This window comes from Ananas comosus, linkage group 19 (assembly GCF_001540865.1).
Source record: "Ananas comosus cultivar F153 linkage group 19, ASM154086v1, whole genome shotgun sequence".
NCBI classification, from domain to species: Eukaryota; Viridiplantae; Streptophyta; class Magnoliopsida; order Poales; family Bromeliaceae; genus Ananas; species Ananas comosus.
The window spans coordinates 351,882-416,522 of record NC_033639.1 but is presented as its reverse complement, the minus strand read 5'-3'; the positions used below and the strand labels follow the sequence as shown (position 1 = coordinate 416,522).

Sequence of the window (64,641 nt, the reverse complement as noted above, 5' to 3'; positions counted from 1 at the left end):
TTGTTGTGCAAGCTAATTAAACTACATGCATCTATAGAATTGAACTGAAGCAGTAGCTGGTATATATAAACCTGTAAGAAGGGGAGGGACGAGGACGTGAGGACGTGGCGTGGCATGGCACGTAGCATGCATGGATTCGAGATCGAGGTGACGCGTGTCGGGGACACGTGCGAGGATCCTCTTACGTAGCGAATGTTGGATGGTCACGTTCTTTTTTCCTCAAAACATTATTTCAAATAAAATAATATGGTATTGTTTCTGATTAGGCTTCTAATTATTTCTCACTCACAATATGCTAAAATATATAACATATTTTATAATAATTGAACCCTCTCTCAGCTCTCTGTCACCAAATTACAAAAAAAAAAAAGAAAAAGAGAGAGAGAGAGAGATAGAGTTACCACAAATTTCTCGTAAATTTAAGGAACCTTCTTAACTTTTTATTTATTTATTTAAACTTTAGTCCCTCCTTGATTGTTGGAGAAGGATTTAGATTGATTAGAGTGATGGTACAAAATAGAAAAGTCTAATAAAGTATTGTACTAGTCCAAGTTCAAAGTGGGGCATCATTTGGACTAAGTGGCTTTTGGACTTTTAACATGGGGGGTACAATGTCAAATGCCCTATCTCTTCTTAACATTTTTTTAATAAATTATTCCAAAATAACCAATTTTTTAAAAAAAGGGAAAACTTCGAAAACCCCCATGTGGTTTCGTAGTTTTTCATTTTGTCCCCCTGTGGTTTAAAATATATCAATTTGCCCCTCTGTGGTTTCGTTTTTTTCTTTTTCTTATCAATTTCATTATTTTTTTTTCTTAAATCAGTAATAAAGTTAAAATTAAAGGATACTAAAGTGAATATTTGATAAATCTAGATGGGTATCTGAAGTTTTTTGTATATAATTTAATAAAATATTAACGAAAAAGCTACCCAAAAGATAAAAATAAAACCACAGGGGGGCAATTTGATACATTTTAAACCATAGGGGGTAAAGTGAGAAACTACGAAATCACATGAGGATTTTTTGAAGTTTTCCCAATAAAATAAAGGATTAGCTCCTTTTCTCTCTCTCTCTCTTTTTGGGTAATAATGCTATGCTACCTTATCTTAATTTATATAAGATAATTATTATTTTTTTAAAACTTAAGTTAATAAAAAATAATATTAAATATAAAAATATAAAAACATTCGGCTTCAAAAGAAAATAAAAATATTATTTTCTACCAGTTTTTAGAGAATAGCAGTTCTTTTATTTTATTTAACAGGGTATCAGAGTTGATTTTTAATTCATTCGTTTTGTAAGGTTATGGATTTAATTTTCACCTTTGAAATTAAATTTTCACAATTATATAAAAGGGTTAAATTCTCGTTTTTTATCTTATTTATTAATTTTACATGTCTTTTTTTATCTATCACCGACTTATAGGCTTGCTAAACGTAAAAATATGATATCTGAGCGACTGTGTTTTGAGAAAATTTTAAAGTGCTCGTAGCATCTATTCATCTTTGCATAGTTAGCTATACATCATGAATACTTTTATAAACCTCGTGTGTCCACGTCTGACTTGCACGTGTTAGGCTCGTGTTTGATGCGGACACGCCATGAACGCGCACGGATACTTTTATAAACCTCGTGTGTCCACGTCTGACTTGCACGTGTTAGGCTCGTGTTTGATGCGGACACGCCATGAACGCGCACGGATCCACGATTCATTCTATGAAAATGTATATATATATATATATATATATAGAGAGAGAGAGAGAGAGAGAGAGAGAGAGAATAGAACTTGTGTGCTATTAGGAGGACAGAGATTCGTGCTCCTAAATTATTTTCGATGATGAAACTTTCGAATTGAGGATCGACTCTGTTAGATTTGATTTAGCATATTTAAACTATATAGAAAATAAATTTTACGATTTTTCGATTTTATTTATCTAGTGATCGAAAGGACCAAAAATCAACGATTAAAAATAAAAATCTCACAAAATGTTATGATGTACTATTAAAATTTTCGATTAGAGATATTGATCTTATTGTAGATAATATAAAGAATTTTCTATTAAAATTTCATCTGATTTGAATATTTCTACACCGTTAAACTTACAAACGGCACACAACAACTATTAAAAATTATTGATTTTGAATCATTTCAATTACTTGGTAAATGATATCCAAAATCCGAAAAAATTAATTTCTAAATACTTCAAATACGCTACATCAAGTCTAACGGAACCGATCGTCGATTCGAAAATTCCATCATAAAAAACGGCTATAAGAATATAGAGGCCTTTGTGCTCCTAATAGCATGTAAGTTCTACTATATATATTATTTTATATTTTTCTACACATATATAATGTAGAATGATAAATATTTTGGCTTTTTGATGAATGTGTACAAATTTTTTTGGACAATATAAATAAATTCTGTATGATGAAAAATTTCTTTCCTTCAAAATATATAAATTACTAATAAAAATTTTATTAACTTTCATTCATATAAGAAATATAATAATAGTTTAATAAAAGAGTTAGGCTGGTATACTATCGGTAGCATGGAGGCCTCCGTGTTACCGAGTTGTTTTCAATGATGCGGCTTCTAAATCGATGATCGGCTCTGTTAGACTTGATCTACATTATTAAAAGTATTTGAAAATTAAATTTCATAAGTTTCCGACATCATTTAGCGAGTGATCAAAAGGTTTCAAAATTAATAATTTTAATGGTGGATATGATGCGTTTGTGAATTTAACGGTGTAAAACAATTCAAATCTGATGAAATTTTTGTAGAAAATTTTTTTCACTATTTACAGTAAGATCAATACATGTGATCTTAAATTCAAATTTTTTATCATCATTTTTTAGAAGATTTTTATTTTCAACTGTTCATTTTTAAACTACTTGTTTGATAGGTAAATAATGCCAAAAATTTATGAAATTTAGTTTCCAAATACTTTCAATAGTGTAGTTCAAGTCTAACGGAGCCGATCATCGATTTGAAAGCCGCATTATTGAAAACAACTTGGTAGCACGGAAACCTCCCTGCTACCGATAGTATACTAGTCTAACTCTTAATAAATTTATTATTTGAAATATAACAAATACATATTATTATATTAATAATATTACTTTATTAGCAGTGTCAATGTCGTGTTCTCATCTTCTTTTTTTTTTTAAGTTGTTGAGTCACTATATCTGAGTCTAATCGTATTTCGTGTTCTGTGTCTGTATCGGTAACGCCGAGCTTCTTTCGGATTTAAAAATTGATTATTCTAATCAACCGCCATATAGAATTAGGTGATACTTGTCACTTATTAAAGTAGTAGTAATATGTATGCAATGATGCAATCAATCACTATTCAATGCTTATTTTTTTCACCTATTATTCTCGTTGATACCGACTGCCTCTAGAGCAAAAGGCAAAGGGCTTGGTGGTTGGTGCCCGAGACTAAAGTTCGAATCCTAGTTGATTCATATTTTCAGCTAAGTTTAGTTCTAAATGAAATAAACGAAACGGTTAGCGTGCTACCTATCTCTCAAAAAAAAAAAAAAAATATTGGTCAAGATAACATGACACGTGTAAGAAGATGGTTTGATGAAGAGGATGTTGCTTATTTGGCCCCAACACAAAATCATTTTTAATACTTGGTAGTATTCTTATCCCAATTGGTCACTAGCATGTGGAGTGGAGAGTTGAACCCCATGGCCCTCAACTTGTTGGGTTTGACCCTCAAAGTGGATAATTCAATTTCTTTAAATTTTTTTTAAATTTTTTTAAGATTAATTTCATGTAACTTTATATAAATATATTGAATAGCATACATATTCCTACAAAGTTCAACTTTTTATATTTATTCGTACTAAAGTTCAATGATATTTATATTTGTCCCTCTGATTTTTTTTTTTTAGAAAAAGATAATATATTATCCACTTCATTTATTTATTTTAGAAATAAACTTAGTTGAAAATGTGAATCAATTAGGATTCGAACCTGGGATCTCGGATACCAACCATCAAGTCCCTTGCCACTTGCGTTAGGAACGGTCGATTTGTCCATTTGATTTGTTATTGTTAGATTACTGTTTATTTTTTAACAGAAAATAAGTAAAATAATATTTTCGCCATTATAAATATATCCCTTCAAAAATTTCAACTGTTAGAATTATATAGAAACGTCCTCCCAAAAATCTTTAACGGTCATCTTCTTTCTTTCTACCATAAAAAATAATATAAGAAAGATAAAAAAGTCAATTTATCTTATTCACTAAACATGACTAAATATTTTACCTATGGTTAACTATATTTTTCTAACGGATACTAACAATAGTGGTATATTTAAAAACTTTAGAACTTTTGTAAGAATAAATATGAAAAGCTGAACTTTGTGTAAAGGAAATGATGGGACATGATTTCTGTACAATACTAAGGAGCTGTTTGGTTGCACGCATTTGCAACTGTAGTGCAGTTGCAAATGCGTGCAGCCTCAATTCCTTTGTTTGGTTTAGTGTAGTTGAGTTCAACTGCTGCAGTTCCAACTACACAAGAAGGTCCAAATACTGCAGTTGGAACTACATCCAAATTGGCCGTAGTTCCAACTGCAGCAGTTGGTGAGGGATAGGATCACCCACAAAATAACAATAATAAATAAATAAATAAATAGCTAAATAAATAAATAATATATGTATATAGGTAAATAAAAATACTTGTAAATAAACTCATACTAATAAAATTTTTTAGACAATACAAGCTTTGTGCAAAAAATTAAATTTTTTAAATTTATTTTATTTAAAATATAAATATAGTTTTTTTAAAAAAATTTTATAGAATGTGATCGTGTATGTTAATTTAATAAGTTTTAATTAATTATAATTATTAAATTTGATAAAAAAAATGAGAGAATCGTTTAAATTTTTAAAGTTTGATTTACATATTAAAATTAAATAAATTAAAAATTTTAAATGTGTCGATTAATAAGTTGAAGAATTATTGAAAAATATAAAAATATTATATATATCTACTTATTTATTTATAAATAGTAAATTTAAATAATTAATAAATTTATACAATTATTTTATGTTTAGTGAAGGTAATCTCACCACTCTATCTGAAGAGGTGACAAAATTCATAAATACAACTATCAGCTTCATATTACCAAACAGAAGAAATGTAACTGCAGCAGTTGCAACTGCGTAAAACCAAACAGACTAGGTGTAATTACAACTGCAGCATTTGCAACTGCATATATTTCCAACTACACTGTTTCTACAACTACATCCAACCAAACAGCCCCTAAGTGCAAGAGTTAAAATTATAATAAAGTCACAAATTAACTTAAAGTATAAGTAAGAAATTATAATAAATTAAAATTTGAGCGTTAAAATATCACCTATTTCATAGTTTATAAGAACCAAACGTGCAATTTATCTTTTAATTTTTACTTACTAAATCCCTTTCATAGATATAGATTCTAAATTTGAATCCTGCGTAGGCCTACAAACAACATCTTAAAAGATTCATAGCTATAAATGCAAAAGAAAAAAAAAAAAAAAAGCACTTTAATTTGTGTGTATCTCATATTGGCACATAATGAATTCCACTGCATTGAAAAAATCTACATAAAATAAAAAAAAAGATAATAATGTTCATTTTTCAACTACTGATTATTAAGATTGTCGAGCAATTATACTTTGAACTTAGATCTTAGGTACTAAATCAACTGTATTAGGTATGGTCGATTTACAATCTTTTATTTATAGGCTCTTTAGATAGTTTAGATTAAATGTATTGGGTTGAATTTTAATTTTAAAAAATATTGGGCATAAAAAAAAAAATTAGATGCATGCATTAGTGGGGCAGGAGAATTAAAATAAAATTGTGCATAGACCCTCTCAACTACAAGACATTTTGAAATAGCTCCATTACCTATCATTTTTTTTTATAGTTGAGACATAATACCTTATAATTTTTTAAAATTAAGTAATTTTAATTAGAAAATTTTTAAAAACTTATTAATTTCATTAACAGTTTTACTAACTAGGCCAAACAGTTAATAACTAATAAAATTATTAACTTAATTAAGTATAAAAAAAATTTCAAAATATACGAAATTAGAGGTTGAGGGGTCTCAATCAAAAGAAAAAATACAAAAGAAATAGTTGAGGGGCTATTTTTAGAATAGAAATAGTTGAGGGGGTTTCCGTACAAGTTTACCTCTTATTAATGTATTAACTAAAAAAAGAGTCTTTGTTCGCACACTTCCGATTCCAATTTAGGACACGAACAACTCCTCAAAAAGCCGCCTTTTTTATTCTTTATTATCACCTTTTTTTTTGATTAATTAATAATATTATTGTTGTTGTTTAATCCTCTCCTTCGATAATTCCGGGAACACGGGAGTAATCGAAAGAGAAAAGGTGCGAGCTTTCTCGAGCTTTCTCTCTTGCCCAGAACTTGTTTGATGTATTGTGTGTGTGAAATTTTGATTCTTTTAATTGGTTTTATGGGTTTTTCTTTTGGTTTTTAGCTGTATAATTGAATTGGGTTTTGTTTGTTTTTAGTGGTGATGATGCGGAGATGCGCTTTGGACCTTGTTCGGCGGTGTTCGGACTCTCGGAGAACGAATTATTTGGTAATTTTTGATAATTTTTTTAGCATGAGTATGCAATTTTTGGTTGGAATTGATCAAAAATTAAAACTTTATCCTTTTTTTTTTGACTCTGATTGAGTAAGTTTAATTGTAGAAATGTTTGGTTTTTTTTTCCCCCCTTATTATGTGGGTTTTGGAGTTTGTGGGTAATTTGTAGGATAAAACCCAAAATTTCAGAAGCTACAATATCTCAAATCCCTTTTTTATTTGTTTAATTTTTCTCTTTATTTGCTTGTATTTTGGGTTCTGTTTTATGGAATAATTAGGCCTTTTCCTTCCCAAAAATTGAAAAAAAAAAAGGCTTTTGAGTTTGAAAATTTGTAATGGAGCCACCCCTGTTGCTGATATTTGACTAGAACAGTGTTCTTCTTATTACCATAAAACTGCTTCTTTTTAATTATGAATATCAGTTCAATGTTTCCGCAAAGAGTTAGAAGATCTCAGGATCAATTTGTTAGAGCCAAAATGCTCACAATTTGCCAAAAAAATCAGTGATTTCAATGGAAAAGAAAATAAAAAAAAAAAACTTTGGGGTTGTTAGGTTATTGTAAGATTACTGAATCGAAAATTGTGAGCTGCATTTTAAAGATACATGGTTTTGTTGTTGTAGCCCTTTTGTTTGGTTTCAACTATTTTGTTCTTATTATATGTTTAGCAATGCATAGCTTTTTCTGAACTTCAGCTTTAAGATTGTGTTCTCATTTCATAAAATTTGTGGCCAGGTTGATGCATGTAGACTCGGGTATGGATATAAGCAGAACAATTGTCCCCCACATAGAGGAAGTGATGAATGCGCTTCGACGATTAATAGCCCGAGCTGTTCCAGTTCACAAAGTTACGCAACTTCATGTGCTACATGGCCCGATACACAACCAAGAGAGAACCCCTCGTCTGACATGTTGATCGATTCATTCGGTCGTTTCCACAACTATTTGCGAATCTCATTAACAGAACGTTGCAATCTCCGGTGTCAGTACTGCATGCCGGCCGAAGGGGTCGAACTGACCCCGAATTCCGACCTTCTGTCCCACGATGAGATTATTCGACTCGCAGACCTGTTCGTGAGTTCCGGAGTGGATAAGATTCGGTTGACGGGCGGAGAGCCGACAATTCGGAAAGATATAGAGGATATATGTTTGCATCTCTCTAGCTTGAAGGGATTGAAAACACTTGCTATGACTACTAATGGGATTGTTCTCGCAAAGAAACTCCCGAAGTTGAAAGAATGTGGGCTCAGTGCGATAAATATTAGTTTGGACACGTTGGTTCCTGCAAAGTTTGAGTTCATGACCAGGCGGAAAGGGCATGCGAGGGTTTTGGAGTCGATTAACACTGCCATCGAGCTTGGATATAATCCTGTCAAAGTATGGAGGCTTCTTTTACTTGCTATATTTCTGTTTTATTTTGGTTTCTTAGTGATAAACCATATTCTGTCATGTTTATCTCCATTCATTTTAGAATGAGATTGGGCATTGTTTTTCTTGTAAAAGCTTTTGCATATGTAGCTTCCTAAATTATCTATGTGCATATGTGTCTCTTCAAGGTGCTATTTTGTACACAAAAAAAAAGTTATCCCGATAAAGCACAAAGGTAAATGTGCAAGTAATTATGTGTCTAAAGGCATATATGATAATTTGAAGTTTCGAGGGATGCACATGTAAGTAGAAATTGTTGGAGTTTACATGTATATTGATCTGCTTTTAGAGAAGCAGCTAACTTTTAGATCCTCCTTTTGCTTCAATTACAGGTCAACTGTGTTGTAATGCGGGGAATGAATGATGATGAGATTTGTGATTTTGTCGAACTGACGAGAGAGAAGCCGATTAATGTTAGATTCATTGAGTTCATGCCATTTGATGGAAATGTTTGGAACATCAAAAAGCTAGTACCCTATGCTGAGATGTTGGATAAAGTGGTAAGGTTAGGACTCTGACAAGTACTAAATATCTTCAATTAGAAGTTAGAAAAAAAAATATATATAATGCTTAAATATTCACTTCTAAATTAACTGTTACTTTTTCAGGACATATTCTATTAATTTGCTGATAACAGCAATCACAGCAAAGTCCTTAGAAGTTGAGTTTATACTTAGTAATTCTGTCTATTACATCCATTTGATATTGTCGTTATTTTGGTAATTGATCGAGCAGCGGCAACAATTTAAGGATGTAAGGAGGCTTCAAGATCACCCTACAGATACAGCCAAAAATTTCAAAGTCGACGGACACTCTGGAACTATATCATTCATTACATCAATGACTGAGCATTTTTGTGCGGGATGCAATAGGCTGCGGCTCTTAGCTGATGGAAACTTTAAAGTGTGTTTATTTGGTCCCTCAGAGGTATATTACGCTCTTTTTCATGCACTGTTACCTTCTCATCATGTGATAGAATGATCTTAATGCCCCATGTTATTCTTCGTAATATTATTAATACTTTGGGATAAATTTTATATCTATTTTCAGAAGAGATAACATTTCAAAGCATATAATATTTAATTGGTAGAGTTAATTTCTTTCATCAGGTTAACGCGATAACCGGTGACAAATTTTGCTTATGTTTAGAAATTATTGTGTACACTTCACATTCTTCTTTCTTATTCTGATTTTCTTTTCCTTTCTATATTATTTGTTATAATATATGAATCTGTGCCTTTATAATGAAATGTTACCTGATGTATATAAACTTATATAAACTAATATTCAAGCCTGTGCAACCCTGCAATCCCATAGTTCTCGTACTTTTTATAGTTTAAATCACTTTTGATGTCACATCTCTCTGATGAAGAGCTCTACTTCCTGAGATTCTTACTATTTTCTCCTTGAATGAACTGAAATATTTTGTTTTATATGGATAGAACATTTATGTTCAAAGTAACCCTTATGTTTTTAAGATTATACTTTTATTTTGCATATTTAAATATTGAGATGATATTACTTTAGGCGACATTCATCTTATTTTAAGAAAAAGAAGGGCACCCTCATTTCAAATGTTTTCAGTAACCACGAGAACTAATTCTGTTGGATTTCAACTCTTTAGGTGAGTTTAAGGGATCCACTTCGTGCTGGTGTCGACGACCTCGAGCTAAAGGATATAATTGGTGCTGCGGTATGTGGAAACTTCTACCCATTCATTATACTATCTGAAACATGTCCTCTTTTTCTTTTTTTGATATTTTGAGTATATACGCCTGCAAAGCTATCTACTTACATGCATATCCCCGTAAAATCTTACTACTCATATATATATGCCCATGAAAAGCGTACTTTCTTACGTATACTCCCTTTTACTTATAGAAAAGCTCCTTTCAAAACTTTTTCACCTATGAAATTGATTACTCTTCTCTCTGGAGATAAGGGCATATTATGTGATTCTAGACTTCGAAGGGATATAAATGAAAATAGAGAGTTTACAAGATTAATTACATGGATAGATGATTTTACAGGGATACATATTTCAATCCCCTTCTTTTCAATCAGTGAACATGTCCTGGGAGCTTATGAAAAGAATTTTTTTTTTTTTTTTTTCAATTTAGCATATTTAGCTTGCATATACCTATATAGGTTGAGAATTGAAGGTGCCTTTCTTCTTTTTCAGGTTAAGAGGAAAAAACGTGCACACGCGGGGATGTTCGACATAGCAAAGACAGCAAATAGACCCATGATTCATATCGGTGGCTGAGGTATTTTATCAAAAGTCGAAGCCTTTTTTTATCTACTGATGTTGCGCTTACTGCCTTTCTAGACATGATAAGAGAGACGTGAAGCGAATTTCTTACATGAATGTTTACACACCTACTGTTGATCCAAGAGCGTGAGCTGAATAGTTTTTGTTTAAAATACTGAGCTGGAAATATGTGTCGATTAAGTTAATCATTGTTGCGCTGAACGAGAGGGCAGATTAGAAGTAAATTACTGAAATGGAAATTACTGAAACTGGAAATATGTGCGGCGTCAGTCCAGTACATCAGACCTATCTTCCAAATGAAGAAAGAGTAATGCTGAATGTTTTACGTTCCATAAATTTATAAAGTGGTGGGAAATTAAGTGAACGGCGCGAAATCATGTAGCCATCCAGAAATAGGTAATGTAGAACACAGGCAAGTATTGTATCGCATCGCAATATATAATGTGTTATCTGACAATATATTTACTGTTTTGATAGTTTCTCTCACTAGGAGTTCAGAATTGAAGAGATATGAGTTGCGTTAAATCTTTTGACAAATCCCAGGCCATCAATGATAGCTTCGCGCCCTTTCTGCCATTTCGATTTGTTTAACCTATCGCGACTCTGTTGATTTTATTTCCTTTTGAAGTTGCTATGAATTTAAGTGTCTTTGGATATGTTATGTTTCCCTACTTCCATCTCTTTTAAGTCACTAGCAAAAGCTGATGATTCATTCTGTATGGTATTTTACCTCTCTTTCAGGTTATCGTGGATTCTGAGGGAGCTCCTTTTTTTTTTTTTTCTTTTTTTTCTTTTTTTTTTTCAGGGAGTAAAAGGTTCTGATGCTCTTACAACTACAGTATATCAAAATGGCCAAAATCAAGATTATTTGAGCTCTCACCAACTTGGTGGAAGGTCTTGTTTCCAAGTACACACTGTTTCTTACTTTATCCAAGCTTCTGACATGTAAACTAGTGGGATTGTTTTAAGCTGTAAACTCAAGATCATGTAATGATCATACATAGTAATGTTGTTTTGTCCTTACATGTAATATATACACAAAACTTGGATATCTATATATTTATGTTGGTATTTGGCATCTCTAATGCTGTTTGAGTAGAATTATTTGAAGACGCGGTAATAGCTTAATCGTTTAAATCCGCTTGGCAACTTCATACCAGAACAAAATTAGCCTGGATGTGCTTATTTAGCTTTGCACCACAAAATTGGATAGAATTGCAAATCAGGATGCATGAAATCTCTTGTTTGGAAATGTTAGTGGTTGTGATTTTGTGGATCGTAAACGCTGCCAACTATTCCAAATACACGTGTCGATAAGAAGGGAACATTCATCGCACTTAAAGGTTTTGCCACAGTCATGAATTTTGACTTAAACTCAATCCATCCGGCCGTTTGGCCTTTTGCTGTTAGGTCTATTGTGAACCGCAGCTCTACTCAACTTATTAATCTTCTGGATTTATTGTTATTGAGTAAAAAGTTAGATGTATTTTTGTCAATAATAAATCGCTAACATTCTACCCCTCAACACCTATGCCACTAACTCTAATATTACTTCTGCATCATAAGTGCTGACCAACTATCTCAAAAGTACGTGTTGGCAGGAAGAACATACTTATCATATTTAAGAGCCTAGCCACGGTGCTCACGAGCTTCGAGCTGGCTCAATCCATCTGAATGTTAGGCCTATTGTGAATCGCAACCTCACTCTACTTATGGAACTCACGCAACTCAATTTATTAGTCTTTTGGGCCTATTGTCACAAGCAGAAAGTTGAACTTATTTTAGCCAATAATAAATAGCCAACAAATTTGACCTAATTTCAGATGAATAAAAATGATTTATTTGCAAATCAGGTGATTGGATGTCTGATTTCAAACATCAAAGGTTGTGACTTTTTTCCCCCCCCTTTTTCCTTAAAATCTACTTTAGATACATATCTTTTGCACATAAAGTCGAAGTTTAACTTTTTTGTACATATCCTTAAGGTTATTTAAATATATATTATCATTCAAAGTGTGGGCCTATGTTGATAGTTTATTAAAAGAGGTAGCTTCGTCTCACCTATATATATATAATCTTCCAATTGACTAATAAACATGCATATTAATAAATAAATAACAATTGTAAATTAAATATATTGGTGCTTAATTACTTTATTGAATTACTTTATTTATAAGTTAGAGCCATTGTCACGTTTTCTATATAAACATCACAATTTTTGTGCATCTTTACTTATAGCCATGCCCTCTTTGGTTGTACCTACACTCAATAATTTAATCATATCTTTGCCAAAATAATTAATAATAGTAGTAATAATAATAATAATTAATACTGAGAGCTTAATGCCCAAGTTTCTATTTTTGATTATATTATGCATAATTTATAATCAAATTACGTAAAACTTTTGAATTAGATGTAAATGTGATTAATTTGATATCAAATTGAGGGTTGCACAATTTTATTTTACTTTTATTTATTTATTTATTTATTTTTTGTGTCACAACTTACAAAGTTATCTCAGAGTTTTTGGCCTTTCAATTGGTTTTTCTAATAATAAATGTTTGAGTGATAATGCTTCAGTACAAACTTCTAATCTCAACCGTTCATTTCCCTTTATTGATTTGAAGCTGCCCACTTTTCGCCGTTACTTGATCAAGCAAAAAATTGTACTGAAGCATTATTTGTAAATTTTCATACAGAGGGTTTAAATTTGAATAGTAAATTGGTGAGCTAAATTAAAAATTAATATGTACTGGAGTACAAAACATGACAATTAATTAAAGTTCTTAAGCACAATATTTAGAAGAAAATCTAAACAAAATTAAATCGAATTTAGTGCCGAATTAATAATTCGGTTGAATGTTAGATATAAATAATTAAATTTTCAATTCAATCTCATGTTTGGAAAAAAAAGATGAAAATCATCTCAAGTTAATTATCTAAATATTATACAATTGAAAATTGGGTAATTTTGGGTTAATAAGTACTAATTAACAAACAATTTCTCATCAAATTCAGCCTTAAATCATAAATTTTGAATCGAAAACGTAGCATTTTTGGGAATTAATTAGAATTCTAATTTGATTAAATTGTGGGATTTGAATTTTAAACAAGGAGTAAACATTTAGAAGCCTATATATGTAGGAAGTTCATTTATTAAATGATGAAAAAGCACATCATATTAATACATTGATTGAGAAAAATAGTATGGGGTATTTTTTGACTGAAAAATTGTTTAATTTTTATTCATTTACTTTCAGAAAAAAATAATTTTTTTAGACGCTGATCTTATGTGAAAAATCTCTGTTTTATTTTCTAAATTGTTTTATCTGAGAAACAAAAGCTTAAAAAAAATTATATTTTCCATAAAATACCCTTTTTTTAAAAAAAATATTTTTCTAAAAGCACCCCCTAAACGTGCCAATCTACTTTAAAGTCCAAATGGATTCCATGGAAAAGTTTTACTTCAAACAATGCATTCACATCCACTCCTTTTTTATTTTTTATTTTTTATTTTTTATTTTTTTATTTTTTTTTCTGAGATACATGCATCCACATCCAATTGATAGTGCCCTTGTTCTATCACACTCTGATCCATCAATTCATTTAATTAATGTGTATGTTGGAAACAATTTATGACCTCATTACACAGTGAAACTTGGAAGTGTATTAGTTAACAGATCCATATTTGATAGAGGTAAAGTAAATTTATTAAATTTGATTAAACTCAATCAACAAAATATTATAAGATGTAATGATTAAATTTATTTGTCAGAATCAGAATTATACACTTTCTCAATGAAAATTGGTTTTCCTAAGAGTATTTTACTTGCGACATCGAAACACGCATTTAAATATAGTATTTATGGACATATATATATCGACTTTTATGCCAATTGTGGATAAAATATATTTCGACGCTTTAAAGCGTCAGTATTTTTTTAAATTTTGATGTTTTAAAACATAAAAAAAAATTAAAAATAATAATAATATTTATCATTGATTTGATACAATAGATGATTTATATGACGGCGTTTTTTAAAGTGTTAGTATTTGTTATATTGTAGAGACACTCGAAGAAGTTTCCACCTAAGGTCGTCTAAAAAAGGTCCTTAAATGTGTTTTCTTGTAGTTAACTGCTACATATAAGGCCAAAACAATAGCAATTAATCATATATATATCAGCAACACCCAAAAAAAACAACTTACAAACTCTAAATTCAAAGCTAATTAAGAACGAAATGGAAAACCAATCACACTAGTGACTTTACCTTTCATGTACCCTTTTTTTTTCTTTTCTTTTCTTTTCTTTGAGAAATGTACAGTGAAAAAATGGGGAAAGAAATAGAAGAAATTTTTTTTTTTTTAACAATCATCCCTAATCCCAAATTCAATCAGCAACCCAATCTCCCACCAGAAGAAATTAAATTAAGATCAAAACAAAACAAAAAAGTAAAAGAGACAAAAAAAAGATATATGCAAAAATTGGAGTAATTAATTACTGATCCTCAAAGTAATTAACCCCCAATCCAAAACCCATGCATGCAATCTCCTTAAAATTTAATTCACTACTACTGCTTAATTATGACTAAACATCTATAGAGAGAGAGATGAACTCCTGTGCTTGTGACATCTTAGCCGTCGAATTGTCTCAAGATCTGTGCAGCACTATTAACGATGTGTCCCGTTAAGTCTACTTTACTAGTACTGTACGAACTTTGAGACAGTTCGTCGGCTAAAAAATCACAAGCACAGATGCTCGCTCCTGTGCTTTTAACATATTATTAAGTTGTAACTATCCATTGATCAAATAAGGGAGCAAATGGAAATCACCAAGGCCTTGTAGGAGGAACTGATCATCATCATCATCACCATTTTGATCCTCCTCAAGAGCTCTCAAGAACCCTCTACTCTCCTCCATCCAAAACACCCTCTCCTTTTCTTCTTCTTCTTCTTCTTCTTCTTCTTCTTCTACTACTACTACTTCTTCTTCTTCTTGTTTGATCCCTTGTTCATACCATATGCATGCTTCCTCCTCTCCATGAGAGGATGATGAGCTCGGCTCTGAGGCTTCTGCAGGCGGTAGCGGTGGCGGTGGCGGTAGCGGCACAGCGGCGTTCTGGGCCTGCGGATTTCTTGTTCTGGCAGTCTTCTTTGTATGGTGCGGCGCGGCGGCTGCAGGGTCGGGTCCGGTGAGCCGCTGGACGAGGTCGCGGAAGTTGGCGGCGTCGATGTGGATGATCTCCGGGGGGAGGACGTGCCATATCTTGATCTGGGGTTTGCTGATCATGGGCTTGGAGATGGCGCGGGAGTCGCGGTGCACCGCCGCCATCGGAGGAGGACGGTGGCGGCCGCCTTGCCGGTTCATGTTGTTATGGAGAGAGAGAGAGGGGGGGAGAAGAGTTTAGAGGGGAAGGAAGGATAGAGTAGAGGAGGAGAGGTGAAAATTAAGGAGGGAGAGAGAGTAATATAGAGGGGAAGAGAGAATATAGTAGTGGAAAGGGGAGAAAAATAAGGAGAGAGAGAGAGAGAGAGAGAGAGAGAGAGAGAGAGAGAGGAGTGGATGAGGATAGGGCTTTATACTAAGGTTTATTACATAGAGTTGAGTCCTCTTATTTTAAGAGTACAAAAGTATTTGTATTTATAACTTTTAGCCATCAAAATGGTTCAAAATTCATCTAACATTATTAATGATATGTGCCATTAAATTTTTTTTTAGTAGTACTCTATAAAACTTAAGATAATTCAATAGTTAAAAAAGTATAAAAATATTAAATTTTTTTGCTTTTAAACGTACGATAACTCATCTCATTTATATATATATACATGAGGGGAGGGGAGAATAATGAAGGGACATGGTTTGGATGAATGAGGAAGTGGAGGTTGGGGGTGGGGGGATTGGGTTGGGAGCATTATATTTATATGTTTTAAGGGCTTTTTTTGCAAATAGCCCCCTTATAATTTTTTTTTTTAAGATTGGCCCTGTCAAAAATTTATTTGCAAAAATGGCCCTGCTTCCGCCACGCAAGCGCCACGTCAGCGCCACGCGGGCGGGGCTGGGCCAGATGGTTAAGTTGAACACGGTGAACCATTCACCGTGTTCAATACAAAATTTTTGTATTGGACACGGTGAACCATTCACCGTGTTTAATTATTTGTATTGGACACGGTGACCATTCACCGTGTCTAATACAACTATCTCCAACTTACTCATTATTGGGGTATTTATATTGGACACGGCGAATGGTTCACCGTGTTCAACTTAACCATCTGGCCCAGCCCCGCCCGCGTGGCGCTGACGTGGCGCTTGCGTGGCGGAAGCAGGGCCATTTTTGCAAATAAATTTTTGACAGGGCCAATCTTAAAAAAAAAAATTATAAGGGGGCTATTTGCAAAAAAAGCCCCTCTTTGTTTGATTCTTCAGCGATCTTGGAATTAGTTCTAAATAAATATATAGCTGATCAGTGCTACGGATGGACCGACCGTTGGAATTGGCCGATCGGCTCTCTGATGGTTGATCTGGATCAGAATGTGTACGAGCTCAATTCAATTTGGCCACCGACCGTCGGAATTGGCCGATCAGCTCTATGATGGTTGATCTGGATCAGAATGTGTACGAGCTCAATTCAATTTGGCCACCGGTAGATTTGTGGATAAGTTCGATGGATACATGCAAGGGCGGGGACCGACGGTAGGGAGCGGACATCGATTCGTCAGAGGATGATATAGTGATAGGTGGTTCAGGAGGTGGAATAAGTAGAAATGGGGCTGTGAACACACCAGTGCCCATAGCTTCAAGTTACCAACTAGTTTCAGAATCTTCTGGATGCTTCTAACTCAACTGCAGGTTAGGACTGGCTACTCTTAGGGCTCCAGGCAGTCTTCCCTTTCCTTCACTGGCCAGCCTTTTCCACTTCTCTCCAATTTTCATCAAACTTGCATGCCAGCGAATGTCTGAATGTGCTACACGTAATGAGTTCTTTAACGGAATTTGCATATTCACTTCACTGTTTGGACTGCTGCTGCAATAACAGATAAAGACTTCATTTAGAATTCCAAAAAGATTGCATTACGTATGGTAAGAGAGTACGATGAAAAAATATGAGATTACGTTTTGCATATTGTAATGAATCGGTTATGATATTTTTACTGCAGTTCCACTGAAAAATACAAAAGCATATCCGTATTTTTCTTTTTCCGACTCTATTTTATCTATCAGTGTCAGATGAACTTCAATACCAAACTCGCCCAAAATGATGAATGAACTAATAAGACATGCTAAAGACAAATAAACTTAATTGCACATTAGTCCCCAATCTTTTTCTGAACTTTTTTGGTCCAGCCTTTTTTTTTGCAGTAAGGCCTCCAACCTTAAATTTCAGCGTCAGGTAAGTTCCACCATTAAAAATAACATTAACTTTATCACAAATTATTACAAGCCCTATTACTGTACTATTGATCGTACGAAACGCTGGATGCTATCAAATTTTTCGCGTTAAATCTGCTCCTTTGACCATTTTCACCCGTTACATCATACTATTCAACCAACTACCCACTCAACCCTAGGGGACCACTATTATTCTAAACACACATCACTTCATCCAATGGTCGAAAATTTAATAGCACCAACCGCTTGGTACTATTAATTAATAGTATAGTAGCCTAAGTCAATTATCACATCAATACCAATCAATATTTGTCGTATTACTCCCATGTCTGGATCAAACCTTACCACGTGATAATTTTGTTAAAAATTACGATGTTTTTGACAGTAGGTACTAAATTGAAAGAAAAACTAAAGGTTCGGCACCTAATTGCAAGAAAAATAAAAAGGTTAGACAACAAAGTGCAAAGGCATAGTTAACCCAACATTTAGAATTGCTATCTATATTATATGTAAGCAACAAAATGAGGACCCCCTTTTGAAGCTTTCTTAATAGCGTAAATAGGACTAAACAGCAATCAAACACAAGAATTTCAGAAAATTGCTAAGGGATATTTGGGTTCGAAATGTTGCTTCATCAAATCCGCTCTACGTACATCAAATTCAATAGCAACTGATTGTAAATTCGGCGCCAATACAACAAACAAATGGATGCATTCAAAGGACTTGAAACTGGCAACTCAATCATATACTATAATTCCTCAAATCCTTCTTCATCTCCTTCTTCCTCTATCCGTTCAAACTGTGTTCTCCAAATCTCCATCTGCGACATCATGAGAAAAACATATACAACAAAGTTCATGTCAATTCAATTTGTTTATATATAGATATATATAAATCAGACAAGGAACGCAGAAGCAGCTTCATGTGATTTCCCCTTTTAGATCATCGAATGATTTGAAAACAAACTGGAGTGATTAATCTTATATCAAAACATGCTATACACAACAAATGCAAATTGGAGTGCTTTTATTTATTTATTTATTTTTGTTTTGTTGGGATTAGCAACTCTTTCCATGGAAAATGAAGAGAAGCTTCAGCATTCATAGTCCAGAAGGGTAAAACCGACAGAAGTTTCAACCATTCTATGGTGAGGGTTAAAACCTAAATCTGTGTATCCAGAATGATGTTAAAATCCCCCGAGTGCAAAAAAAGTGGGGTAAATGCACCGGAACCATCTAAGATTCACTCATTTGTAGTAGACAGCCACCTAAACTTTCAAAATTTTGTAATTAAACATCTAGATTCATATTTCATCAATTTAAAGCGATTAAAATTAATATAATCAGTCAAGAAAGGATAAAAATCAACTTCTGCACTACAAAACTTCATTTTGATGTCAAATTGATCCTTCGGTAAAGCCCGAATGTGTCCTTTATTATTACTTAATCATTTGACTAATATTACTCGCTTTAAATTGCTAAAATGTAAACCTAGGTGGTCAATTGCATAATTTTGAAATTTCAAGGAAATATAAAAATTTGAAAGTTTAAGTGGCTATCTGCGAACAGGTAAAAGTTCAGGTGGTTGTGGTGTATTTAACCCACAAAATAATGTTACGAAATTACGCTTTATTTCTAGACAGAACAAGGTCCTTTGATGCCACGCTATACCATATAGCCAATGAATGCCAAAATATCAAACTACTACTGATTTAGGAAATCAAAAGAGTAATGGGGAAAAAGATACGACATAAGATAATTAAGAGTCATCATCTCATCAACAGTACAGCATGAAATAGATATCATAAAGCAACCTATTTGTCGCCATTTACATAAACGAAAAGATTTTTAAAGTTTATACCCAATCGTGCGCTGGCCTGGCAGCATGTCATTGGATATAAGGCTATCTTGCTTAAAGCAAGCAGCCCGATCAATTTAGCGCCATCAGCATAGTAAGTGAATTTCTCAGCACGCAAAGGACGAAAATACCCTCTTTCTTATTTTCCTTCCATTCGCTTTATGACTACTTGAAACTTATCAGCAAGCCCAGCCCAAAAAGCATTTCGAAAAAACATATATATATAAATATGGTTTTCTCAGTTTTATTAAGGGGCTGTAAATTAAAGAGAACAGGGAAAATGGAGTCATGGTAATAGGCAACAGTAATGAAATTTCAGGTCAATAAAGGTGAAGAAAAATGAAGTTATGCAAACATAGGTCAATAATTTTTCAATTGCATCACCTGCGCGTCAGATAATCGCAACTGTTCTGCTACGAAAAGTATGCTGTTGGAAGTTTCTAACGGTGCATCCAGACTGAAGTGCATCTCTTTAGCAACCTCCTCGTAATCGACCACACTAACTCGAAAACCATGCGTCATGAAAAGTTTTTCCAACCGTTCCTTTTTTGCCGTCTGCAATATAAAGCATAGCCCCACTGAGCAGCGACATTGAATAAGAGGAAAAGAACATGGGGAAAAGAGAGTGATTTAGTGCTTGTTGGGGCCCAGTTCTAGCACAAAATTTGGCAAACAAAAAAGTTTGGAGCTGCCACAGCAATGAAAAGTTATAATGAGATTCTGAGCCCCAAAAAGAAGCGCACCCATCTGGAGTGGAGTTTCTGCATCTCATAATCTGTTCGGGGGATTTTAATACAGTGCTTCTCTTAATGGCACTACTCAGATACCACTTTATCGAATAGAACTAGACCTTATAGCAAGGGCAAACACGCCCTTAGTTCAATTGGAGAGGATTTTGATGTAAGCTTTAGGGATCATTATTTGTCCGAAAGATCATCTTCCCCTCTTTACAAATCTTGATGGCTGCTGTGTAAGTAGTATATTCTGCATGGAACATAAAATGTTCCGTCGTCTAGTGGACCTAACCATAGATTAACTAAAAGGTTGTTTGCAATGTTGTTTGAGCAGCTGTTTGAAGAAGCACTAAAAGGCTGTTTGCAATGTTGTTTGAGCAGCTGTTTGAAGAAGCACTAACAAAATTTTCATTAAAATTCTTCCCTACTAGCTTCCTGCACCAGCAGAAGCAGAAGTTCCAAACAGTGAACCTCTTTTCTGCGCCCACAAACTACTTTAAGCTTCCGTCCACAACAAAAGCTCCTTGGTTTTTTTTGGTTGCTAAAAGCTAAACTACTGCTTCTTGTAGTAGAGAAGCTTCTTTTGAGAAAGGGTAAAGAGGCACATAAACATACTAGCATAATGATTCAAACCTTGTCTTCAAACTTGTTTCCTTCCAAGCAGGCAGGTAATTCTCCCAGAAAGATGCTCCCTTTCATGGCTAAACTGCTTATAACAAGCAATAAGTCATTCAAGCTGGCCAAAGTCGACAAAGGTAGCCCCTAGAAGGCACCAATTGTTAGTATCCAGAGACCACCAACCCTAAAAAGAGTAATTCAAAATGAAATCCAGGAACTCAATGAATATGGTCTAAGCTGCCTATTGTAGCCCAATGTAACCCAAATCAATAATAAATATTTATCATAGAAAAGAAACTGGAAAGCAAACATGAGTCTTTCTGAACAATAAACCAACTAAAATGTAAAAACTAGAAGGAACCCATTTAAGGAGCTGACAATTGCAGTCGATTTACAGCGTCCATGGGAATCTATATATATATATATATACACACACACACACACTAAAGTCCGTGGGAGAGGCGTGCTGCTCCACACGTGCTTCTCCCACCTCCATTCAACACCCTTTTCAATAATATGTCAACGAATGAGAAGAGAACAAATGTCCAATCAAAATTCTCGACGCAGCTGATGCACCGTAGACCAACTCTAAAATATATTTTTAAAAAACATTTTTGTACTACAATTAAGTTCTTTAAATATTGTATATCACATATATCATATCATATTTTATTTTAAAATACTAATTGTTAAATGTTAGGAATAATTTATAAGATATATTTATACATTTGGTTCATTCTTTTTTCCCCCTCTTTTTCCTACTTAAATGGATAGAATGAATCCTCCTCAATTTTTTGGTGTGCCTGATGCACCATAGACTAGCATGAAGTTAAGATTTTTAAAGCTACTTACGTATAACACATAACTTTTATGCATAAGTTTCTTAAATATTGTATCACATTAGTCATAGAATAATTTCTTTAAAATATTAATCATCAAATATTGCGTGTAGTATATAAGATATATTTATATACCGGATTCGTACAATTATTCTTTTCTCCTTTTCCCATGAATCAATACACGCAATCAATTTATAAAGGGTAAAGAACCCCCCTCAACATTCACCAATTTGAAATGGGCTCTTTAACTTTGTATATTTAATATAATAGCAATTTTGGCAATTATATCCCCTAAACTATATCACATAGTTCAATAGGCTCCTCTCATAAGTGGACTTACTAATTACACAACCATTTCAAAATATTTTTTTAAAAAAAAAACCTAATTTTTTATCTTCCAATTTTGATAAGTAGACATGACGACTGAAGAATAGGTTGAACCAAACTTTCAAATTTTATCCATTTTTTTACATTTTGGAATACAAAAATAATTGTTTGAAGCTTTATAAATACATACAACCAGTGATTATGTAATTAGTAACTTTAACTGAATAGGGGGGTCTATTGAACTATTTGATAAAGTTTAAGGAGTCCAAATGTCCAATTGCCAAAATTTAAAGTCCCGATGTCAATTGAAAATAAAGGCTAGTGAAATTTAAAATGAGTAAATTTTTGAAAATAAAAGAATATCACTAAAGGTATTATGGAACTTCCTCCCACGTCAGCTGAGATGTCAATGAGAGGATTTCAAGACTAAGTTTTCAAAAGTGCACCTCAAGGATGTTAATGGCCAACTTGCTCTCCTATTTACTTTTTTTTTTTTTGCTCCCTCACATCTCACCATTTTAGTAATTTCACATCAAATGTTTCCCAATCCTCTTCCATGCTCCCTTCTCCTGACAGTAATATTATTGCCTAAACCTAGTCTACGATAGACCACCAAACTAATACTAATAAATTTAGAGAAAAAGATATTCCAATATTATTATTTTAATATGAAGTTTTCCAAATGTTACAGGTTACATCCAAAAGTACAAAGTTTTTAAAGTAATATCTTAATAAGTGAACTTTGAAAAATGATCTGTAATGGAATTGGTGCATNGCAAAAAAAGCCCATGTTTTAATTATATACAGATTCTTGCAAATATAATAAATTATAAATATATTTTTATAAAATTTAATTTTTATATATTATTTCTATAAAAGTCATAATATTTTTGAATAAATATATTTGTGATGTCAAAAATATCATTTTACTTATAAAATAGACAGTATTTTAACGGTAACAAATCAGAAGGATATATTTAAAAATATTATGACTTTTATAGAAATAATATATGAACATTAAATTTTATAGGAATATATTTATAATTTATTATATTTATAGAGATATGTATGAAATCAACCCTATTTATATTTATATTTATCTTTATACATATAAATGTCAAAGAAAAAGGTTGAAAAGGACAGGAGAAAGCACTAAGCTTTAGGCAATGCATGCACCAAAAATGTGTGCACAAGGAGATATTTTTCTCTCTTTTATTATTTTGGGTCATTAGTTGCCAATAAATTAATGATGTAAGTTGGCCTCTCCTTGACCTCAATTGCCACTCTATTTAAAGCAGTACATGTCCCTGGAAAATTATGAAGCTACAAGTTTATCTTATTTCTTAGAGCTTCAAAATTAATGTGCAAGTTTGTCCCTGTTGTATTCAACTGATATTTAATGCTTTATAAAGATTTTTAATAATTTGAAATTTTGGGATTCCCATCTAATATAAATGAATAGAAAGAACAAAGAAAATATTAACTTTAACATGTCAACTAATTATAAAGAGGAAGCTATATATTCACAAGTTATAAATATTTAGATAAATATGTTTGATAATTAAAACTTTTGAGGAATAAATATCTAGCTAATTGCACTAGGAATATTGTAACAAAAAATAATGCTTACAATTTTAAAAATAAATAATAAAAAAAGGAATTCTAACACAATAACATCATTTCCTAGATGCATGGGGATAAGGTTATATAAATTAGATTGATCTTACAATGTTTTACATATTCATTGCAATGGTTGGGTATGAGTCATATATATATTAATCCTAAATCAAGCTATGTTAATTAGCCTGGTTAATTAGTTGTTTTTTAACTTATATTGTCAACCCTAATTGAACACAACCCTCTTAATTAATTAAATTTGCCTATATATGAATAATCCAAGAGTGGGTTAGAATAATTTGAATTGGCACAAAGGGACAACTATGTTTAATTTGTCCTTCTCCATCCAATAGACCCAAACAAGACCAACCCTACCAACCATCAAGAGGTGTCACCTTAAGCTTAATTGCTTAAGTCATATATATATATATATATATATATATATATATATATATATATATATATATATATATATATACATATAAATAGCCTGGTCCATCTACAGTCCAATGCCAAAATCCTCATTACTCATCGCATCGATATCCGTGCCGATCGGACGGTGCAGGGACCATCATGTCATCCCCAATATGGCCCATGTACAACTCCATTCTGATGTGGGGCCCATGATGAATAGAACTATTTTGTCGGCCCATGGTCCGGTGGGCCACCACAATAGTAGTCAGATCGAGCCCATGGGCCCCATTTTTCTCTAAATGGGCCAAGAATATGATCTCATCATCATCTAGAACGTTTCCTTTTAGTTCTGTGTCATTTTGGAATTTATATCATTTTGAACATTTTAGAATTCGAATTTTACGATTCTGCGACATCGCTAACCTAATCACCAAATGGTCTCCAATTCATCTTATATTAGCCATTGAAAAATTATCAATTTCGAGACCACTTGAATATTTATTAGGCAAACTATTCCGAAAAATCGCAAAAAAATACGCTTCAGTAGGTTTAATGATGTCCATCGACGATTCAGATGTTCTATTATTGAAAATAAGATAGAAATAATTAAACCATCCTGGTTCTTTTTAAAAGTATTCTAGCTCTAGTCGAGACTTGGTTATTTACGGATATTCTCGACCAAATTCGAAAGACAAACAAATAGATCAAAATCCGATCCAAACCCGGTTCTTAATTTTTGTTTTAGGACTTATTTCAACATATTTTCTAAAACAGAAGCCGCTGTCCCTAGTGCAGGTGGCTACAGGCTTGATCGTCGGCATATGAGATCTCAAGTTTGAAATCTAATTATTTTATATTTCCAGCTAAGCAAGAATTTAAGTGCCGTAGTACGGGATCGTGCCGGAAACTTGCCGGTACGGTACGGCACGGTGCATGCCGAGTCGTGCCGGTCAAAAAAAATTCTTGCGTGCAGACACATAATAGCATGAACTATTTATTTTCTTTAGCAATAAAATATCCTAACTATTTATTATATCTTTTTATCATATCTTTTGAATTTTATTGAGTAAATTACTTATTAATTTAAAGAATAGAGGGTTTTGAGCTGTTTCATTGGCACAGGATCTATATCGTGCCGGTATCTTGTTGGTACGGTACGACACAGTGGATACGGCCCGTACCGACAGACACTTACAATCTTGCAACTAAGTTTATTTCTCTTTAAAAAAAAAAAAAAAAATCTATAGGTGACAAGATTTGGACTCATCCGGATTCGGATTTTTGAGACAGATTATTTGCATGTAATGCTATGTAGTCAAATTTGTCATATCTTTCATTTCTAGACATAGGTCAGTGACAGTACCACATAAATTATCAGAAATTTTGTTTTTTCATCTGTTTTCACTTCACAAGTTCATATTAGATTCGAACTTTGATTAGTACACTCAGATAATAAATTATCAAACATCCACTCAGGTACTAGTTGGATTTGACCATCATTATTAACACTGCAACAATATTTTGAACAGTGAGACTGTTTAATCCGCCATTATCATATGAAACATAAGTCTCAAAGCAACATAAGCGATAAATTTAACAATCTCACTATAATGATAGTTCCTAATAAATTTTTGATCCTTAATTAGCACGAATTAACTAGGGTCATCATCTACTTTTGTTTAAGGTGTTGGGGCTCTAGATTAGATTCCCCCACAACTTTTTTTTAAAAAAAAAAAATTAGGAATCAATTTTCTATAAATGCAAAAGTATGAAAGTTTATTCCAAGAAATAAATCCCACTAAATCAAGAAAGTTACAATATTTTTTGTCTCATTCGATGAAGTTAATTAGACTTGTTTTTTGACTCAAGAAAAGAATAAAAGCTAGCTTATTAATTTTTTAATTAACCATATATAGAGAGAGAATCCAACTAAGATTTAAATTTTTTATAATTTTTCGATATTATTTATCTAGTGATCGAATGGATGAAAATCAATAACTTTAACGATCGATATGAGTCGTTTGCAAGTTTTACAATATATAAATATTCAAATCAAGTAGAATTTTGATAGAAAATTATTTAATAACTAACTAAAGCAAAATAAATATTTCTGATTTAAAATTTTAATATTGTAGTATCACTTTTTGTGGGTTTTTTATTTTCAACGGTTAATATTANGGAAGGCTGGGTTGGGCCGAGTCATGTTTGAGTGGCGTGATGCTAGTTGGGCCGAGTCACAATTGAGATTCGTGGGCGTTGTGTCTACGCGCTTTAAGTGAATTGATTGTATATTTCTAACAACTCGAATTTTTTGGATCAATGATTAGCGTCAATGACCAGACAGTACAAATGCACCGGCATGAATGATAAATGGAAGAACTCGGAACCTCTTAGAATTAAGAGGCTACTTAGGCTTCTTTTGATGACATTTTATTTAAAAGATCAATACGATAAGAAACCGCGCAAGAATAATTTTAATAATTTATATACAACAGCGGGACTATTAATTAATTTGGTTGGGTACGTATAATTATAATATGGAGTGATTAGATATTCATACAATTATTAGACATGTAGTAGTTATATTTATAAATTTTTTTGTTAATTATTTGGTTATTCCTAGTTGGAGTCTGCAAATACAAATCTTGTTTTTTTTTTTTTTTTTGTATCTGGGATGGTAAAGTTACTCCCAATTAGAAACTTCTTTTTTTTGTTGTGTTTAAGTAGGAGGATTTGTAGATAAATTAAAATAACCACTTCAAATAAAATTACTCTCTTCAACTTCAAACATTTCAACTCATATGAGTAATATATACTTATATCCAATTTAGACATATGTATATATATATAATTTAATTAATTGCAACTTTTGAGTTTCATATGTTAATCCACCAAATAGAAATTAGGACACAAGCACGGTATGGACGCTGCTTATTAATATATTGTTTATATATACATATTAAGTATTAAATCTATTAAAATATATTTATATTTCTTATACGAATAGTTGATATGGTTCAAGAAATTTAAAAAATAATTTACACCATATACAATTTATTTATATTGTCCAAAAAAATTTATATGCTTTCATCAGAAAAACCAAAATATATATCATCTTACATTTAGATGCATCATTGACCTACCTCGAAATCCGACACGAATACACGAGGCTTATAAAAGGATCCATGATACATATATAGCTTATAACTTAATTTACTTTAAAATGCTTATACCTTCAATCAAATCTTCTAATTTTTTCTAAGGACGGTAAAGATCAGAATATCATGAGAAAAAAAACTCGGTGATCAGTGTAAATAAATAATAATTTTTAAAAAATATATATATATGATGATAAGAAATAAAATTTGTAAAAGAAAAATAAAAAAATGCCAAATATTCAACTTTAAATACGCAGTATTAAAAGTTGATTGACAAAATAATCTTGGAAAAATGTAGGTGCAAATTAATTAATTAATTAATTACCCAGTGTATTATAAGTAGTATAATATGGGGTGGGGGAGTTAATGGGGGTAGTTATTGGGTACGCGTAGGAGATGTAATTTGATCCGCTTACCTAATAAGCCGCGCCCGCTACCGCCCACGAGGGAGAGACGTTGCGCCGAGATTCGTGATCGTCCGTGCGAAACCGACCGTCCGATCATCCCACCACGCGACGCGCGCCGGCTCCCCAGTACGACGCGGGAGCGCACGAGGCCGCGCCACGTGGCGCCGCGGAGCGTGTTCCCGCCCGCCCGCGTGGATGGCGTGGCGGGAGTGGGTGACGTGGTCGGCCGTTCCGGGCGGGGCCCACCGCGCCAGCTGCTGACGTGGGCCACAGCAGGCGGAGCGCGTGAGAGGGCACGCACGTGGCCACATTTCTCTCTCCTCTTACTTATTTATTGGTTAATTTCATATAGGTCCCTAATAACATAGTAAATTACAAATATATTTCTATAAAATTTATTTTTTATATATTGTCTCTGTAAAAGTTCTGATATTTTCAAGTACGTCCCTGCTGTTAGGATCCGTTAGAAAAAATTAGTTAAACATAGATTAAAATACTTAACTCTAGTTACTTGATGAAGTGAATTGACCTTTTTACCTCTCTTCAATTAATAGTTGAAATTTTTGAAGGAATATATTTGAAAACATTATGACTTATAAAATAAACGGTACCAGAGGGATATATTTGAAAATATTAGGACTTTTACAAGATTAGCCTATGAAAATCGAACTTTGTAGGGATATATTTGCAATTCGCTGTGTTTAATTGCAGGGATTTGTGTAAAATTAATCCTTTATTTATTTATGAAAAAACTTCAAATACTACCCTGTGGGTTCGTATTTTTTTATTTTAGCATCTTGTGGTTTAAAGTGTATTGCTTGAATATATATTCTGTGGTCTTCTTTTTTTTTTCTTTCTGTCAAAAACTTTATAACTCTTTCTTAAATTATATACAAAAAAAACTTTAATTAGATACCCCAACTATGGTTTATCAAATATTCACTTTAGTACCCTATGATTTACTGAATTTTCACTTTAGTAACCTATAGTTTTAACTTTGTCGCTGATTTAACAAAAAAATTAACTAATAGGATAACGAAAAGAGAAAAATAAAACCACAAGGCACTAAAGTGATATATTTTAAACCATATAGTACTAAGGTGTGAAAGTGTGAACTCAGAGAGGTGATATTAATTTTAAGTTTTTTTCTTTATTTATAATAATAAAATATCGTATAAATTAGTTGATATATTTAATATTAATATATTCAACATTGTAGGAGAACTGAAGCTTTTTTTTTTTTTTTTGATATAAGAGTACTTTTCCATTGATTTATATGTATCATTTAAAAGTGTTAGATAAATTTTTCAATATATTAATTAATTAATTAATTAACATCTTATAGAGATGGTGCCATTGTAATTGATCAGAGACCCAAAGCATTTTTCATTTGTTGATCCTCAATTTTTTTTTTTTTAATAAGGAATAACTATTACAAAGAAAACTTTTCGTGTGAGAAACGAGTAATGTTTATAATGATGCTCTAATTGGCGCGTGGTATATCAGTATATTTCCCCATATTTTTTTTTGAGAGAGATATGTAGAATGCTACCCGCTTCGTTTATTTCATTTAGAAATAAACTTAGCTGGAAATGTGAATCAACTAGGATTCGAACTTGGGTCTCAGGTACCAACCACCAAGCTCTTTGCCACTTGCTCTAGTGACGGTCAGTTATATTTCCCCATGTTTATGTGCAATAGAATGCACTGAGCTGTCTGTAGATGAGCAACGAAATCATCCAGTGTACAGAATTTTTTTTAAGAAAAAGATAATAAACTGTCCGCTTTGTTTATTTTATTTTATTTTAAATGAACTCAGTCAGTAATGTAAAACAACTAGTTTCTAAACTTAGAAATTCCAACATCAACTATCAAGTTCTCAGTCAACTGTGCTAAGTACAGTGAAGATATATCCTTAATTTCCAGTTAATAATGATTACAAAACATAAAATTAATTTTTATTTAGACCCATGTGTATCAAATTTTTATGTGGGGATCAATTCCAATTCCATCGATCATTCTGGTGGAGTAGGTGATAAATCATATTGAGAAAGGTAAGGTGATAAATCATAATGATAATAAATGGGAAATTTTTTTCTCAAAAAATTAAGTGATTGGGAAATTTGGAAAAAAAAAAAAAAAAGGTACTTGAATTATCTTATGCCTTGTTGATTAATTGTTCACCAAGGTATATATCTCGTATCCAATTAATCATAATTAAGAGTGGAATAAGCACTTAATTACAAGTTATATATATTCTTCTTATGTATGAATCCGTAGCCAGTTATATATATATATGATAATTAAGGAAGAACATGAGTTATTAATTAGTTGTGAAAACTTGTTAAGGAAATTTATTGAATTTGGTAATTATCAATTATCTAAATTTGACCGAATTCAATAAATCTGCTATTCACCACTATATATATAGCATTAGTAAGAGTTTTATATTTCCATTATAAAAAAAAGAAGAAGAATTTTATATGTAACTAAATGGAGTAATGTCTAAGCATATCTGATCAGGCCTCAATCTCTCAAAAAGATTTGACTAATTAACAAATTAATTAATTTTATAATAAAAAATTAATTACAAATTATATATTCTACTAGTTGAAATAAAATGTGGATTTATAGCCACCAAACTTTTAACAACCTCAATATGTCCTTACAAGTTGTACTAAACACTACTTAAAATGTCCTTTTCGCGCTTTAATTGTTGGGTTAACAAGTTTTACGATTAAGTGCATCTCAAGCTACAATTACTTAGTTGTTTTTTATTAGTTAAGTAGAAGAAGCTATATACACTACAACAGAATTAGGTTATAGGGACACATGTTTGGGACACTTTTAAGAAAGTGTTCTATTTATACTAAAATTTTAAAAAATATCTACTAATGTCTAAATATAGAGCCCAATCCAACAAAAAATAAAAGATTACTCTACTCAACCCACCACACCCAGTCCATTTGGCCCGATTATAAACTGAAAAGAAAAAAAAAAAAGAAAAATCAATTACCATATTTTCTTCTCTCTTCACTCAATTCACTGAACTTCTAGACGAAGAGCCTTTCCTGTCGTCCTCCTCCGCCACCGCAGCCAACAAGATAGAGTTTCGGCGGTTGTTAAATGCTTAAATAAGTGTTGGTAAATTAGCAACACTTTTTTAAGTTATAGTGACACTCTTCAACTGTTACTATATACTTAGCGACCCCACATATAGCAACACTTTTTAAAAGTGTCGGTAATTTTAGCTAGCAGCACTTTTTTGACATATACCTACATTTAAAAGTGTCGCTATAGACCGTTTTTGTTGTAGTGATATCCATTATTCATATTTCAAGCCTAAATCATGCTTAGCGGCTTGTGATGTCATGAAACCTACATCATTATTTGCAATAATTTTAAGTTGAAATTAAAGTCCTCGCAAAAGTTATAAAGTATATACCTAACAGACTTTAGAAAAAAAAAAAAAAAAGCTAAAATGCAGAAAACTTCTAATAATATGTATCGCAATTTGCAGTGTCCTCTTCAAAAAATTGAAAAACAACATCTAACCCAGTCAATATTTGAACACATTTTCTTTTATGTAATTTGCAATAGAATTTGCACAAAAAATGTGACAAAAAAAGGGGGTTAATAAGTGCTAATTAAACAGCTTGAACATTAATGAGGGGGACAAATTGATGTAGATTTTTTTAAAAAATATCTAAACAGAGCAAAATAATGCAATAAATCACAATATTATTGGTTTTATTAATTAAATTAAATATTGGAGGAATTTTTATTTCTGCTTGACTTGAGTTATGTCAATGCCCTTTCTCCATCAAATATGCCATATATATATAACAATAAATTTACATTACATTAAGTAACCAATGGCCCTTAAAAAGTCACATTAGCTATTATTATTTAACAATTTGGTATTAAGATAATAATTATTAATCTTTAATTAAACACCCAGTTGGTTAATTTTTACATTCATGGAATAGGTGGCAACATAATCGTCTTGACTAATATCACTATGTGTATCAAAGCTAGATAATGTTGACAATTAGGATTAATTAACCTTGAAAGGTGATTAAGATTTTTTTTATTTGTTAATTTATACAAGTAATAATGTAGAAAATGCATTGTTCTTTCTAAATTAATTCTAATAATTAAGATAAACCCAATTATATTGGATTTATATGCCACATTAATTTATAGGGCTTGCTCCTGAACAAATTAAGAGCACCTCTTTGGGATGTAAAAAATAAAGAGAAAAACTAGTGGTGAGCTAATATTAATCAATCTATTATATTATTTATATTTTGGTATGGAAAGATATTACTATGCATAGCTTAAAAGTTGAGGTAAAACTTTCTTAAAAAACTATGTGTAAAGCTTCTTTAGTTTTTGAAAATTGCACTTCAAATTTTTAATGCAATCTCTTTCTTATTTCACTACCGTTTTTCTCTCACCTATAATCCTCTAATTATCACTTCTCTCTTATTCCTTAATGACTAGCTACTAATTAATTTGTTAAATTATTTTAGCATTACCAATTTGTTAATTTGAATTATTCAATTACTCCTTGAAGGTAGGATTAAAATCACATAAGTGAAAAAGAAAATTGGAGAAGCTACACACACGTAGTAGGATCGTAGTAGGACATCCTAATTGATGATCGACTTTATTAAATATGATTAACACTATTTAAAGTATATATAAATTAAGACCTTATTTGGCATCATGTTTGTTTTTTTATTTTTTAAAATAGAATTTTGTGTATCAAAATATGCAGAAGTGGACGATGGATTGATTGCAACTATTTCATCCAAAGTATTTACTCGGCAGTAAAAAAAATAAAAATTTGAAAGCAATTTTTTTTGTTTTGGACAAATTTTTTTTTCCTCCAATAAAATTATACAGAATTAGTGTTTAAAAATTATAAATGATTTCTTTTTTGACATTACTATAATGTTTTTATTATGATTTATTAGCCTTGAGATGCCAAAAATATTGAATGTAAAATAAAATAAAATAAATAAAATTATAGAATAGCTGCAGCTGTAGTGATGGTAGTGGGCCTTGTGATAAACAAAGCCCAATTAAGCCCAATTAAGCCCATCAACACTCACTCATCGCGCTCGATTAAGGGTCCACGGGCCGAACAAGTTGGAGTGAAAACACGTAGAGAGACGGTCCTCTGCTTTTCGGTGAAGTAGAAAGCAGAAATGAGATTAAGAATCAGAAACAGAAATGTTTGTCTAGCGCTTTTGATTCTACGGCGGAAAAAAGTAAAAATGTTTTATTGGAATAGTTTATATATATACATTTTCTTTTAATCTAATAACATTAGTGAGATTCGCATTTCTTCGGGTCTCTCTGTCCTGCATAGAAAGGCCAAACGAGACTTTTAGTTGTCCACGCCGACTTGGATGACCAAATTACATTATTTACTGTAGAAAAGTGTAATAGAAAAATGAATAATGCTTCACTTATAAATAAACTTTACAATATTTTATAAATTAGCATACGTGTCTGTATTCAGGTAGTCAAAAAGTGTAAATCACGAGAAGGTAAGCATGACTTATATTTTTAAGTTCGAAATTTAATTGTTTTATAAAATTTATTTATAAGAGTAATACATATAATATAATATTTATGTTTTTTTTTTTTTTGGTGTACAGTTTGATGTTTGCTTTGTTAATGCTGGACCCGGTCCACGCATAATATACTGCCAAAATCCCGGTTCAGGCTCGAACCGTTCGATCCGGTCCGTTCATCTCCGGTCCGCTCGACCGATCCCATCTCGTCGGCGCGAATCGCCGATTCTTTTTCTCCTCGGCGACTTTTCAAGCCGATCTTTTACGCGCTCGCAATGAAAAGTCTCCGAAACCCGCCGTTTAAATCGGCGGCATCAGACGCCGTCCGATTCCGATCAAACGGCCGTGGTGGACTGCGTGTGTCTCGCTGTGGCGGATCACTCTCGACCGTTATTTTTGGATCCAACGGTTACTGCTTTCCAAATCTTGCGGAGCACGACTCTCATCGGCGTGAGGAGCATTTTGGGCATAGAAAGTTTTTTTTTTAATTTTTTTTTTTAAGGAACTTTCCTGATTGGGACACTTTGCAGGGGTATTATTGGAACACAATATGGAGCAAAATGTCTAGAGAGTCCCTGTCTTATGTGATATTGCGGCATAGTCCCTCTTCTCTTAAAATATAAAAATAAAATATATTTATGAGAGCAAAAGTACTTTTGGTTAGTTTATTTTTTTTTTTCAAAAATATTTATACAAATTATTTTTTTGGATTTCATAAAAAAATAGTTTTTTTTTTCCAAATATGTAGAAAAAGGTATTTTTTGTGAAAAATCTTTTTTTGAAAAATAGTGTTTTATAGTTTTTTGATGATTTGGTTTCCTGAAAAATATTTTAAGAAATAGTTTTCTAGCTAAAAAAAGTGTTTTCAGTCTCTTGAGTTTTTAAAAAATGTAGTTTTTTTAGAAAAGCTTCTTTGTATTTTACGAAAAATTCCTTTTTTTTTCAAATATTTATATTTAAAAATAAAATTGTGAAAAAGTATTTTTATGTAAAATTTTATTTTCAAAAAAATAGTTTTGCATTTCGGAACCAAACACTCCTTTATTTGTCGTACTTTTGTTTTCAGCGATGAACATTTACAACAGTATAGATGATAAAGTGAAAATATTCTAGCAATTTTGCAAAAGCAAAGATTAAAAATGAGATTCTGAGACCAAAAAAAAAACTCAAATTTATCTTTTTCTACTTCTATTATAGGGAGAATTGGTTGAAGAGATTTTAACATAATTTTTTTTTTTCCAAACATACCAGCTAGACAATATTTTATATAATAATATTATATCTTACGACACAGTAGAGTAAGAACCTATAAATACTATATCTAATAACAAAACTACATAAACACTACGCTCTGCTGCAGTAGAACAAAATAAGTTCTAAAAATGTATATATTACCGTTTAGTACTTGCCTACTATATAACTTAATTTGTCTTAAAATAATTATTTTTTTATTTTATATTTTTTGTTTATGATCTTGCTTATGCTAGTGTATTTTAGAAGCCAGATGGTCATATGCTTTATTTTTAAGATATGCAAGATAATAATGTGAATAACAACTACTAAATTAAGCAAAAATTAATGCTTTGTTTTGGGTAAACTTCAAATGCCACCCTTGTGGTTTCGCACTTTCTTATTTTAATACTCTGTAGTTTAAAGTGTATCAAGTTAGTGTCCTGTGGTTTTATTTATATCTTTTCGTCAGCTTCTCCATTAATATTTTATTAAATTATATACAAAAAACTTCAGATATCCCACATAAGTTTATCAAATATTCACTTTAGTATCCTTTAGTTTTAACTTTGTTACTAATTTAACGAAAAAAATTAGTGGAATCGATAATAAAAAGATAAAAATGGAATCACAAGCCACTAAATTGATATACTTTAAACCATGATACTAAAGTAAAAAAAGTATAAAACTACAAGGGTGGTATTTTAAGTTTTTCCTTTTTTTAAAAAATTTATTACAAAGTTACAAAACTAGTTTGTAAGATTTCCTACAACAAAGTGGCCTTTGTGTGAAAAGTTGGGGGGTAAAAGTGAAGAATTAGAGGGTCAATTCGCAATATTGAGATAGTACAGGGTCTTCCAAGACATTTCGCACCAACATATGGCGAAAAATACATTAAACCCCACTCCATTTCCAAAATAGTTTAAGCTCTCCTCCTCCTGTATCCACGCCGCTTCCTCTTTTTCCCATCGATTTCCTCTGGATTTTTCCATTTTTAGGTATTTTTGTATCAATTTTACTCCTTGTTTCGATTATGGCATCATATATTTCTCTTGATTCAGAGCTTTAATTTTTTTTTTCCTTTTTTTTTTTCTCCTTGCCAAACCCTAATCCGTTATTCGTTTTGAGGTTTTTGCTCTTTGTTTTTGATGATTAGTGTTTACCATGTGGTTTTTTTTTTGTGATTTTTTGTAGGTTTTTAGGTCAAAGTGCGAAAGATGGCGTTTTTCCGAAGTGTCGCCGCGCTATCGAAGCTCCGATCTCGCCTCGTAAGTGATACTGATACGTGATCTTGATGTTGTTTAGGTTATTTGTTGTTTTACTTTTATTTGCTCGGATCTGGATCATCTTGCAAATTTGTGCTAAATTTGAGCTAAATTTTTAGTACTTTGACTAATTTTAACAACATTTTATTGGCAAACAATTTACATAGCCCCTTGAGTATAAACCATTTCGATTTAAGTTATTTCCATAACCGAATTAAGAATTTTTTGTTGAATCCTACAGTGATTTAAATTTAATTGTTCTAAAAATCTTTTTCAGCTGATGGAGCTATAAATTTTGTTAAATTCAAGGGCTAACTGCTAATTGAACAGTATGATTCTCAATTTAATTTAGAAAAATAACTCAAATTTGAAGCAAACAAAAGTTAAAGCTGTGCCAATTAAAAAAGAAAAATGTAGTTGGAGGGTTATTTAAAAATGGCCTATAGTCGATGATGTCTCCATACATTTTATAACCTATTTCATAGTTAGAGTAGGCAATTTGAGTTTTTTCACTACTATGCTATGTGTTCTTAATTTGTGGTGATTTTAAATGTGGATTCCAGGCTCAGCAATCCACCACATTGGGATCGGTCCGATGGTTGCAAGTGCAGAGCTCTTCTGATCTTGTGAGCTATAATATGCTCCTCTATTGCATTTCATACAACTTTTTTTTAAAAAATTATTTCTCTCCTTGTTAGTTTGGGAATCATGAAGTTTTAATTATCGTTTGCCAAATAGCTCTTTTCTTCTAAATATTTATTGTTTGTTGAATCGCCATGCTTTCCGTTTGACCAGCCTGAAGTGGGAAACCATGCCCACCAATCTACTTTGTTTCATTATAAAATTCAGTGGTCTTCCTCTTGTGATAAGTTGGGGAAGTTGTTTGGGCAGCCGATCATCCACTTGCGATTTCCAGATTTTATATTTGCAATTTACTTTTGGTTTCCTTTCTACAATCCAGGAATTGTTTTTTTTTTTAAACTCCAAAAGATATTTTGTTTTTTCTCCCCCTTTATCACGGTGTTGACTTCTTTTTCTCCTTATATAATGTATTTATATGCAGGATCTTCGTTCCCAGTTGCAAGATCTGATTCCTGAACAACAGGTTTGCTGTTTCCCCGAGTAGATTATCTGGTTTTATGATATACTTTTTTCTTGTCCCTTTCCAATGTTATGCTGTTGAAATGACTGAAATGACTATGAAGACTTGGTAATGCAAAAAGAATGTGACTTTAAAAGTCAAAACGAACAAATGATTTTAGAACCAAAACTCAAGAATTTTATTTGAGAAGCTGCTACGACTCTGTTTATTAATTAAGAACTGATCTTAAGTAATCAACTAAGTCAATTTACTATTGAAGCCTATATTTTTCCAATTTTGATAGATTTTGCGACATAAGATGCAACTGTACGCTCTTGCCGGCATATAGTTTTGTCTTATTTTTGCTGAATTTTGTATCTTTTTTTTTTTTTGAGAACTCTTATCGACATTCATATCTTGATTGATTATGTACAAGAATTTGAATTTTAGTCATATATCTTCCAATTAATTTGGTTGATTGAGGAGAATAAAGAGAGAGAGGACTGGCTGAAAAGTGAAAACTCAGCTCAAAAGAGTCCACTCTAGTTTGAGCGGCGATTAAACGAAGTTGTTTCAATAAATGATGTCTTGTGTGGCATTTAAACTAAATAGAATAGACTACTGGCTGGCTCATGTATGAATCTTATCGATCAAGTATCTTCAGCTGAATGAGAGTCTTAATTCCTTATGTATGCTAATGATACGGCAAATTTAAAAGTGTAAGATGTAGTGGCAGGTATTGGCTGGCAAGAGATTGGTGATGTGGAAATTTGATATTGTTGATGAAAATCGAGTTTTCTGGGAGCAGCATCATCACTCCCTTTTAATATGTTCACTATTTATATATAACTATGCATACACCTTTAAAATTGATATGTAATCTATAAACTCATGAATTGCCTGATATGGATGATGCTAATGAACCAGGTTAACTTTGCCATATATTTGCGTGAAATTTGCAATTTGATTTTAGTATTACAGATAAAGGAACAGACATAACAGATAAATCTGCCCTATTGGAAATAGAAATGAGGTTTGTGGCTTGTTGGGAATTGATCCAAGAGGAAAAAGGAAGCCCCTGATCTTAGGCCAAGTATTAAATATAACATATGAACACAATTACGCTTCAACATGACTGATGCATGGTGGAAAAAAGACATGCTGTCTGACTTGTGACCATATACTACTGCACTGCAGTACATACATAGAATATTGTGCACTTCAGCTACTGTCATGACTCTCTGGTGAAAACTGGTTGCCAAAAATGTAAATGCAAGATGATACAATAAATAGATTGTACCATATAGTTTTTTTCTATATTGTCACTTGATTTTCTCTGGCTAACTTACATTGCCTGCTACAGGAACGCTTGAAGAAACTCAAGTCAGAACATGGAAAAGTTCAGCTTGGAAACATCACTGTTGATATGGTATGCATTTGTCGATACTTAAAAAGTTTGATTATCATATATCAGCTGTCCTGAATAATTAATTTTCGTCACAAGCACATATATACTTGTATAATTGTAGGCATTCATCCCAAGTTCTTGTTTTAACAGGTTATTGGTGGAATGAGAGGAATGATTGGATTGCTGTGGGAGACATCATTACTTGATGCAGATGAGGTGCATTTTCCTGTTAGACCTCATATATTTGTAGCGAAGTGTCACTATGAACTATTGCTGGCATATTTTTTACATAATTACTTTGTCTTTAATCAATTTATCCTGTCCTAAAATCATAAGATAATGGAGAAATTCATAAACTAATGCAATTTATTTATTTTATGATTTTTAGGGTATTCGCTTTAGAGGCCTGTCAATTCCTGAATGCCAGAAGCTATTGCCATCTGCAGTCAAGGGAGGGGAGCCATTGCCCGAGGGTCTCCTCTGGCTTCTTTTGACCGGAAAGGTAATCCGTTAACTTGTTTGATAATTGAGAATGAGAAGACAGTTATTGTGGGTATACTATTTTGTACAGTTTATACTTGTGCAAAGAGGTAACTGATTACCTTGATTACACATCTTGGATTATCTAGGTTTAATTGCTTTGTTGGTGACCTTCTGTATGTTGATCTTTCATTCATTACACGATTAATACCTGACATTCAATACTAACTGTTGTCAGACTATTTGAGAGAACAAAACCTGTTAAATCCATCCGAACAAGTTACCAGTATGTCTCGTGGGTGTTAGTAAATGGTTTTGCAATAGAAAATAGCATGTATATAGAAAGGGAGACTGCATATTCAGTAATGAAAAAAATCTGATTGGAGGATGCGGCATTTGTTTTACTTTGTGTGCCTCGTCATTTTCTTTCCGAGGCAACTTACTTTTCCTGCCTTTATTTCCTTCAATGGGTGTTTGCCTCTATGCCCTGTATCTGCCCTCAGTTTCGTTTACCTAAAGGTTTTCTCTTCCTTTTTTTTTTTTTTGCGCATCAAAAGTTTTGGCTAATTGCTTCTCTTTATGCTAGGTGCCAAGCGAAGAGCAAACTGATGCACTCTCCAAGGAATTGCGTAGTCGTTCAAAAGTTCCAGGTTTTCTATTGGCGAGCTTCATTGATATCTCATAGTTCGGATAAGTAACTTATTGATGCAATGGGTTGCAAATTATAGAAAAATTTATACAACCATTGATTTCTCATAATTTAAATAAAATGATTATATTTTTTTTGAAAATCCATAACTGGATTAAGTGATTTTCATAAAAAAAAATTAAAAATAAACCCTGTATTGCAAAACCAAAAAGGTGGTCACTGTTGAAAAACATGAAAAATCAGTGGATTTTTTATGCAAAGACCCCTAATTAAAAAGAAGTGATAAATTTTCTTTTCTTTTGAAATTTTTTTTAAGGACAGCAGCCAGATGTGTCTGATTTGTCTTTTGGATTTTGGTATCTTTACAACATATATAGTTCAAGATACAATCATAAATATACATTTCATTCTATACAGTTGATATTCTCTAGAAACTCTAGCAAGTTTTGTGGATAAGTATGCTGCCCTTCCATTCTTCCCTTCAACTCCAGCAAGTTTTGCGGATTATCTGATTTTGGATATCTACACAGATCATGTATTCAAGGCAATCAATGCACTTCCTGTTGCTGCTCATCCAATGACTCAATTTGCTACCGGAGTAATGGCACTTCAGGTATATCAAGGCCCATGGCAATGTTTTGGTTGATCCATTAAGCTTCTCATCTGCAAATTATTTGTTCTCAAAAATATATTTATATAACAATCTCTTGCTGTCTTTTACTGTGCCTTTGATTTTTGCATGCCCTCTTAGGGAATCCTCGTTTGTCTTTCTTTTCTAAGCTCAAGTATATGCACATAATAGTTCTTTTTCATTATTCCATATTCTTACTTACTGTAGATTTTTTTTTGGGCAGTTCATAAGATAGTCCAAATTTACGAGTATAGCAAATTGATTTATATGCTAATGGGTCATGTACTGCAACCTAGTCTTACTTTTATGCTACAGCATTATTCTTGATGTATGTTCTCGTCACCTTCTTATGTCAGGTGGAAAGTGAATTTCAAAAGGCATATGATAAAGGAATGCCAAAAGCAAAGTAATTGTCATTATTTCTGCTCTCTCTCTCTCTCTCTCTCTCTCTCTGTGTGTGTGTGTGCAAGTAATCGAAATGCTTGTATGATGAATTTGCGCGGCTTTGGTCATTGCTCCTATAGGTTTTGGGAACCTACTTACGAGGATTGTATGAATTTAGTTGCTCGGCTTCCAGTTGTGGCTTCTTATGTTTATCGCAGGTAGTGTGCATTCTTTATGGCTGCATTCATTTCAGCAACTTTTAACAAGACAGTTGCAGTCCTATGTACATAAATATTTTTGCACCTTACCATCATCTAGTTTGGCATATTTCAGTAAACTATGTTGATAAGTACTCCATTTTGTATGCTATAATTTGAGTGTTGTTATGTTTTTTTTTTTTTTTATGCTTTTAAGGATTTACAAGGATGGGAAAGTTATACCTGCTGATGATTCTCTCGATTATGGTGCAAATTTTTCACACATGCTTGGATTTGATGATCCAAAAATGCAGGAGTTAATGAGACTTTATGTAACAATACACAGGTTACCTTTCTGTCATTGCTTCTAGAATTTTCCCATTTGTATTAATTGGCTTGAATTAAGATTGATGACATTGACTTTTCACATGTAATGCAGTGATCATGAAGGTGGTAATGTTAGCGCACATACAGGTCATCTGGTAAGAGATGCAAGAACGCTAAATCATCTATTTGTATTTGTATCTTGATTACTTCTTAGTAATGTCTTCTAAAAAGTGGTTGCGAGTAGTATATATAATTCCAAATTGTCCTGAAGTACATTAATGTTCTCTAGCAGTTTGCACTAGTCGCTGACTTTTAAAATTTGCTTCACTCTAATTTGCATATTTAAAGATTTATCTTAGACTACCCTTACAATCAAGATAAATTCATTATATTCAACTTTCAGGTTGCTAGTGCTCTCTCAGATCCTTATCTTTCTTTTGCGGCAGCACTTAATGGTTTAGCAGGCCCACTTCATGGCCTAGCTAATCAGGTATTTCCAACCTGTTGTGCTAATTTTCTCCTTGTTCATTTTGTGGTTACTCTTTGAATTGACTATGTCCGCTGTTTCACTAATTACGGTATTGCTGTCACAGGAAGTGCTTCTATGGATCAAATCTGTGGTAGAGGAGTGTGGAGAAAACATAACAACCAATCAGTTGAAGGACTATGTCTGGAAGACTTTAAATAGTGGCAAGGTACCTTATTTGTTTTGCTAAAATATTAGTCGTGCCACTCCATGCATACAAGGGCTTGGTTATCTTTTGAAATAGTGCAAATTATGCAGTAAAGATTGTGAAACCATTTTATTTTCTGTTTTCTTTTTTTAAACAGAAGTTTATATGTATAGGGAGAAAATTTTCCATGTTGAAACAAATAGTTCTTTGTCATTGTTCTTTTATCTCGGTTTTGTTATGTTCTTCTTACTTGGACATAAAGTTGGCTTTGAGGCTTGGATTGAACTTGCAAGATTATGTTTGGAAGACTTTAATTTTAAAGAAGGGCAAACTAAAGTATTTGATTTCCTAAAATATACATATGCTAACTCATGCATCCAATGGCTTGGTTATCTTTTAAAGTTGTCCAAACTGAGCTGTCTTTAGCTAGTGAAACCATTTTATTTTTTCTTTTTCTAAAAGCGTTACAATTATATAAGGAGAAAATTTTCCATGTTGAAACATGACTGTTTTTTGTCAGCATTCTTTTATCTGGATTTAGTTACATTCTATTTATTTTGTCACAAAATTGGCTTTAGAACTTGAATTGGACTTAGGAGCTCTCCTATTGTGTTTCTTATATCTTCCTTTTCAGTACTCGCTAATTTGGAAGCACTAAACTATTGAAACCAATCTTAGGTTGTTCCTGGATTTGGTCATGGAGTTCTACGGAAAACAGATCCGCGATATACATGCCAAAGAGAGTTTGCTTTAAAGCATTTACCTGATGACCCACTTTTCCAGCTGGTTAGTGCTGTAACAATCCCATTTCTTCCTTTGCGTCAGCATCGATCTTGAACAGTTTCTTTTCATCTTTTTTATAGTCATTTGTAACATTTGTATGACTTTTCTTTATAGGTTTCGAAGTTGTATGAAGTTGTTCCCCCCATACTCACTGAGCTAGGCAAGGTAAGTAAAATGTGAATTTTTCTCCATTAACACATATATAGATTTTACTTCTTGTTGAAATGTACCTGAACTGTTACTTTTTCAGCAGCATGTGTATTCCTTTTCATTTTTTTTTTCCCCCTCCGAGAGGATTTCTTATTCTGAAAAGTCCCATGTCAATTTGATCTTGTTGGATGGAGCAGAAGATGGGATCTGTTGACTTTATTATGACATAATGCACTCTAGAATTTATTGTACATTGAAAGATGCACGGGGAAAGATGTTGATAGCATTAGTTTCATGGTTGCTGGTATTAATTGTTGTGGCTTCAAGTAAAGCATGAATAAGTAACCGAATGCTGCTATACGCCCAATAACAAATAATGCAATTATCGTCCCTTCCTAAGTTTCAATTATGAAAAATTTTTGATTATTTTTTATTTTTATTCGGTAAACATTCTTTATCCAGATGACTCAACAAGTTGTATTCTGATCATTCGTCTTTAGACTGCGGTGTTTGTTTGCTATGAACAGTACAGAAAATATAGTTCGTTTCTTTGTTCGTCCTAATAGACCTTTGCACCATAGATGATGAGGATTTATTTTTTTATAGGAATAATTTTTTTTTTAAAGAAAATTTCAATCATGGTAAGGATGTCTCCATGTATTTGCTTTTCTTAATGTCAACCAATTCCTCAATATTGGAGTAATGACCCTACTTTCCCATTACTTGCAGGTTAAGAACCCATGGCCCAATGTTGATGCTCATAGTGGAGTTCTACTGAACCATTTTGGCTTGACTGAAGCCAGGTAAGTTTTCTTCTCCCTACTATCAAAACTCACATTAGATGCGACTAAAATGAAAGTTATAATGGATGCATTGTCTTCTCCCTGTTACCGAAAGCTGCTTCAGTTGTTACACAACTCAGTCGAACAATATCAGAATTTATAATATTTTCTACAGCTATCAGAGTGCCTTTGAATTGTACAAATCATGAGATAACTTTGGTCGAAAATTTCACTCTGCAGGTATTTCACCGTCTTGTTTGGCGTCTCGAGAAGCATCGGAATTGGATCTCAGGTTCTTACTTGTTACCTTCTCTTCTTACTCTTTACTTGCACCGTCTTGAAAACCATCGGAATAGGATCTCAAGTCGCTAGTTTGCTGTGGAGATATCAATGTGGTTCTTGGGTCCTTTTTGATGCTAATGACTCGTTGAAATTTTCCATCTCACTAACATCATCCCTCTTTTGAAATAGATGCGTTTTAAGCATCACAAAGTTGGTGCAGGTGCGACTAAACTGTAAAGCTTAAAGAAAATTTTAGTAAACTCTTAATTCTCTGGTGAAATGATTGATGGGGGAAAAAAAAAAAGTTAAAAGTGATCACATTTGCTAACATCATGCTGTCAATACAGATGGGTTTTTCCTGTTCTATCAAAAGAAAGAAAATGAAAAATAAAACCATGCTGTGGAAGTTCTTTCTAAACAATTTGTAATGATGCAGCTTGTGTGGGATCGCGCCCTCGGTCTGCCGCTTGAAAGACCAAAGAGCGTGACGATGGATTGGCTCGAAAACTACTGCAAAAATGTAGCCTGATTCAAAAATGCCGCGACCGAGTCTAGAGTTGCACAATAACGATTTCTTGTAACAGAAAATAAGAGAACTAGAAGCACTTCTTGGCCTCAATTTTCTTTTACTTTTTGGCTTTTTTTTTTTTTTTTTTTGNGTGACCGAGTCTAGAGTTGCACAAAAACGATTTCTTGTAACAGAAAATAAGAGAACTAGAAGCACGTCTTGGCCTCAATTTTCTTTTACTTTTTGGCTTTTTTTTTTTGGCGGCGATAATAACTGGAGCAGGACGCTCCAATCGATCAGGTAGATATTCGTGTCGACAATCTCATGTTTGTTATTACATTGATCTGGGTAGTGAGATTAATGATAAGTAATTTTTGCCTGTTCTTTTGTACTTAAATTCGGAACTCCACTTGCTCGCAGATTCCGATTTTGTGATGGATCAGGAATTTGGAAAGAAAATTTGTGCCTTTACCTCTGCTCTGTGTATGACATTTCCTCTTGTGTGTTTTCTAGTGTTGTTGAGATTGGTAAATTATGTGAAACAATTATTTGTTCGTCAAAAACTTAAAACTAAAAACTGGTGGGAAATGGATATATATATATTTTTTATTTATATTAGCGTGGTAGGACTCGATCTTAGGATCTCCTATTTTGTTATTATGTGAAATTTTTTGAAATATTTATTATTTTGCAAAAATTTAAGCTGTGAGAAAATAATGTTTTTAATATTGATATTTAATAAAGATATTTCGGAGTTGTATTTTATTAAATGTTTGGCATGGAAAGTATAAAAAAATTATTAAATTTGATTTCAATATGATTGTAGAAACAATTCAGATGTAATCAAAACAATAGAATTAAAGTCTAGGTCAAACTTGAGGAACTAAACATGATGGAGTGAAGCCAGAATACTATTTGGAAGTAAACAGAAACTTTTAACTTCTATTGGTATCATTAAACATGATTTAGAGAATTTAAACATTTTAGGGCTCTAATTTTGAGTATGCGACATTACAAGTGGTCTTAAATTTATTTTATGGAAGCCATTATTAAAATGATCAATTTTGAAATACGGGACCTAAAAAGCTTATAGCTTAGATCAAATTTAACTGCATTGATTGTTGATTTGGATATTCTATCGTAAGAAACAATGTGAAAGTAAACTCAGAAAGCTCGTAGCTAGCCTCGATTAAATTTGACAGCATTAATCGTTGTTTCAGATATTCCATCATTGGAAGGGTTGCAGAAGTAAACGCTCGCGGTTACTTTTAGGAGTGTTTTAACTTTTCATCTTGAAATTTAATTTGAGAGAAGAACTTTCTAATTTGAATTTATTACAACACGAGGCCCAAAGAGTGTGCACAATTTTTTCAACCAAAATAAATAAATAAATAATAAATAAAAGAAGGAAAGCCCTATGCATGAAATCTTATTTCGATATCTACTACATTGATTTTGCATGACCATCCATGAATCTTTTGGGATGAATTGCACCACTAGTCCCCAAACTTTTTGGAAAGTTCAACTATGGTCCTCAAACTTTTAAAATATTTCGTTTCAGGCATAGTTTGGTAATGTGTTTTCAAAAGCAGCAAATTTTAGATTTTAGAAGGTCCAAATTAAAACAAAAAACCACTTTCAATCTCAAAATTTTAGATTTTATGCACCATGCATTTATTAATTGTTTTTTTAATTTTTTATCTCATAATTCAATCCTGATGCCAACAAAATTACAATCTTTTCTATACTTGAAAATTTGACACCAAACAAAAAATATGAAAATCTGTTAATTAGAGACATATGTATTGTAAATTAGGTAATTAAGATAACTAAGGGCTAAACTCAAATAATTCTTAAAAGTTTATTTTCTGAAATGTCAAACTCAAAGAATCATGAGGACCAAAATGAAGTTTGAGTAGAAGTTCAATTCTGGGACTTGTAACACAATTTATCCAATTTTTAGTTATATAAACTACTTTATCTACATTCATATATACCATATGTTGAATTTGGAGGTGGTGTGTGGGTTTGTTAATTATTGAAAGCTCAATCTCTGTTAAGGGTTTAATGAAACCTAATATATATATATATATATATATATATATATATATATCCAACATTGGTTATTGAAGTGGGCTTNTCTGAAATGTCAAACTCAAAGAATCATGAGGACCCAAATGTTGTATGTGATCATTTTTTTTCTTTAAAGCTTCTGATTCAAAAGGTTTGTTATTTTTTAGTATCTTAAGATGAAAGAAAATGTCACTTCTCATATATTATACCTTATTTGCCATGAGAAATTTCAATTTAGCTATTGTTGAGTAAAATAAGTACGGCTAGAATATTTCTAGACGTAAATTAAACTATTTACTTCTGCATCGTTTTCAGTCGCAGGATATTCAAGTTAACGAACTTGAGACCAAATGAAACTCGAAAAAAAGTTCACAGTCGACGAACAACACAATTTACCAAATAATACTAATCGAACCAAATATTACAAGATCAGCTTTAATTCAAATTCATGGAGAGGAAACAAAAGAAGAAAAAAATCCCCTAAAATAGTGAAATGTAGTAAAATTTTATGATTGATGAGACAGAAACTACGGTATTTGGGTTGAACAATAATACTGAATTCCACATCTATCCGGCCTAAAGCGTCCGTCTCAAAATATAGTTTTCAGATTGGGTCCACATGTTTAAAATGAACACTTGTATTGAAAGTTATAGTCATTTTATGAGCCTTTGATTTTTTGTACTGAGATGGACCACAAATGTAGGCTGATCCAATTTTTCAATACATCTTGATGTGAAAGAATGTGAGCATTGCTAGATCTACAACCCAAAATAGATTGTAATTCTATAACCACTGCATACAAAGCCCAAATTTTCTTTATATGTAAGTCTTATCAGTTTTTTTTTAACTAAAAATCGAAAAAAAAGATTAGTAAAATCCGAAAATCCTTAGATAATTAATTGCATAGATTACACCTTTTTTTTGATTGTAGGCTTAGCATTTCTCAATGCCAAAAATTACCTCTATCACATTATCTTACAACCCCCCCAACACACACACACACACAAAGAGAGAGAGAGAGAGCGCATAGAAAACAAACCAAAAATAAACAAACTAATGATGTCTAAAAGCACACAATTTTGACAAGGTTAAAGCCATCTCTAATGAATATATAACAACCATATATTAAGATAAACCCAAAGCTTAAAGACCTTTATCATCATAATATATATATATATAGAGAGAGAGAGAGAGAGTAGTACTACCCATACACTCTATAGTTTAGTATAAATCTTATACCTATAATATAGTCTCTTTATGCTCTATATTAACCCATTTGTCTTATCTTTTTTCATTCTCTTTTTTTAACTAAAACTGCAAAGAGATTGTATCAACTCTTAGATCTTAGGGTATAAGTTAGACAACTCATATAATATATTTATATAAAGTTCTCACTGATCACTACTACTCACTAATTCCTCGCTCTCCAACACCCTACTCTTTGCTTAGTTCTTTCCCCTTGCTGTTACTCTCCACCTTCTTCTTCTTCTTCTTCTTCTTCATCTCCTCCGACTTGTTTACCGATGATTTCGTTCTCGTCGATCCACTGACCCTTTTGAACTGCGCCTTGATCGGCGCCAGACTTTTCTGCCGTCGCATCTTGCTGTGCGAGCTCATGTGCCCTCCGAATGCCTGCGCGTTCGGGAACTCCACCCCGCAGATGCTGCACCGAAATATTTGAATGTCTTCGGAGCCCTGTAGGACCTGCCCCGACAGATACGCGTTGATGGCCTCCCAGTTCGGGCCCATCGGGTCACCGCTAGGGTTTAGGTAGCTTTTGTTTTGAAAATCGTAGGTGTTCCGAATATCTGTGCACAACATTTGGTTCATTCGGTTCATGTGATTCAATCCAAAATAGCCCATCAATGGTGAAGGTGGTGGTGGTTGTTGTTGTGGTTGTTGCTGCTCTGGTGAAAACAGCGGTGGCGGGAAATTTACGTTGCATGGTGGAGGAAGGATTACTGTCGAAGTCGGTGCAAACGCAGGGTGGTTGTTCGATGTCGATCGGAGGGGATCGAATAACATTGGTGGAGAAGAGAGTGCGGTGTTGAGTACTGCTGTGTTTTGGTTGACGGGAGGTGTCGATATCAGTGATAAGTTGTTCGGTGGGAAAAAAGGAATTGGTCGTTCGATGTCCATGGAGAAAGAAGCTTCTTTAGGGATGTTTTGGTTAAAGAGAAGCTCGAGTTGGTGGCTAAGATCATCCATGGAGAGAGAGAGAGAGAGAGATGGGTGTGGAATACATAGATATGAGAATTAGGGTTATATATAGAGAGATGGTCATGTAATATTACTGTGAGTGAGGTAGTGCCATTGCCTTCAATGAAGTTCCTTAGAGGTTGTAATTAAAACCTGAAGATTCTCAATGATTTTGTAGATACATGCAACGTTTCATGTATCACTTATTACATGCAAATAGTGTGCACAGTAGCTTCAATTGGTGTGGCTCCAAATTAAGTGTGCAGTTTTCATTACAAACCACTAACAATAACAACTAAGAATACTCAAATTTATCGATCTAACCATAGAAATTATTCAACTTCATGTGTTTATTTTGCAACTTCTTTTTCTTTCTTTCCTTATGACACACATAAAATCGAAATGCTAACTATAAATGCTATCGAAATGCTAACTATAAATACTATTGATATTTTTGTGTCTCATCCGAAATCGATATCTTTAAGGAATTTGGTGATTGGTTTTTTGAAGATTTGCATTTTCTTTCTTAATTAACATATCTAAAAGTTTAATCTTTGATAAAATTTGTTGGTATAGAAACTCTCTTGTGTTGTCTAATATATAGCTTGAATATATATGGTTGGATTGGTGATCAAAGTGAAATTAAAGTGCATATCTAGGAACTTCTTAGCTCTTGTTCAATTACATGCTAAAATGGCACCCAATGTTTCGACATTAAGGGGGATAATCATAGTTGATACAAGACTAGCTAGGGGGGTACCACCTAATTTCCGCGAATATTACATATATCTTCACTGATATTGCGATATATTGGAAATGTACATCAAATTAGTCCAAGATGAAATTAGGCTCATCTGTCCAAAAACATCTAGTAATTAATATTTCTTATATGGTGTTTGTTTTAGAGGATCCTATTTGATCTACTATGGAGTCCCCAAATCTAGTGAATTCTAATGAATTTTCAGTGCATTTTTAGGCCCCTTACTTTCTTGGAAGGTGTTTAATTGCTTTGTCGTGATGCTTAATTTACGCCTTTTGATTTCGTAGTGAGCAAAGGGAATAATTAAGCTAGTTAATTAATAACTTGTTTGCTATGAGAAAGACCTTTAGTTTGAAAATTGTGATCCAAATTTTGGGTAAAGATCATGGTTTAAAGGAATAAGACTTCAAAGCTAGTTATTTCCTTGTAGGATGTTTCTGTAAAATTGTATAATCAAGACCCTCTCAATTATGCATTTGAAATACACTATGAAACTTTCTTTAGTTTTCTACAACACCCTCTCAAATTTTGCTAGATTCCATTTGCGTTATTTCTGTTAGTTAAATTGGGGATATTCGTAAATTTAACCGTATTCATTAGTACTAATTAATAGCTATATACTTGCTTGTTTTGTACACACAACTATAAAAATTCCTGAATACGTAACAACAGATAGCTGATTGAGTTGTCTATAATCATCAGAATAACAAGTTGTTATTCGAGAATCTATTTCAGAATAACATGTAGTGTTGAGGGTACGTTCATACATTATTATATTATACATTATTACCTAAAGTTTCTCTTCATGTTCTAGATTTATCCCTATATACTTTTACTTGAGGTGTAAAAATAGTACAATAAAAAAAAATATATATGTCATCATATACTTTCGATCCAATTCCTTTCGGCTGAATAGTACAATGCGAAATGGGCTTTTAATTAGCTATATATATCTTCTAAATGATGTAGGACATGATTTAAATATATATGATCGACCTGCGAACTATTCAATAACCATATATAATCCAAGTAAGTATACATCTAAACCTTTTGATGATCATTATTAGTAAGAATTGATAAGTTTAGCTGAAGAAAAATGTAACTAAGATGAACAAAATTAAGCAACTGAATTTGTTTTCTCTATAAATGTTGCGGTTTCGACTTCTCTCTTCATAATATTAATGTAACCAATCACTTATTGTAAACATAACATATTCATGCAGAAAATTAACGAACACAAAAGGAAAATTATAGCATGGAAGCAAAGATTATTTCCTCCTTTAAGATCTAAATGAAGACATAAAATATATAACTAGTTAGAGTGATCACCAACTTTGAACTTCACTCTTCATGAATTTATTACTGATCAGCTCCTACCTTTGACGCCACTTTTCTTACTCAAGATCCCTTCTCAATGGCTCTGCATTCGCAACATCGTTGATAAGGTACCTCAACTCTTCATCTTCCTCTTCATCGAAGGCATCTTCTTTCTTCACCTCTTGAGGGACATCAAATTCTTCCAAGTAATTGTTGTCGTCGGTAGTGAAACTTGATTGCTGTTGATCATCAGGGTCTATAGGGCTTTGATGGATCGGTCGCGCCCTTTTTGGTCGAACCCAATTTTCGTCGACTCCGAAATGCGCCTTTCTCGCTTTGCTATGAGAGCTCATATGGCCACCATAGGCTTGAGCAGTAGGAAACTCTATGTGGCATACGCTGCATTTGTACATCTGAGTGGGCATTTGTTTTGCGCGTGCCGCTCCGTTCGAACAAGCCCTCGGAGGAATATCCGAAGTGAGATTCGCACGGTTTGCTGAAGAACCGTAGTTTTGGTTAGGAATATTGATGGGTGTGTTTAAAGGTTGGTAGTGATGCATGTAGTAGGGCAGTTGAATTCTTGGGGCGAAAGGCGCGTTCAGAGAAATGTGATCCAAGTATGACGACCACCGTCGGATAGGGCAATTGTGACAAATGTCACAATGGATGCAAATGTTTCTACAACTTGGAAAAAATGTTGATGAGGGCCCTTGGTTTCTTATCGGATGATTGGTGACACCGAAATCAACAAGGTTAGTAATGTTTGTCGATCTTATATTGATAGGTGAAGATGGAAGGGAAGGGGTTGGCATGAAAACAAACCGATTTTTGGGGCGCATCAAGTCGAATGACCTAAGCACCTGAGTCGACGATTGATCGATCGCGTTGAATTGAGCAACTGGGCTGACGAGAGGGGTGGTATATGTGTACCGATTGCCGACGGTAGGCAAGGGAGAGACGATCGGAGTTGTGTTGATTGATTCAAGATAAGATGAGGTGAGAAGAATCTCTTGAGTGGTAAGTGGCGGTCTCGGGGAGTGATGAGCAACATCCAATGTGCTTGTTTCGCCTTCGAGAGATTTACTTACGCTATTGTTCTCCATTAGAGAGTGAGAGAGTGAGAGAGATGGAGAGTAGGGCGGGGGTCGGTGAGTGTGAGATATTGCAGGGTTTGAACGTGCGAGGGGTACGTATATATTTTGAAATTTTCGAATTCGCTAGAGCTAGTGACAGACAAGCAAAGAGGAAAACATATCTGGCGTAAATTTACTACGAAAATAGTTCATTGGCTTCCGAGACAGTGAGCAATGCTAGTGTGCACACGAGGGCGCATGCGAGCACATCTCATCGACCGTTCATATCTCTCGTATTCGATTGATTTGATGTCAGAACGGCACCAAATTGGTTTGCATAAAGTGGTGGTGGATCGTATGCCCACCACATATGTCGAATTATGCGAGCGGAAGAATTTCTTACCATATTTGCAGTGAATACGAAATTCCTTCTTTTGTCGGTTTCCGATAAAATGTCGCTGGCTACACTGAACTTGACTTGATTTAGTGTGAAATTTATTTTCTTTACAAGTATAAGATTTAATGTTAGAACAAAATGGGGACACCTCAATTTCTTTGAAGAAAAGTGTTCATAATCTTATTAATTAGCTACTCCGTGTCTTGCGTAACGTATTGAATTCTCCGTCACGAAAATTTTCAAAATATACAGTAGAAGGAATAATGCTTTATATCAGTGCGAAATTTGAATTATTTTTTAATTTCTTTTTTTCTTTAAGTTTCTGTGTGTAATGTAGGAAATTGCTAATGCTTCTCGTTTGTTTACTTTAATTTGTGAACATGCAATTGTGAACTCACTTTGTGATTTACTGGTCAAGAGAGATATAAAAGGGAAACTCTTGGCTTGATCAAAGTGCTAATAATACAATTAAGTTGCTAACTCAAGTGCCATCACAAGTCATTTGTGGGAAGGTTTTTATTACAATGCGCATCGATCGACCATATTTGCGAGACAATTAAGCTTATGTTTCATGACAAGTACTAACAAAATGAAGCTCCAACTTTGCCCTAGCTTTTTTCATAACTTAGAATGTATTTTGATCATATCTATCTTAGTAATAAAGTTACACAATATTTGGACATACATTTCGGTTGACATAATCTATCTTAGTAATAAAGTTACACAATATTTGGACATACATTTCGGTTGACATAATCTATCTTAATAATATAATGAGTCCTCGATGCAACACAATAGGCATTTCGGATAGCTTATATGGCGCAAGCACACATTTTTCTCTTTATACAATTCACATATACATAGTTAATTTACCGATCGATCCATCTTTCCAAGGACCTCCTAATGTAGATTTAATTAAGTGTTAAAAGCTAGATCATTTTTTAAAAAAAATTTCAAGTACTAGAGCATTAATGTAGGAATTCTTTTGAATTTAGCAAATCCATAATAATTTTTTCACATAATGGATCGATTTTCAAATATAAACATACCCACCAGTGAGATTTTTTGCTAAAAATTTTATTGATCAGTGCATTAATTCTCAACTGAGATTAAACCTAATGATTAAAATTAGAATAAGTTGTACCTTTATATATAGTTCTTAAGCTTTTAACCAAATTTTCCTTTGGTCCTAGAACATAATTTCAATGTTAATATTTGATACACCAAGCTTTTAAAATTGTTTCATTTAGTCCTTGTTCTCATTTAAAATGTTGTTGTCGTCTACACCTGGTGGCACTAATTCGCGCATGCGCCACACATCTATCGACCTTTGATACCTTCTCATATTTCCATCAATTTTTAAGCTCTTTTCTCAACTTAAAATTGGATGGTTGGATTGAACATATGAGATCGATGGATAGAGTACTAATGAATTTGCGGTGCACAAACACACATATATATATATATATATATATACACACACACACACATCTGCTATAGGCTACGCACATAACTAATCAATGTGTTGGCACATAGATATACCGAAACACCAGGTTTATACAATACGTTTAATTTCTTCTGAGGAACGAAACAAAGCACCTCCAAAAGTTCGGAGTTTTGTATCTCTAACTTAAAATGACCGAAATTGAAACTTGGACAGAAATTTAGCAACTAGCAGAGCAATTTACCTAGTAAAAATGCAACACTTCTAGTAACACTCTAGTGGTCTCACATCAGATGGAAAAGAAGTTCTGATTAGAAATATAAAAGGTCACATATATACTCTAGTAATAATAACCGGACTTAAGTATTTAAGTCGGTGGTTTGGGTTCAACGAGTTTTTATTGCTAGTGGACGGAAGTGTGAGATGAGTCTCCGCTAAGCTAGAGTTATGACAATAGATAGAGCGCGGCTCCCTGGCCGACGACGATTATGAGTGGAGTGCGACTCCGTACAAGATCAGCTAAGGTTAGCGAGATAAGTCTCATATCGTCTAATGCTTATGAGTGTGTTTGAGCCTAACAAAGACATCAGGGCTTAAAAGGGCGGAGGAATATTGTGAATCCCTCAAGATTTGAAATGGTCCTATATATAAGATATATAAGAACTAAGCCTCTCAACTCGGCTATAGCATACTGGATGGTGGTTAGACTTAAAAGGTTAAGAGAGTAAATCATACCAGAGATAGAGTAGAAATAGAGTAATTTTAGGATGGGTGACCACCCCCTAGGAAACGAGGCGTCAATAACTGTTAATTATGTTATTTTAATTTTCTTTTTGGGTACCCTTTTGTCAATTTAACATATATACAAATGGGATATTTTCCAATTTCCTAAAAAAAAAAGAAAAAGAAAAAGAAGAATTTAATTTGTATGCATGTACTCTTTATCTATTAATTCCAAGTAGGTATTTCAATCACTGAATATTAATTGCATCAACCATGTATAAAGAAAGAATTAGGAAACTTATAATTGATAAATTCTTTCAGGAAATACTTTGAATTAATCTTCTTATTTGTGAATATATTCTCATATTTGTGTTGCATGCATCTTCACAAACTCACACCACCATATCTTATTAGAGAAAATGATACAGATATTACCAAATACAATCTAATCTTAATCTAAATTAAATATTATGAATTTTGGAACATCTTATTATTATTATTGTCACCTTTTAACAAATTAAGAGATATAGTTCATTAAGCCTATATTTTGAGCACTGAACCAAGTCCAACTTGTATATGTACCCACTAAACCTTATTGATACCAAGAGAACCCCAAAAGATATAGTCACCTTATATTTATATATAATTATATAACCTTTTTATATGGTTTTTAACTACATATAAATTTCTAATGCATGATCAACTCTTGTTGCACAATCCTTGGACTCCTATAGAGCTTAGGTATCTTCATTTGCATTGCAACATAAATGAGTTGTCGTCGGGGTTCGAACCCGACCGTCGATTCGGAGCTCAGGCTCGGACCGAACCAGGCTCAAACCCATGCATGTTCACTATGTTCAAAGTCATTTAATAGTTTGCAAGCATTAGGAGGCCACCAAACTGCACACAGGAAGGAGATGGAGGAGATCAGGAGGAAACATGGGGCCATGGTTGAGGCTCAAGGCCTATCTCTCGGGCCGTCTACGGTTGTCGATCGTGGGAAGAAAGGTGGTGATCAATCCAAATCAGTCGCTTCTGAGTCGCGGTCACGGATAATGGAAGGATCAAGAGGGGCTGAAGATGATTTGGAGTTGAAATTGGGGAGTGGTGAGAATATTGATCTCACTTTGAGGTTGTGAAAGAAGCTTACATATACATAGTAATCAATTATCATTTCCCAAATAAAAGATAAAAAACAAACTTAACACAGTGTTGTTAGCTAGGGATTGATTTGAATAATCCATACATACTATGTAATGATTTTGGTGCAGGATTTTGTGTCTGTTGGTTTTCATCTGCATTTGGATAACATAGGGGGGTCTTTAATTTTTGGGATCTTTTTTTTCTTTTTGTATGATCACAAATTATAGTGTTTGTTAGTTAGTCACTTACCTCTTTGCTAGAGAGCTGTATATTGGTGAATTATATATGTGATTTTATTTCTACTCTTTTTAAGTCATGCTCTTCAAAACCTATTTAGAAAGGTGCATGGTGATTCTCATGATATGATTAAAAAGAAAAAAACTAGCTAGCATGTATGATAAATCGAATATGACACGATGTTATAATGAGAGAAACCAGATACCGACGTGACTCAAATCCCTCTGATTGTAGAATGATACAACGCAACGATGTGATAAAAGCAAGATAAAAGTGAACTTTTTTAGCATTTAAGATCGATCTTGTAGTAGAGACATTTAGGCGGTCTTCAAAACGACATATTTGATGCGATCATCAGACACGAAAATGACTCGCGAGCCCTAATTGCCACTCTAAGATTGTATCTAGATTGAATATATATCATTTTGAAGAATAAGTAGCTCTCTTAGTTTAATTATAAGGCTTAAACTTCGGAATTCCATGATCCAACTAATTAAGGTCGACAACTAGCTGTTCTAGCAACTACTGCCCAAAAATGTTAGATTTGAATTCTGCCTAACAAATAGAAAAGGCAAGAGAGACGATCCAAACAAGATAAGAAACTCGCGAGAGAGAACTCCAAAATCAACATGATCCAATCTAATCTAACACGAAAATGGCGTACGCGAGCCAACATGATTACCAAGTAATTTATTTTCGTAAGCATCTAAGATTGAGTTATACAACATACAATAAAAGCAAACTTAAGTCGATCCGACTGACTTGATTAGCCAACACCGACGATGCAAACCGCTAATGCGGAGTGCGACGCTTACAGGGGCCATTGCAAATTAGCAGGCCTGAGATGGAGAATTAACTCATAGTGATACTCAATTGAGAAGATCTCAGATGGTGCTCATAATTCATATGCAGTTAAGTGGTGTTTTGGCTTCATTTGGAGGGCTCTATGTATATACATATACATGCATACACGTATACGTATAAGTATACATACATAGACCGATAGAATTATATTATATAAATAATTTATAGATAGTTAAATTTACAAATTGGTCCCATGGTCTAGTGGTCAGGACATTGGACTCTGAATCCAGTAACCCGAGTTCAAATCTCGGTGGGACCTTGCTTTTTTCTTTTTTTTTAAACTCTAAATAAATATTTTTTAAAAAAAGTTTTCAAAAAGAGAAAAGGAACCCTCTTTTACTAATAATTAGCCTTAATTATTGTTATTTTTGCATCTTTTTTTTTTTAACGATTTTCCAATAAAAAAAGAAAGAAACTCCTTGGTTACTACTTAATAGCTAATAAAATTTAGTTTTCAAAAAACAATCATTTTATGACAGACTGTTATAAGCGCAAATGACAAAATTTGGTAGTTGGTATTCGGATCCCAAATTCGAAACCTTACTGCTTCATATTTTCAAAAAAATGAAACTACCTTTCTCTCAACCTTTCTCTTAAAAGGGATAGCATAGTCATAGTACCTTTCTCTCTTAAAAAAATAGCAAATATTATCCTTTTGTTACCAAAATTTAACTAACCATAAGCTAAAAAAACTAACCATCCTTAGTTAAGAGATAAAATGACCGTTTTACTCCTTATATACATAATTTGTATTTAAATGTTGGATTCCATCATCTTTCTCACTCTCTTCTCTTTATCTATGATGACGACAAAACCTATGGCGGCAGTGACATAAAAGACAAGGCCCTAGATCATGGCGAAATAAAATATGCCGCACGTGCCGAAGAGAGAGAGAGAGAGAGAGAGAGAAAGAGAGAGAGAGAGAGAGAGAACAGATAGCTATTTGAATAAATTTGTAAGAATAAAATAATCATTTTATATATCCATCGTTAAAAAAACTAACAGTGAGTCTAATGGCAGAGACATATATAAACAAGCTAGAAATTTGGAAGAATATATTTGCAAACCAGAAATTTTTTGAAAGGATAAATCTTATAACTTAAATTTTGTAGAAATATTTGCGATTTGATACCATTGTAAAAATCTATATGGAATTAATCCCTGAAGAAAAGTCTTTCTCTTTCTTTACAATTAATAGAATTAATTTTTGTAACCATTTTATTCTAAGTAGCAGGTAATCATTTGAAGAGGCTTTGCTTAGAAGCGAAGACATTTTATGACCGTTCATCATGAAGATGATTTAATCAAAGCGACGTGTTACTCTTTATTAAGAAAAAAAAGAGGTGAAATTGTATTAAACTTACCAAAACTTTGGGGTGTTTTGATTTAACTATCAAACCTTTTAATTCTAAATTTTGGCACGTAACCTTTCAATTTGTTTAATTTAAACTATTTGATGATTCTTCTGATACAAAATTTAAGAGCCATTATTTTACTGTTAAAAATAAATGAAGGATTAAATTTTGAAGCGCAAGGATCAACAAACGATTGACGACACAAATCAGATAAATTAAAAGATTATACAAGAGCACTAAAAATTTTCAAGATTAGATAATGTGTAGTGCTACTATACTATCGAAAGCATAAAAGATTTGATGCTTTCGATTTTTTAATCCTTAGATCAAGAATTGTACGGTTAGGATGATTACGATCCCCCTTAGAATTGCGTAGTACCCCTAAAGGGTAGCGTTTGGATTGGGGATAAGGGGCGGAATAATCCCTTATCCCCCTTTATACCAAAACGCTAATTTTCTATCCGAGAATAGTAGTTCTCGATTACCTATAATAACTGGGTATAACTATTCCCACCAAGATCTTCATTTTCTATATATAACTACCCACTATTTTTCTTATTCCATATTATCTATCCAAACGCTATTTTTCTTATCCCCGAGAACAACCAAATTTTCATACAAACACTATTTTTCTTGTCCCCATACTTGTACCTATCTCTGTAATAGTTAGTTCTTGCTTATATCCGAACCAAACAGCGAGCGGTCTCCACAGAATAATAATATTACTCCAAAAATTAAAAATAATTAAAGGAGCTAATCTAAGGATCAAAAAGTCAGAAGCACCAGATTCTCTATATTTCCGATAGTATAGTAGCTCTACTCTTAGATAATTGAATCAACATGGGATAATAGTTTAAATACGTATATATCTTTTTTTTTTATTGTACTTTCTCAAGCGACATAATGCAAATAAATTATGCCTTGAAATTAAAAGACAAATCTGAATATAGTATCGCAGGGCCCAAAGCACTAAACCGAAAAAGTGCTTTCTTGGGCCGCACAAATAATCTTTCTTTTTTACTTCGTCGTTTGATCTTTTTTTATTGCAAGAAATAAATGATACAATATCATCATGCGCGTATAGTGGGTCCATGCAATTACAATAGATGTTGGGGTACCCGTTATATACTTGATGGGTCCAATTAATTAAACGCCGTACACCTCTTTCCTCTCATACTCATCCTCTTCTATCTATCCATTATTATGAGCAAAAACATGTTTTCATGCCGTCGAACTTAGTTGAAAATATGAATCAACTAGTATTCGAACTTGAATTGAGGGTACCAACCACCAAGCTCTTTACCACTTGCTCTAGGGGTATGTTTGGTTGTTTGTAAGTGAAACAATAAAAGTGGTATTTTGACGAAGTGGGATTATTTCGGTTGTTTGGATTATAAAAGTAAACATGTATGCGACTTTTGAAAAGTGAAACCGTGAAGTGGATTATAACTAAAATCCACAACTAAAATCCACTTTTTTAACTTCGGTAAAAAAAATTCCGAAGTCGTTAAAAGTGGACCGTCTACTCCACGCAACTTACGAACCGCATCCAAAAACCTTTTTCCATACCATCTACAAAAAATAAAAAATAACAAATAAACAAAACCACCGTATCTTAACAAAAAAAAAAAAACCAATATTCTTTTTTTAAAAAAAATAAAGAAAGAGACGTGCCTTATTCCATACATCTACACAAAAAAAAAAAAAAAAAAAAAAAAAAAAATTATAATAAAAAAAATCATTTTATTTTTTCATTCTTATATAGAACAAACAATAGAAGTCATAAAAACTGTATTTTTCTTTCACTTTTTGAAACCAAACACTTGAACTCAAAAGTGACTTCTATTAAAAGTCACTTTTTGAAAGTGACTTTTTTCACTTCGATCACTTACGGAAACCAAACATGCCCTAGGTATACGGTGTCCGTGACCAATTATTAAACATTATATATATATATATATATATATATATATATTATCTATATATATATATATATATATATATATATATATATATATAGGCTTAGAGCTACTATCCATTAATAGGATATGAGCATTTGTCCTATCAAATTGTTCTTGATTGATCGAGATTCCAAATCGATGCATCGAAGCCGTTGAAGTTGATCTAGAGTATTTGAAATATCTAGAAATCTAAATTTCATAAATTTTAAAAATTATTTACATGGTTATCAAAAGTGTCGTAAAATCGACAATTGTTTGACGGCCTAATATGAACCGTTTGCTTGTTTAACGGTGTAGACAATCCAAATTGCTTGAATTTTTTATAGAAAATTCTTTATACTATTTAGATAATGTTTTGATAACTCTGATTATGAATTGAGAAAGTTTAACCTCTTATTTTAAGAAGGTTATTCATATGACCGTTCATTTTTTAACTCTTAAAATGAACTTGATAATGGTTTTTAAATATTACAAAATTGTTTCTAAACATTTCTAATTGTGTAGATCAATTTCAATGTGCCGATTATCAATTTGAAGTTCCGATCAATCAAAACGACTTGATAGGACCATGGCTCCAATCCTATTAATAGGATAGTATCCGGACTCATATATATATATATATATATATATATATATATATATATATATATATATAATTGAGCTAAAATACTCTCAAAAGCACCAACCCTGGTGCTTTTGAGTTTCTAACCCTTGGATCTACTCCTTGATTACTAATAACTTTTGGATCGAACACTATTCCACCAACCACCTACCACCACCTACCACCATCATCTCAACCCTACATCTCTCCATCCAATGGCTAAAAACTCAAAGCACCAACCCTTTGGTGCTTTTGAGAGTATTCTAGCTCAACTCTCTCTATATATATAAAGTTTGGCTACTATACTATCGATAGTATCAAGCTCTTGTCATTATTGAGTTTTCTGCCGTTAGATATATCCTTTGATCATTTCTATCCGTTAAATTATACTACTCAAACCAACCACCCACTCAACCCTAGGAGACTACTATTATCCTAACTGCACATCCTTTCATTCAAAGACCGAAAACTCGATAGCATCAAGCGTTTAGTACTATCGATAGTATAATAGCATATATATATATAGAACTAGGCTGGAATACTATCAATAGCACCAAGCTGTTAGTGCTATTAGTTTTTTAGTTTTTGGATTGAAAAATGTGCGGTTAGGATGATGTTGGCGCCCTAGGGTTGAGTGAATATAGGAGTCCGGCTGGGAAACTATCGATAGCACCAAGGATTTGGTGCTATCTGAGTTTTCCACCATTAGATTTAACCATTTGATTATTTTTATCCGTTAGGCTATAGTATTCAACCAACTACCCACCCAACCCTAGGGGGCCAACATCATTCTAACCGCACATTTTTCAATCCAAAGGCTAAAAAACTAATAGCACAAACAGCTTGGTGTTATTGATAATATTCCAGCCTAGTTTTATATATATATATATATATATATATATATATATATATATATATAGAGTGAGGCTACTATGCTTTTGGAAGTGCGGAGTCTTCCGTGCTTCCAGGTTGTTTTCGATGTTGCGACTTCCGAATCGTCAATCGGCTCCGTTAAACTTGATCTAGAGTATTTGAAGTACCTGGAAAATAAAGTTTATGATTTTTCGATATCATTTGCCTAGCGATCGAAATGGCTCAAAATCAATAATTTTAATGGCCATAGTGAGCCATTTGCAAGTTTAACGGTGTAAAAATATCCAAATCACGTAAAACTTTGATGGAAAATTCTTTTGTGAGATCCCTGGTGTTCAGCTCTGGAGGCTTGTCGACAGCTCTGTAGAGTGTCGGGACAGGTCTGAGTCGCGTTGGCGCCAAATAGACGTAAAACGGACTCCGTGCGACGCGAGGGCAGCTTATAGCGAAGAATTCTGCAAACAGCAGCATTCTCTGCTTGCTGTACCGGTACAAGCTTAGTGGCTGTACCGGTACAACCATCGCGCAGAGGCTTAGCAGCTCTCGGGTTGGCTCTTGTACCGGTACAAGAGTTCGTGTACCGGTACAAGATGGTAGGTAGAGGGCTAATTGTGTAATTTCTTGCCCTCGTTTGTATCACCGGCCATCCCTCTCTCTATTTAGTCTTGTGAAGACAGAGAGAGGGAGTTCCTCTGCTACTACTACTACCTCTCTCTCACTCACCATCCAACCTTAGACTAGGAAGGGGTTTAATTGGAGTTTCGTCGTCGACGTCGCGCCGCGGGATCATTCGAGCACGTATTTGACGCCGGGGCATTNATATATATTCTACCATAAACTACTAGCTCATTAATGAAAGGAAACAAGAAAGGAAACAAAGTTAAATTTCACTATTAGTTTTCCACATAAAAAGTCACATTTATGCCGTACTTTACCGCCATCACATTTAGGCTAAAAAATTTAAGACGACTGCTGAATTCAATTATAAAACTTTGGTGGCGTACTAAGCTAACGCTCGAACTTAACACCTTAAATTAGTTGCAAGTTTTACATAATCTAAAACAAAACAAAATAGCTCTTCACCATGAATCACAGTTTGCCTATTATGTAATAATTCATTCGACATATATAAGGTACAAACATACGACACATTTGAATTATTATGGATCATTTTGAATTAGTCATCCGACCTTTCAAAATTTTAATTTTGCTATCCAACTTTTTAATTTATTTGATTTGAGCCGCCAGTGATACTTTGACTTTAAAATTTAAGCTGATTCAATAGTCCAGCTCCAGGGAACATGGCACAATTTAATACCCAAAAGCTCCCGCCCTTTCATGCCACAAACCCGTGAAAACATTATCTCAGTGTAATAGATACTAGATAGAGAGAGAGAGAAGGAGAGAGAAATTTTTTTTTTAAAAAAAAAAGTGCTTTTAAAGAAAACAGTAGTACCCAACAATCCCAATAAAGATAAAGGAAGGTATAGAGAGAGAGAGAGAGAGATTAAAAAAAAAAGTGCTTTTAAAGAAAACAGTAGTACCCAACAATCCCAATAAAGATAAAGGAAGGTATAGAGAGAGAGAGAGAGAGAGAGAGAGAGAGAGAGAGAGTGCCTTCACCTGTATTTTGTTTGTATCTTTCTAGCCCCTTCTTTTTGACTGGAGAAAGGAAATTAGCCCCATTGCAGAGAGACTAAAGAAGTGCTCTTTCCCTCCAAGTCCAAAAACAGATGGGCTTTCTCCTCCTCAAGAGAAGCAGAAGCAGCAGCTTCTTGCTCCTATTCTTCCTCTGTTGGGCAGCAGAAGCAGAAGCAGAAGCAGATGCAGAAGCAGGAATTAGTAACACAAGAGAGAGCTTAGAGGAGTGGAGATCAGCTACAGCAACCTATACAAAAGAAACACAAAGCCCCTCTCTTATTGGTAGCTGTTCTTTTTTTCTTTTTTTTTTCCTATATATATATGAACTTGGTTATGTCTCAGTGACATTACTGTGTTTAAGTTTCGATTCAGAAGTTTCCTTGTAGATATAGATAGGTAGTATAAAGTTTGTGGAATCCTTGGTCATATTATGCATATATATATATTCTCAAGCAAAACCTTAATAAGAGTGGGATTTGAGTTTCTTGCTTTAATGCATTTCCTATAAGAGTTCTCAAATTGGAGCTTCTGCTTTTGAGTTCTCAGAAGATTATCTCCGCTTTGAACCGTAACAAAACCACCATATTGTTGGTTGCCAAATGCATATAACTAGTGCTTTTCACAAGAGCTTTTAGAAAAGCAACTGATATATCAAAAGATTTACTTACCAAAGGTTCTGGTGATTGCATGCTTGTGAACTGGTTGGTGCTTGTTAAGGTGGTGCATGTGGCTTTGGAGACCTGGAAAGATCAATCTATGGTGTGAACACCGCTGGACTGAGCAGCGAATTGTTCAGGAAGGGTAGTAGCTGCGGCGGATGCTTCGAGCTGCGGTGCGTGAATCACATCCGCTGGTGCTTATCGGGAAGCCCTTCTGTTGTCGTGACCGCCACGGACTTCTGCGCTCCGAACTACGGCCTCCCCAATGATTATGGAGGGTGGTGCAACTTCCCCAGGGAGCACTTTGAGATGTCGGAAGCCGCTTTCGTTCAGATTGCAAAGGGAAGAGCCGATATCATACCTGTTCAGTACCGGAGGTAGAGCATTCGGTGCAGCATTCAAATAGCAATCTTTAGTGTCAAATTCCACCATGAGAGCTGGAATTTCTTTTCTCCTGAAAAGACAAAAGTTTTCTTTCTGAATGTGTTTACATCCTCATATAAATAAAATCATGAAACAGCAATTGTGCTTAATATTATCTGATAGCTATGTTTACGACTTTACGCTATTATCACGAAAAGGGGAAAAAAAACAAATTTAACGTTTCTTCTCAATTCAACAATTCGAGACAACAATTCTTTTGTTTCTTCCTTTCAATCCATCCTTCTAATCAGTTGAGGGACTAAAAAGACCAAGTAATGAATTTACTGGAATTATGCAGGGTAAAATGCAAGAGAAACGGAGGAATGAGGTTCACAGTGACAGGAAGCTCCTACTTCCACCAAGTCCTGATCACGAACGTGGGCTCAGACGGAGCGATCACGGCCGTTAAAGTGAAAGGGTCGAGAACAGGTTGGATACCTATGGGGAGGAACTGGGGGCAGAATTGGCAATGCAATGCCGATCTCCGGGGCCAGCCGCTGTCCTTCGAAGTGACCAGCAGCGGAAGAAGCACTATTACTTCTTATAATGTCGCCCCCTTGAATTGGTGGTTCGGGCAAACCTTTGAAGGAAAGCAGTTCCTGCAATAGACACACAGAGAGCTTTTTCCATCTCTGACATGAATAAGCATGTCAGAGAGATGAAGAGAATTTTATGAAGATTCTGTTAAAGAGATTACAAATGTAATGGTGAGAGACAGCTTACAGAACAGAGAATTATTTGTATTCTAGCACATGTATAACAATGACTATTAGTGAAGAAAAATGGAGC

The 64,641-nt window shown here is 33.3% G+C and overlaps 5 protein-coding genes, 1 long non-coding RNA gene and 1 other non-coding gene across 10 annotated transcripts in view; 4 read left to right on the top strand and 3 right to left on the bottom strand.

Annotated features, from left to right (window-relative positions):
- On the top strand, positions 6,259-11,409 carry LOC109724565 (GTP 3',8-cyclase, mitochondrial-like). 2 transcript variants are annotated; one of them, XM_020253422.1, is made up of 8 exons: positions 6,259-6,411; positions 6,556-6,626; positions 7,367-8,008; positions 8,392-8,559; positions 8,795-8,986; positions 9,684-9,752; positions 10,242-10,326; positions 11,137-11,409. In XM_020253422.1, the coding sequence occupies exons 2-7, from the start codon at positions 6,561-6,563 to the stop codon at positions 10,323-10,325; spliced, it is 1,221 nt and encodes a 406-aa protein (XP_020109011.1). In that variant the 5' UTR covers positions 6,259-6,411; positions 6,556-6,560; the 3' UTR covers position 10,326; positions 11,137-11,409. The 2 variants fall into 2 exon arrangements, with proteins under 2 accessions (XP_020109011.1, XP_020109010.1); XM_020253421.1 differs by having other exon boundaries at positions 11,073-11,409.
- LOC109724686 (VQ motif-containing protein 17-like) lies at positions 14,885-15,843 on the bottom strand. Its single transcript, XM_020253585.1, has one exon. It carries the CDS (start codon positions 15,697-15,699, stop codon positions 15,127-15,129), a length of 573 nt encoding a protein of 190 aa, XP_020109174.1. The 5' UTR covers positions 15,700-15,843; the 3' UTR covers positions 14,885-15,126.
- On the bottom strand, positions 18,307-21,111 carry LOC109724641 (the record flags this gene model as incomplete). The annotated part of the gene is given in 3 exon segments (XM_020253521.1): positions 18,307-18,538; positions 19,960-20,130; positions 20,943-21,111. Coding segments are annotated over 3 exon segments (309 nt in total). The 3' UTR covers positions 18,307-18,466.
- On the top strand, positions 35,401-44,579 carry LOC109724956 (citrate synthase, mitochondrial). 3 transcript variants are annotated; one of them, XM_020253957.1, is made up of 20 exons: positions 35,401-35,505; positions 35,702-35,775; positions 36,336-36,398; positions 36,836-36,877; positions 38,217-38,282; positions 38,412-38,477; positions 38,650-38,763; positions 39,328-39,391; positions 39,921-40,003; positions 40,378-40,427; positions 40,546-40,623; positions 40,820-40,948; positions 41,042-41,084; positions 41,333-41,419; positions 41,523-41,624; positions 42,282-42,389; positions 42,501-42,551; positions 43,266-43,339; positions 43,559-43,610; positions 44,037-44,129. In XM_020253957.1, exons 2-20 carry the CDS (start codon positions 35,725-35,727, stop codon positions 44,127-44,129), a joined length of 1,416 nt encoding a protein of 471 aa, XP_020109546.1. In that variant the 5' UTR covers positions 35,401-35,505; positions 35,702-35,724. The 3 variants fall into 3 exon arrangements, with proteins under 3 accessions (XP_020109546.1, XP_020109548.1, XP_020109547.1); XM_020253959.1 differs by lacking the exon at positions 35,401-35,505 and adding an exon at positions 44,260-44,579 and having other exon boundaries at positions 35,725-35,775; positions 44,037-44,141; XM_020253958.1 differs by lacking the exon at positions 35,401-35,505 and having other exon boundaries at positions 35,725-35,775; positions 44,037-44,165.
- Positions 56,527-56,598, top strand: TRNAQ-CUG. The gene has a single exon. It is a non-coding gene; the product is annotated as a tRNA-Gln (tRNA).
- LOC109724683 lies at positions 62,644-63,541 on the bottom strand. Its single transcript, XR_002220043.1, has 2 exons — positions 63,439-63,541; positions 62,644-62,921 (listed from the first exon to the last, which is right to left on the bottom strand). It is a non-coding gene; the product is annotated as an uncharacterized LOC109724683 (long non-coding RNA).
- LOC109724682 (expansin-A16) overlaps positions 62,852-64,641 on the top strand; it is a 1,815-nt gene continuing 25 nt past the window's right edge. Inside the window, exons 1-3 of the mRNA XM_020253583.1 lie at positions 62,852-63,052; positions 63,488-63,806; positions 64,151-64,641. The exon at positions 64,151-64,641 is cut by the window's right edge and continues 25 nt beyond it. Of these exons, the coding sequence (XP_020109172.1) occupies positions 62,863-63,052; positions 63,488-63,806; positions 64,151-64,460 (819 nt within the window). The 5' untranslated portion in view covers positions 62,852-62,862 and the 3' untranslated portion in view covers positions 64,461-64,641. The remainder of the gene's footprint in view (positions 63,053-63,487; positions 63,807-64,150) is intronic.

Bases quoted from the DNA above. Each gene is read 5' to 3' on its own strand.
- LOC109724565 (XM_020253422.1), top strand. From the start codon at position 6,561: ATGATGCGGAGATGCGCTTTGGACCTTGTTCGGCGGTGTTCGGACTCT. The intron at 8,009-8,391 runs GTATGGAGGCTT...CTTCAATTACAG, and splicing joins TTGGATATAATCCTGTCAAA to GTCAACTGTGTTGTAATGCG. The intron at 8,987-9,683 runs GTATATTACGCT...TCAACTCTTTAG, and splicing joins GTTTATTTGGTCCCTCAGAG to GTGAGTTTAAGGGATCCACT.
- LOC109724956 (XM_020253959.1), top strand. From the start codon at position 35,725: ATGGCGTTTTTCCGAAGTGTCGCCGCGCTATCGAAGCTCCGATCTCGC. The intron at 41,085-41,332 runs GTAAGAGATGCA...TTCAACTTTCAG, and splicing joins GCGCACATACAGGTCATCTG to GTTGCTAGTGCTCTCTCAGA. The intron at 41,625-42,281 runs GTACCTTATTTG...AACCAATCTTAG, and splicing joins AGACTTTAAATAGTGGCAAG to GTTGTTCCTGGATTTGGTCA.
- LOC109724686 (XM_020253585.1), bottom strand. From the start codon at position 15,699: ATGAACCGGCAAGGCGGCCGCCACCGTCCTCCTCCGATGGCGGCGGTG.